At 43.1% G+C, this 64775-nt stretch overlaps 2 protein-coding genes across 2 annotated transcripts; both read left to right on the top strand.

Annotated features, from left to right (window-relative positions):
- Positions 1 to 4572: 4572 nt before the first annotated feature.
- On the top strand, positions 4573 to 15465 carry LOC104332771 (uncharacterized). Its single transcript, XM_075414990.1, has 3 exons — positions 4573 to 4680; positions 4898 to 5515; positions 9551 to 15465. Exons 1-3 carry the CDS (start codon positions 4638 to 4640, stop codon positions 12208 to 12210), a joined length of 3321 nt encoding a protein of 1106 aa, XP_075271105.1. The 5' UTR covers positions 4573 to 4637; the 3' UTR covers positions 12211 to 15465.
- A 1526-nt stretch (positions 15466 to 16991) lies between these two features.
- Positions 16992 to 53051, top strand: CDC5L (cell division cycle 5 like). Its single transcript, XM_075414989.1, has 16 exons — positions 16992 to 17163; positions 19987 to 20090; positions 21025 to 21186; positions 21996 to 22123; positions 22954 to 23053; positions 23311 to 23529; positions 25188 to 25332; positions 25454 to 25642; positions 27113 to 27261; positions 29902 to 30064; positions 31984 to 32148; positions 33401 to 33481; positions 33835 to 34080; positions 36729 to 36926; positions 50784 to 50996; positions 52709 to 53051. Exons 1-16 carry the CDS (start codon positions 17119 to 17121, stop codon positions 52811 to 52813), a joined length of 2412 nt encoding a protein of 803 aa, XP_075271104.1. The 5' UTR covers positions 16992 to 17118; the 3' UTR covers positions 52814 to 53051.
- The last annotated feature ends 11724 nt before the right edge of the window (positions 53052 to 64775 follow it).

The following is a 64775-nucleotide window of genomic DNA, read 5'->3' as shown; positions in this document are numbered from 1 at the left end:
CAAAGCTCCTGCCAAGAGGTTTTGCCACTTCTATTTGAAATTATAACTATGCCATCTGCATTTCACAAACTGAACCAATGTTTCTAATCATAAAGGCAGAAGAAACACAGGTATTTCATTTATTCATTCTGTCTTGGAGTCTCATGTTATCTTCTGTCAAAAGGGGGCTGCAGCCCCACGTTTAGGAAAAACCACCTTATTTTTTAAAATAAAGGCTTCTAGAATAAGGGCTACCAGCATACTTGTATGTACAGGAAAATCATTCCGCCCAGCATGCACCTGGCTAGCATTCACAGAAGGCAGATACGTACAGCAGACAAACTTAGAAGTAGGCACATATTTAGCTTTGGATGGTGCTGCCTTTCTCTATCCTCTTTTAGCTTTCCAGCTGTTAACATTTCTGGGCCTATCAAACAAATTTTTGCAAACGACCGCTGGCTGCGTGCCAAACTTCGCAGGGATTTGGTTGAAATTTAACTGGATAGAGAAGGTTACACCTTGTCCTTGCCTTTATCCAGGCATATTTTGATCAGAGCTAATCAAACATAGCTGTATGTTAAACATGTTACACTTTTACTTTAATACAACCCAAAGCAGTACTTAAGTGATCTACATACACGATGCCCGCATGTTGACAAAAAAAATAAATGGGGCAGCTGCACGTAGGTCAGGAAGCAAAGCACTGGAGGCAAGACCTGTAATTAAGTCCTTACATGCTTTTTATGGGGGGAAGGAAGCAGAAAGGGAATAGGGGAAATTTCTCTTATTGGAATGGCTGAACGTGCCACCCTCTTCTGGAAGAACAATTACTGAGTACACGGCCTGTAAAATGAGAACAGAAAATCCTCTAGCAGTGTAGGACCTGGGATCAAAACCTGGGGGTGGTGATAAAATATCGTCAGAGAGCAGCACAAGCTGGCTGCTCCCTCAGGACCAGGGTGCCAGGAGCAGAGGGGGTCCCTGGGCTGGCAGGACAAGGACCTTGCCAGCCAAGCTCTGTCCCTCTGCCCGCTGCGAGGGAGCAGGGCAGGCCTGGGGGTGGCTGCCTGGATCAACGCAGAGCCCAGATCACCAGGCAGATGGTGATGGGGCAGGTCCGTGGTCAGGTTGGGAACCAAGTCAGCAAGTCATGGTCAGGATCAGGCCCCATGGGAGTAGTCAGGTGAGGCACAGCCCAGCGATAGACGGGCAAGCCCGTGGTGCTGAGGCAGGCCTGAGGTCAGGCCAGGCAGCCGGCCCACGGGTCGGGGTCAGGGTCAAGGTTAGTGGGTCCATGGCCAGGCATGGTCAGTGCTGCGACGCTGCGGGGCTGTAGCGCAGGCAGGAGCCAAACACAGAACTTACTGTTTGCATAAGTCAAATCTTAAGAGTCTAGTCATTATCAGTTGAAATTTGATTTTACAGAAAAAAAAATAATAACTAATCAAAACTGTTTTACACACACTTAGTTTTCCCCATTTTCCTCTTGCTGTGCTCACCCTTCCCCTGCTCCTCCTAAGGCAGGTAATTTCATTCCAGGGCTTGTAGGAGGGTGATACAGCAAACTGTTCTTCACCCAGAGGAAAGCTCCCATCTCATACAAATTTGCATGAGTTAAGTTCTCCTTTGGGAATATTTAACTGATAACTGTAAATGTAACAAATGTAACATGTAGGGGATGTTATCACTTCAGGTGGTCAGAAACAAGTCTTGGTTCTTTGTGAATAATTGGGATGGTTGCAAGACAAGGGACTCCTGAATAATCCCTTTAGGCGCCTAGGCCTTGGGAGAACAGGTATGCAAACTACAGAGATCAGGAGGCTGCAGGATAATCTGAAGACCCCCGCCGAGAGACGCCAAACAAACATGTGCGATGGACATTATCATATATTAATGAATTCTCGGAAAAGCCATTACTATGATAAACATTTCTTGGAAATGTAATGAATATGTATGTTAACATAGCATAAATACCTAGTAACTGTGTCTCTTCGGTGCACACGTTTGGAGGAGAGATCCCCCGTGTGCCCGGCGCCGCAATAAAGAATACCTGCTTAATAGTCTGCCGACTATTGAGTCTTCAATTCCGGCTTTTCACGGCATCATAACTTTTGTAGAGCTTTTATACCCATGTTTGCAGAAGCTGTATGCCCTTAACCAAGCTGTTAAGGAAAAAACAAGACTGGGAATCTGAACCAGATCAGGACTAAGCCCTGTGAGCTTTGAAAATCAAGTTAGCATAGGCACTTGCATTACGATTTCCTGACCCAGTATAACCATTTCACTTGCTGTTTGCAACCACTATAGATGTAGGAGCAATGTTATCACAAAAAAAGGGAATGAAAGCACAAGCTATTGCATATGCATCCTATGCCTTCATTAATACTGAAAACCAGTTCATTTTGTGTGAAAAAGTGTGTGGCACCAATATGGACCTTAGAAGACTGGTCATATATCAGACAGTCCAATTTCAGCTCAGACAAAACACGACCCATGAAGTTCACTGTGTCAGGAAAAGTACCAAATAGGCATGTTTCCATTCTATGGACCACAAGGTCGATACTTTCCTTAATGAGCTGGGCAATTGCCACAGATTAAGGACAGATTCTGTCACTCACAGCTTATGGACTGTTAAGTATGGGGGCTGAATTTGAATGTCCGCTACCACAGGAAGAAGAAATCAGCAACATCAGCATCACTTTCTTCCCAAGGAAGGACTTGAGGATGACAATTCAGGTGTTATCCTCTTCACAGTCTAAAATTTCCGACTTTAATACCCAGAGAAGCAATTAAGAGAGTGAGTGTAACACCAGGAAAAAGTCATAGAAATGAAGAAGTGCATGTGTTACAGTTTTACCGTCATTACTATTATTGAGATTTCTTGTGCATATAAGTACTCTGTGTGCACTCATTCTTTCTTCTGTGCCTATCAGGAGTATGTGCTTAGCCTTGCTACTGTCTGGATTGGGAATCATGGAGCTGCAGCTGCATCCTATCTAGTGGATTACTGCATTCAGCAAGCCCTAGCACTTTTATCTCAGGCCTTTGCATGAGGGATTCAGTGCATCCTTACGTTGTTATAAGGGACCATGAGTTTTTGGCAGCACCCAAGAGCTCATCAGACTGATTGAGAACCATCTCTTCAGCTCAAACGTGACCAATGTTACTCTCATTATTGGCTTTTTAGCTCAGTTTACCTTCCTTTGTACCTTTTTCTCTCAACAGGCCCAGAGAACGGATAGTTGAGCAGTAAACAAATCAGGAACAAAATCTCCTGTCACTCTGTAAGATGGCCATCAGCACCTGCACTGGCTCTGGCTAGGACGGAGTTAACTTCTCACATAGCACCTCAGATGGTGCTGCATGCTAGATTTGCAGATAAACAGTGCTTAAGACACACAAGTTAGTCCTACGGTATAGAATGACGCTGTCAGTCATTTGGATCGAATACCTTTGGGGAGTTTGGGTCAGCTGTGCTGGCTGTCCCCCCTCCCAGACTCCTGCCAGCCCCCAGCCTGCTCCATGGGGGAGCAAAGTGAGAATCAGTGAAGGCCTTGATGTTGTGCAAACACTGTTCAGCCCAAATATTGGTGCATTATCAACCCTGTTTTCGTCACAAATGCAAAACACAGCACCATACTAGCTGCTATGAGGAAAATTAACCCTGTCACAGCCAGACTCAGTACAATAATTTACTTCACTTTCTGTGAAGCCCTTTGGGCCTAATGATGCAATGACTGTTTCTTCCTGAGTTTGGAAGCTGAGCTGGCAAGGACCTGGCCCAGGGGAGCAAGTAAGAGTGGGGCAAAGCAGTCTTCAAGCCCTGTGAAACCGTTCACTGACCATAAAACCCTTCTTGCTGTATGTCCTTCGGGAAAGCAGCACAGAAATTCCTGAGCTCAGACCCTCACCAACACACTCTGCAGTTCACTCCTGAAGCCATCTCTGAGGGATTTTCCGTGACACCTATGGTAACAGCAGTCTAGGCAAGCTGCTCTGGAGACCCAGCAGCCCCCCCCTTCTCACCCAGCAAACACATCCCCAGACCCGCTCTGCAACAGCCTCTCCCCTCCCCCGCGTGCTCTCAGACCTCCCGAGAGGAAGGGCCGAAGGAAGCGCGGGTTTCTACGGCCGGACCGCGGAAATGCCTCCCGCGTTTCTGCCTACGGAGAGGTCCAAGCCCTGCACCGCCTGGTGCATGGGCTGCCTCACATTTCTGCTTTGCTTAAAATGGAAATAAACCTTGCCGAGCTTTTGAAAACCCCTCCCCACCCACAGCTCGGGCGTTCTGCTCCAGGGAACGGGCCATTAAACCGATTTTTAAACCACTTAAAAGCAGTCGCGCTACCACACAACGCAGCTCGCCAAGCCTTGCGCACACAAACACCTCGGTGAGGCGGTACCCCACCCCCTTCCCAGGCCACGCCCCCTGCCGCCCTCTCCAATCAGAAGGCAGCAGCCGCGCTCACCCCCAGCTCCTCCCCCCCCCGCCATCTCTTCTCCTCTGGCCGCTGGGAAACCGCGCGCCGGGCAGCGCCTTTCCGCTCCCCTGTGCGCACGCGCGTCAGGCCGGCGCATGCGCCGGGGAGTTGCGGCCGCGGGCCTGAAGCTGGTCGGAGCGTGGAGGCGGCGCGGTGCAGGCCGGGCCGAAGCGGGAGATGTCGGTGGGGCGGGAGGGCGCGGAGCCGGCGGACGATAGCGGTAGGTGCCCGTTTCCCTGGCAGGGACACGGCCGGGCGGGGGCTGAGGGGCGCGAGGGACCGGGAGGGGGGGCCCGGATACCCCTCATCAGCGCGGTGGCGGCCTGGGCCTGCGCATGCGCACGGGGCGGCGCGCGGTCTCGGCGGGGGGGTCGGCGACCGGCGGCTGCTTCAGGTGTTTCAGAAGTGAGCTAAATGCTCTGTTCCTCTGCCCTCAGAGTCGGATGTCTTCGAAATCGTTCTCCCGATCACTGTCTTTGTGCTGAGCGATGAGGACTTCCTCCAGAATGGCGCAGAGGAGCAGGTGGCGCCGGTCCTCCAGGTGAAGGAGGAGGAGGAGGAGTGGAACTTCGACAGCAGCGTTTTCTTAAAAGGCGGTTTTCCTTCAAATGACAGCAAAAGTTTAAGCATTTGGGAAGAAAACAAGACTGCTTCAAATGAGGACAGTAGCATGAAACACCCTGGAGAAGAATGCATTGCTGAGAGTGTGTGTGACAGATCAAAGCCATCTTCGAGTGACTGGTGTGATGTAGGCATGACTACAGATAGTCAAAATTATGTGTTACCTGCATCGTCTTGCAAAACAGAGGTTACAGAGATAGACAAAACCAGTGACAGAAGAGAATGTGATGGTGCTGGCGGCTTTCAGACTATTCCTCCTCTCCTCTCCTCTGCTGGCAGTGATGAGACCATAGAGACAAGCAGACTGTTGGCATTGGCAGCGATATCCAGACATGAAGAGGAACTTGTCAGTGCTGCAAGCGTTCCTTCTGATGGCAGTCAAGAGAACCAACCAGAAATCCATAAGGAGATGGAGACAATTGCTGAAATGGAAGGTAAGTGGTTAATAAGATTATTTGAAGAGTTTTAAGAAGTCTGGTAAATCTCAAGTTGTTAAAATAGGTAGAAAAGTTTATAGGAAGAGTGTCAGACCCATTTATTTTAGAGTAAGCATATCATAGAATCATAGGTTGCAAAAGACCTCTAAGATCATCAGGTCCAACTATCTGTCCAGCACCACCATTCCTACTAAGTCATATCATGAAGTGCCACATCTACATGGTTTTTAAACACCTCCAGGGATGGAGACTCAGCCACCTCCCTGGACAGCCTATTCCAATGCCTGACCACTCTTTCAGGAAGGAAATTTTTCCTGATATCCAATCTAAACCTCCCCTGGCACAACTTAAGGCCACTCTTTCTCATCCTGTCCCTAGTTATTTGGGAGAAGAGACCAACACCCACCTCCCTACAACCTCCTTTCAGGTAGCTGTGGAGAGCAATGAGGTCTCCCCTCAGCTTCCTCTTCTCCAGACTAAACAGCCCCAGCTCCCTCAGCCGCTCCTCGTAAGAGTTGTTCTCCAGACCCCTCACCAGCCTTGTTGTCCTTCTCTGGACACGCTCCAGCACCTCAATATCCTTCATGTAGTGAGGGACCAAAAACTGAACACAGTACTCGAGGTGCGGCCTCATCAGTGTCGAGTACAGGGGCACGATCCCCTCCCTACTCCTGCTGGCCACACTATTCCTGATCCAAGCCAGGATGCCGTTGGCCTACGTGGTCACCTGGGCACACTGCTGGCTCATGTTCAGCCGGCTGTCGACCAACACTCTTAAGGTCCTTTTCTGACAGGCAGCTTTCCAGCCGCTCCTCCTCAAGCCTGAAGTGTTGCATAGGGTTATTGTGACCCAAGTGCAGGACCTGGCACTTGGCCTAGTTGAAGGTCATATGGTGGCCTCAGCCCATTGACCCAGCTTGTCCAGATCCCTCAGCAGAGCCTTGCTACTCTCAAACAGATGGACACTCCCGCTCAGCTTGTTGTCATCTGCAAACTTACTGAGGGAGCTCTCCATCCGCTTATCCAGATCACTGGTAAAGATAGTAAACGAGACCAGCCCAAATACTGAGCTCTGGGGTCACCACTCATGACCAGCCACCAGCTGGATTTAACTCCATTCGCTACCACTCTCTGCGCTCGGTCATTCAGCCAGTTCTTTATGCAGCAGAGAGGACACCCATCCAAACCATGGGCAGCTGGTTTCTCCAGGAGGATTCTGTGGGGAACAGTGTCAAAGGCCTTACTAAAGTCTAGGTAGATGATGCCCACAGCCTTTCGCTCATCCACTAGGCAGGTCACCTGGTCGTAGAAGATCAGGTTGGTCAGGCAGGACCTGCCTTTCATGAACCCATGCTGGCTGGGCCTGATCCCCTGGTTGTCCTTCACATGCCCGGTGAGCACACTCAGGATGAATCACTCTATAATCTTGCCTGGCACCGAGGTCAGGCTGACAGGCTTGTAGTTCCCAGGATCCTCCTTCCAGCCCTTCTTGTAGATGGGTGTTACGCTGGCGATCCTCCAGTCACCTGGGACCTCCTGTTGGCCAGGACTGCTGATAGATGATGGAGAGTGGCTTGGCCAGCTCCTCCGCCAGCTCCCTCAGCGCTCTTGGGTGGATCCTGTCCAGCCCCTTAGACTTGTAAGTGTCCAGGTGGCATAGCAGGTCATTAACTGCTTCCTCTTAGATTATGGGAGATTTGTTCTGCTCTGCTTTCCCATCTTCCAGCACTGGGGGCTGACTACTCTGGGAATAACCAGTCTGACTATTAAAGACTGAGGCAAAGAAGGCATGAAGTACCTCAGCCTTTTCCTCATCCTTGTTGACAATATTGCCCCTTGCATCCAATAAGGGATGGAGACTCTCATTGGCCCTCTTTTTGTTGTTGATGTATTTGTAAAAACATTTTTTGTTGTCCCTTACAACAGTGGCCAGCCTGAGTTCTAGCTGGGCTTTTGCTTTTCTAATTTCCTCTCTGCATGACCTAACAAGACCCTTGTACTCCTCTTGAGTTGCCTGCCCTTTCTTCCATAGGTGGTAGAGCCTCCTTTTTTTCCTAAGTCCCAGCAAGAGCTCCCTGTTCAGCCAGGCTGGTCGTCTTCCTCACCAGTTCGTCTTGCGGCACATGGTGACAGCCTGCTCCTGTGCCTTTAAGACTTCCTCCTTGAAGAATGTCCAGCCTTCCTGAACCCCTTTGCCCTTCAGCACTCTCTCCTAGGGCACCCTCTCAACCAGCTTCCTGAACAGGCCAAAGTCTGCCCTCCGAAAGTCCATGGTGGTGGTTTTGCTGGCCCACCTCTTAACTTCACCACGAACCGAGAACTCTGTCATTTCATGGTCGCTAAGCCCAAGACAGCTTCCAACCACCACATCTCCCACCAGTCCTTCTCTTAGTAAACAGCAGGTCTAGCGAGGCACCTCCCCTGCTAGGCTCACTTGCCAGCTGCGTCAGGAAGTTATCTTCCACATGCTCCAGGAACCTCCTAGACTGTTTCCTCTCTGCTGTGTTGTATTTCCAGCAGATGTCCCGTAAGTTAAAGTCCCCCACGAGAACAAGGGCTAGCGATTGTGAGACTTCTGCCAGCCTCTTGTAGAAAACTTCATCTGCTTCTTCATCCTGGTTGGGTGGTCTATAACAGACCCCCAGCAGGATGTCTGCCTTGTTGGCTTTCCCCCACATCTTTACCCATAAGCATTCGACCTTGTCATCACAATCATTGAGCTCTATACAATCGAAGCAGTCCCTAACATACAGAGCCATCCCACCGCCTCTCTTTCCTCGCCTATCCCGTCTGAAGAGCTTGTAGCCATCCATCGCAGCACTCCAGTCATGAGAGTCATCCCACTAGGTTTCTGTGATGGCGACCAAGTCATAGCTGTCCTGCTGTGCAATGGGTTTCAGCTCCTCCTGTTTATTGCCCATGCTGCATGCATTGGTGTAGATGCACTTGAGCTGGGCTATCAGTCTCACCCCCGACACTGGCATGCCACGCCTGGGCTCATCTCTAGTGAGCCTGGTTATATCCCCTTCCCCCTTCGAACCTAGTTTAAAGCCCCTCTCAGTGAGCCCTGCCAGGTCGTGGGCAAGAATACTTTTTCCCCTTTGTGACAGCTGGACTCCATCTGTCACCAGCAGGCCTGGTGCCATGTAAACCTCCCCATGATCAAAGAAACCAAAATTCCACCGATGGCACCAGTCTCTGAGCCATTTCAATGCAGATTAATGTTGTGTGCAGCAGAAAGAGAATATTGGCTGGAGTAGGCTTAGTTGTTTCACAGATTCCTGTGAAAAGTCGTGAAACCACCATGAGTTGGTACTGTTTCATTCTTCTGCAGTTTGCAAAAGGGCAGCCTTTCGTTAGGGCAAAGGTGCTGTGCAGCCTGCTGTAGGTGACCCTGCTTCAGCAGGAGGGCTGGACGAGATGACCCACAGAGATCCCTTCCAACCCCAACCATTCTGTGATTCTGTGATGTGAAAATAAAAACTTGGGTTAAAGGCTTTTTTGTCCCAACTGGAGATATTAGGGAGAGAAAACCAACAGGCAGTTACTCTCATCAATACAATCAGAGACTGGGAGAGGCATAATTTAGGTTTAGACTCCACTATTCCATGTAGCAGATGGAAGACGTTCAGCAAGAAAGGCGTAGAGAATTACTAAGAGTACTCTCCCTGCTAGCAGGCAGAAGACAGCAGAAGGACCATTGTACTTGTGAGAATGGAGGCCTAGCAAAGTTTGGTGACAGTACTTTCACAGGAATTCTGGCATAAAGCTGTTTCTTTGAAGACTGTAGGGGATGCAGTCCTGTCCTGTGAAATTTAGAGCTTTGAGTGAAAAGAGGAAGTGGAAAGAAGGAGGCTCCTGGATTTCTTCTCTTAAAATATTTTTTAAGGTTTGGCGGGGAAAGCATGGAGAAGGACGTTGGGAAAGAAGTGGAGATAGTAGTTAGACAATTTGGGATTATTATGACCAATTAATCGTGAATATTGGTGATTGTATAAAATGTCACGCATGTGACTTTTTATCCCTCTGTAGATCTTGGTTCTTCAAAGAATGGAGACAATGAAGCTATTAACAGTAAAACACAGAGAAGCAACTTTGAAGATGAAACTCTGAGTTCACATTTGGAACATGGCTTGAAAGAAGAAGTGAAATTTACCTATAATTGTTCTGCTCCGTTTCTTAATGGATGTTCTCCTACTTCAGAAGAATTGCTAGAAGACGTAGGGAAACTGGAGATGATCGCTTCCACTTCTGCTGAATCAAATACTACTGGACAGCATATTTATAAGATATTAACACCATTTCCTAAAAAAAGATGTCAGCAGCAAAATGTGGTTTCTCCTCATGTAAGCCCAAAAGAACTGCAAAGCCAGCAAGAGGGTTTAGCATGGCTAAGTAATAGTGTGACCATCAGACCTCTTTCTAAAGCATCTTGTTTTATAAATAAGCAGGAAAGACTGAAGTGCAGGTTTTGTGGCTGTGCATATAAATGCAGTGCACATCTAAAGAAACATGTTTATTCAGCACATAAAGATAAGAAAATACATAAATGTTGCTTTTGTAAAAGGACCTTTTTCTTTCATGTCAATCTTAAGAATCACCTTAAATTTCATAAGAAAATGACTAAGTTGCAAAGGGCAAGAAAAAATAGAATGAATGCGAGAAAAGTTAGGCAGAGAAGATCTGAAGAAAGAAAATCTGAGACCAAGAAAAAAGAAAGTAAATATGAGAAATTTTTCATCAAAATTGAAAGGGACTTTACACCTCTGGGTATGCCGGTTAGTTTTTCCTGCAAAATTTGTTTCTTTGCTTCAACAAATCCTAGGATTTTTATTCGTCACGTGAAGGGACATAAAGAGAGACCACCTTACCAGTGTCCTCAATGTGATTACTCCTGCATTAGCTTATCCTATCTGTTAAATCACATGTATTGGCATGCTGGCTATAAGCTCTACCAGTGCAGGTTTTGCACCTTTTTTTCATTATATTTTGCAAGCATGGTAAGGCATAGCTACATACACACAGGGGCTAAACCATATTCCTGTGAGTTCTGCCAGGTAGCATTCGCAAGCACCACCGGGTTAAAGAGACACAGCAGATTACATGCAGGCAAAGAAACATGCCAAAGGCAGCAACTGGAATTCATAAGCAGAAGAAAGAGAACTCAAAGACCTGTAAAGAATTACACATGTGATGAGTGTAACATGGTGTTTTATACTAGAGGACATCTCAGCTTTCATAAGAAATGTCACAAACAGTTTAAGGCTACTGGTGATGGTTACACGAATCAAAGCAAGGAGTATCGCAGAAGCAAAATACGCAAAGTTAACAGTGATTCCCAGGATCGTGTTTCTCTGTCTCTTTCTGGTAAAGAAAATGATTGTCTCGGTGGGGGAATGCTGGCTTCAGAAGTAGAGTTTGAGCGGACAGGCGATGTGTGGGACAAGAAGAAAATGTGCTCTGGAAAGAAATTGCCGGAAAACAGCCATGGAAGCAACAGCTTACCTGTTAGTGGGAATAGATCACAAATTCCTCTGAATTCATACAAAATGGACACTGTCATTTGCAAAGAGGAATCTCTCTTCAACTCCAAGGCCTCTCATTCACAAGTTCAAGATGATGATGTATATCATAGATTCGTGGAAAACTTAAAGGATATGTGGCCTTCCGATTTGTCTGCGTTCAAAATGTACAAGTGCCAACACTGCAGTTACACTACTGCTGTTCATAGTGACTTCAAGCTGCACCAAAATATACATACAGATGAAAGACCGTATGTGTGTAAAGAATGCAAGAAGGCATTTAAAACGTCAAACCATTTGCAGAAACACAGCCGAATTCACATAAAGAATGGATACGAGTTTGGCCATTGCCTCTATGTGGATAGCTATTTAGAGAACCTTGAATTGCATCATGAAATGCAGGTAGGCATGTGTCCAGAAAGAGATTTTGGTTCCTTGGAAGGTTCAAATAGCATCCATTCCTTGCTCAGTTCGGAAGTCTGTGGGGTACAGCCAGATTTCCAGAGGGGCAAAGAATATGATTTGCTAGCACAAAGTCAGACGCGATTCTATCAGTGTGCAGAGTGCGAGTACACTACTTACATTTTAAGCAACCTTGAACTACATGTAAGAACTCACACAGGTGAGAAACCTTACAGCTGCAGTGTTTGTCAGAAGAAGTTTCGTACTTCCAGTCACCTGAAAAGGCATAGAGTCACGCATTTTAATACGGAGCATCTCAAGTGCAGGAACTGTGACTATTCGACAAACAAATGGCTGGCCTTGAAACGGCATCTGGCTTCGCACTCTTGTGGGGAAAGCTCATCTACCAGCTGTGCCTACAAACACGAGCAGCTACCTGTCAAAACATACACGTGTGAGGAGTGTGGCTATTCCACGGCCCACAATGGAAACCTGAAGCCACACTTGAGAATTCATACAGGGGAGAAGCCGTTCAAGTGCGGTCAGTGCGCTGTTGCTTTCCGCACATCGAGCCACCTGAAGCGCCACTTAATGACTCATTTAAAGCTGCGCTGCAGAAGGTGTAAATTTTCTACGTTAGATAAACGTGCTTTACAGAAGCATGTAAAAACACACAAAAAAATGTACAAGTGTGGAAAGTGTAATGTGACGCTGCCTACCAAAAAAATTCTGGAAAAGCATAAGCGGCAACATAAGCTTGGAATGTAAACTTGGGAATTGCAATTTGGCACTCGGTTCTGGAGATGTTTGCACGTCTTGAATTTGTTCATTGCTTTACATTCCCCTGCTGTCTCCAAAACAATGGATGGTAGTGGATGCATCCAGTGTTTTGATCCAGACAATGAAACTCAGGGTACTGGTTTGCTCCAGGCTCTTCCAAGAGCTTCAGTTCTAGCACAGGCTGTGCTAAGAAAGATCTTGGAGGCACTTTCTTACGCTTCGATAACTTCTTAATACTATGAGGTCAGTTGTGGTTTGGCCAATGTTTATCAGTTTAAACAGTTACTCTGTTAAAAGTTAAATGAAGTGCCATTTAATTTTCTTGTAAAAAATTAATTAAATCTGTTGTCTGACTGAAAGAAGGCTTAAAGGAAGGGAGGGAAGTGCACATTATACTGTATAGCAATAACTTTTCATTTCAAAATTGTCAATTTGTTTGGAGGCTAAATGCTACCTCACATGTGGTGAACGTGGCATTTGCTACTCCCAGGTTCTCTTGCATTACCTGCAAGAGAAAAAAAAATAGTATCTCAGAAAATTACAGAAACTAAAAATTTGTTTCATCACTGGATAACTGGGATATGAAAATGTTTTCTGTAGACAGTTATCTTGTCTGTACTTTTGATAATTCTTTGAGTAGTGTGAAAGAAATTATATTGTTCTTAATAAGATACTTTATGATAGTTAGAATCCTTAAATCAATCTACATGAATTTTGTGTAATGTCTAATGTTAATCTAGTGTGAAATGCCTTATCTTTTCTCAGGCTGGTAGTTACTGTGCTCTTTGTTTCTTAAAATAGACAATATCATACTTTTCAAAGAATCAGAGAATGGTTTGGGTTGGGAGGGACCTTATAGATCATCTCGTTCCACTCTCCCTGCCATGGGCAGGGACCCCTTCCACCAGATCAGGTTGCTCCAAGCCCCGTCCGACCTGGCCTTGAACACTGCCAGGGAGGGGGCAGCCACAGCTTCTCTGGGCAGCCTGGGCCAGGGCCTCACCACCCTCAGAGTAGAGAATTTCTTCCTTGTATCTGATCTAAATCTCCCCTCTTTCAGTTTGAAGCCATTACCCCTTGTCCTATCGCAACAGGCCCTGGTAAAAAGCCTGTCCCCATCTTTCTTACAGGCCCCCTTTAGGTACTGAAAGGCTGCACTCAGGTCTCCCCGCAGCCTTCTCTTCTCGAGGCTGAACAGAATCACAGAATGGTAGGGGTTGGAGGGGACCTTTGTGGGTCATCTAGTCCAACCCTCCTGCCGAAGCAGGGTCACCTACAGTAGGCTGTAGAGGACCTTGTCCAGGCAGGTCTTGAATATCTCCAGAGAAGGAGAGCGCTCCAGCTCTCTCAGCCTTTCCTGGCAGCAGAGGGGTTCCAGCCCTCAGATCATTTTTGTGGCCTCCTCTGGCCCCGCTCCAACAGCTCCAGCTCTGTCCTGTGCTGAGGGCTCCAGAGCTGGACGCAGGAGTCCCGGGGGGGTCTCACCAGAGCTGAGCAGAGGGGCAGAATCCTCTCCCTCACTCTGTGCCAGCGCTGCTGGGGGTGCAGCCCGGGGTACAGTTGGCCTTCTGGGCTGTGAGGGCACACTGCCAAGGTCATGTCCAGCTTTTCATCCCCCACTACCCCCAAGTTCTCCTCCTCGGGGCTGCTTTCAATCTGTTCCCCACCCAGCCTGTGTTTGTGCTTGGGATTGCCCCAACCCATGTGCAGGACCTTGCACTTAACCTTGTTGGACTTCTCAAGCCTGTCCAGGTCCCTCTGGATGGCATCCCTTCCCTCCAGCGTGTTGACGCACCACTCAGCTTGGTGTCCTTGGCAAACTTGCTGAGGGTGCACTCAATCCCACTGTCCACATTGCCGACAAAGATGTTAAACAGTGCCAGTCCCAATACCAGCCTGTGACGAACACCAGTCATCACTGGACTACTCTGTTAACCACTTACTAAAAATACTTAGGTTATGTTGAAAACCTCAGCAGTATCTTGAACGGTGAAATTTATTTTGTTAAAGAGCTTTACTCCACCTCTAAAATACCGTGTGTAAGGACCAGTTGTGCCAAACAGCAGTTGTTACCTGGTATGATGAGCACAGATAGATGCTTCCCCTTTTTCAAATCTAGACAAATCTTTGCTTGTTTTAGAGTTACATGGTGTTCAAAACTCCGGGCATCACTGTCTGTGATTCGGTGGCATTGATAACAGCGGTGTTACCTTCTTGTATGAGGAAAGACAGTGGTAAAGGGCTGGTGCCAACTCTCCCCGGCTGTTACAGTTCGGTCTGTGAAACAGCAGAGTAAACCTATGGCTTAATTTAGAGAATGTAATCATGTATCTACCACTGCTTTTTTACTGCTCTCAAATGTGTGCTTTTCTTTAGTAGATATTATCTTGCAGAGGCTTTCTGGTAACGTAGGAGACAGGTTGGAAATGGTTGCCAAGAGAGGTGGTGGAGTTTCCCTCTTTGGAGATACTCAAAAAGCATCTCAACGTGGTCCTGGGCGCCGGCTCTGGGTGTCCCTGCTGGAGCAGGGGGTTTGGACTAGATGGCCTCCTGCAGCCACTGTGTGATTCGGAACGCAGTTTTCCAAGAGTGGACTGAAACTCGTGAGTAGATATATGGATGTATTTAAGGCTAGATCAGCAAAGGCATTTAAGCGATCTAGTTCTGTGTAGTTGCAGTGAAATCAGACACGTAAATATCTGCAACTCTGAACCCTAGGGGCTTGCAGATGTTTTTACCTCAAGCTGGGAAGTCACCATTTGGGAATGAGTGATTCGGATCTTAGAATGATTGAGCTAACCACCTGATACAGTTGTGAGAAAGAAGATTGTTATCCTGATATGAACAGAGAAAAGCATTTCTGGGAAATACTGACATTATTCTACAAGCGTGGAGGAATTTTTACCTGCTTTACTGTACAATTCTGATCATTTATTTGAAGAAAAATTCAAAAGAACAGGTACAAAGAGGAAACAAAAATGGTGAAGATAATTATAAGCTTGTACATCAGATGAGACTAGGAAAGCTAAATCTATGATAGAGAATAATTGTTTAAAAGTCTGATGTACAATGATTTAAGAAGGGAGCACGATTTAAGGGGGATAAATTCATTGAAGGAAATTTTTAGAAGAGTTTGTAAACAGCATAAGTTTTTTTTACTTGTAAGGACAACAGAAGACATTTTCAGATGGAGCTTGATGAGTTTGTAGAAATAATTATTCCGGGTAAATAAATAAATATTTCATGACTGGTGAGGTTCCCCTCTGTTCCTTATACAATGCACTGCACTTTTGGGGATGGAAGCGATTCTCCGTCTGCTGAGTCAGAGAAATGTAAATGTAAAGGCATACTCGTTTGAAAATAAGGACACAGGCTGTTCTTGACTTTTTTTTTTTTACTAGCAGGAAGTGTGGTATTTTTTATTCTTGCAAAGCTTTAACAAAAATCAAAGCCTTCTTAAATCATACTATGAAGTTTTCTCTTTCAACCAAAAAAAGTTTGCTTGATTTTCTGCATGAACACATCTTGAATTTGGACACAACACTAAAATATAATAGGAAATCACACTAATGTCAAACAGCTTGAGCAGATAGGTGTCATTTTATCTGCTGTGCATCTACTAAATAAGTAAGAGTTGAACACAGAGCGAAGTAAACTAATATAGGTGAGTAAGGCCATGCTGCAATATGGTTAACCACCAACCAGATTTGTCTCCAAAACAAGGAAGGAAGTAAAACATTTTTATATTTTTTTTATTTAGAAAGAGAAGTGGGGAAAGCTCAGCAGCTGTTTTGAAGTAGCAGCAGCTGCTGCTAATCCCATGTCAAGGAATAAGTTAGGGTGACAAACGCAACAGCAGCTCAGTGCATTGGCACCCAGCTGGGAACTTCAGAGCCTGCTCAGGCAGCGTTTGCGTTGCAGAAGCGGTGGTGGAAGAGGTAGTGCAACAGCCTCTGCTTTCAGCTGCCGTTGGAAACGTTGGTAACCATAAACCAGTAAAGAAACGCAGCTTCTCCGTGGTCTTCTTGCTGAAGCCCAGTTTTGCTGCTGGTCAATGGATGACACGGGAAGACTTCACCTGCCTGAAAAATTATTAATTAACTCTCATAGGTGTAAACATAAGTACAAACTGTCTACTATCTGGCCTTTTTCACCTACTTATGGTTTAATCCAAAAACCATGTTGGCTGACAACTCGTTAAACTCTGTGGACCCAGTGCCAGAAATTGGGCTTAGCTGTGCCCGAGTTAAGAAAAACTAGGGGGGTTGAAATCCTTCCCAACCCTGTCGCCGCTGGCAGCGTGGTGTGGAGATCTCTGCGCGCTGCTAGGGAGCCTAAAATATAAAACTTAACAGGTGTTAAATTCTGTTACTGTACGCGGTTGTCGCAGTTCTCATTTGGGCTACAGCCTGCCCATGTAAATGCACGGGGTTTTTCTCAGATTAACCAAACACACTGTAGCTGTAACATGGGTGAAATCTGATTTTCTTCTGCTGTCCCCTTCCTTCCCCATTTGTGGCCGTTGGGGGATTTGACGCAACTTAATGAATAGTTTCTTAATCGTTGAAGCCCGGACCCCTCCGCCGTGCGCACCTCCAGCCAACAGGTGGCGCTAGCGCAAAAGCGCCCTCCCGAAACCCCCGCCTATGGAGACGCAGCGCCGCGGAGCCTGCGCATGCGCAGAGCAGCAACCCGCCATTTCCCTGTCGTCTGTGCGCCTGCGCCAGCGGTGCCGCCCCTCCCCGGCGCGGCGGTCGCTGTCTCCCCTGTGCGCCTGCGCAGAGTCAGCGCGGAGGGCGCCTGCGCGGGGTCTCGGCCGGCCCCGCTGAGGCGAGCGGCGTTTCCTTCCTTTCCCCGCTTTTTCTCGGCAGGACTTCGAGCCCTTTCGCCGCCAAGATGCCGCGGATTATGATTAAAGGCGGTGTGTGGCGGAACACCGAGGTAGGACTGTGCTCGCCTTAATCCCTCACCCCCCCGAGGGCTGGGCCTCAGCGGCCTGAGGGGGCGGGGGGGCTCCTGTGCTTGTGCGCAGGCGCTAGCGGACGGGTGGTGGTGCGCATGCGCAGGGGCCTCATGTGGAGGGGCGTCCTGTAACAGTGTCGGGGCTGAGGGGCATTGGGATGTTTTTGTATCCTCTGTAGCGGGTTAGGCGTCTGCAGGCACGGTGGCTTTGGGGGGATTGATTCCTCAGAAGCCTGGACATTCGTCCTCTTCCCCTGCCCTAGTGGGCAGAGGTCAGATCGGTGGTGTTTCTCCTGAAGGCTGCTGCCCCAACACGAGGAGGACAGGAAGCTCAGCCATGCCTGTGTCCTGTCCCTGTCCCTGGAGAAACCGTCCTCCAAGCAGCCGTAGGGGATGCGTGGGCCGTGGTGTCCTCGGAGACGTCCCTTTCGTAGGCTGGAGTGTGTCTTACACTGCATAGGCAAGGTTCTTATTCTCTGGGGGTATGAGGGAACTGGACTCTCTTGCCCTTGAGTATCCTTCTGAATGCAGGAGTGGCAAAGATGGGTATGGGCTCCTCATCTGCAGCCTGAAGTGTTTTGTACCCAGAAATTTATGTGCCATTCAAAAAAGAGCAAAAATACCCCACCCCTCTCCACCATTTTCGCCATCGCATGCTTGCAGAACTGCAAGTGATCGTGAAAAGGAAAACAACATGGGAAATCAAGGATGTAAGTTTTATTAGATGGCATGCTTAAAGCAGAAGGAGGTAACTGACACTGTTAAACCTAGAACTCTGCCACTGTATACTGTGAACACTAGACATGTACATAGTTCCAAAAAACAGTGAGGAAAATTAATGGAAGATGAATGTGCTGGGAAATGGACTGCATGTGCTTTTAACCACTTGTGGTCTACCAGCTGCATGCCAGGAGGCTGTTAAATTGGAGGTCAGGACAGGAAGAACCACTGTGTGCTTACCCTGTTCTTATGGTCTTCCACAGTTGACTGATTTTGGTGACTTAAAGAAACAGCAGTGGGTTAAATAGATCAGTGTTTCACCCATTTTTGTGTACCAGAGATGAAATAGCTCTCCTTGGTGCTAATTTTTTTATTAACATTTTGATTTTACATACAACATGAAAATTACTAGAAATTGGAACCGTTTGGTACCAGGTCGTTAGGAAAATGACCAATTACTTGCATAAGAGCTTGCTAATATCATCAGTATGGGTACTGCGTGCCATATAACACTGAGTAAATTGTAAAAAAACAAGAGAGGATTTATTATTTTTTTTTTTTAATAGAAATTACATGAATTGTTTTCTGTAGCAGCTCAAAGCAGGGTTTGTCAACAGCTTACAGTTGAAGGTGCTGTGTGCTCTGAGAGATGCCGCTGCTGGACGGAGTGTCTGTCTTTGATGGCTAGCATTTGCACTGTGCAGCTGAACAGATTCTGAACACAACTACAAGTACTTACTGGATACAGAAGAGGAACATCTGTGGTTGACAAGGCTGCAGGAATGGTGTTGATGCATTTAAAATACCACTTTCTGACCTGTGAGGAAAGCAGAAAAAATGAACGCATTTACCTGGTGGGGGGTGGAGGGGGGAGGAGAGAGGGGTTGATGGATAGATTGACAGACAATTGATGTGACTTACAGCTTTTGATCAAATCTCAGTGCACACTTTGATGTATACGAACAACCTAGTTCCCAAGCTGAATCCATTATTCCCCCTTCCCCCTGCCTCCCCCCCCCGAAGTTTATAAGCCTTGGGATCAGCTCTTTTGGATGTTACATTCTGAAGATTTAAGTGATATATTAAGTTTTACTTGTAAAAGAGAAACTTACTGTAAAGTTCCTTTATTTTTGCGATACCCTTTTTTTTAACATCATATTCCATTGGTAGGTAAGTACTCAATTTGCAAATGGAGCATCTCCCCTACGAGGAGAGGTTGAGGGAACTGGGCTTGTTCAGCCTGAAGAAGAGAAGGCTGCGAGGGGACCTTATAAATGCCTACAAATATCTGAAGGGTGGGTGTCAGGAGGATGGGGCCAAGCTCTTTTCAGTGGTGCCCAGTGACAGGACAAGGGGCAATGGGCACAAACTGAGGCACAGGAAGTTCCGTCTGAACATGAGGAGGAACTTCTTCCCTCTGAGGGTGACGGAGCACTGGAACAGGCTGCCCAGGGAGGTTGTGGAGTCTCCTTCTCTGGAGATATTCAAGACCCGCCTGGACAAGGTCCTGTGCAGCCTGCTGTAGGTGACCCTGCTTCGGCGGGGGGGTTGGACTAGATGACCCACAGAGGTCCCTTCCAACCCCTACTATTCTGTGATTCTGTGATTCTGTGATTCTGTGAAAATACGCCCCCCCACAAAAAAATCTTATAGTCTTATTTAAAACAAGCCACCAAAAGATATCGATCAGTTCTACTTTTTTTCCAAATGTTATGTCATTACCACAGAAACACTTCCCTACCTCTTTACTGCTGTCCTACCAGGAAGACATATGGAACCTTTAAAAACTTCATTACAGAGCATTGGAAGTAATAATTTTGGACATTCTGTTGGATCTGTGAAGTTGGCCACAATAATCATCATTTATCTTTTTCATTTAATCTTTATTCATTTCATTGGCCTTTTGAAATGAAGCTCCTCATTCATCTTGAGAAGAAAAAGTAGAAAAGAAGCCGCAGCGCTGTGCTGTTTCCACTGGGTCAGCCTGTTAGATGAAATCCACTGTATTCTCTGCTTGAGTTCAAACTTTCTGTTTTGCAAACTCTTGTGAACCATAACAGTATTTTATTATATTTTTTTAAGGATGAAATTCTGAAAGCAGCTGTGATGAAATATGGCAAAAACCAATGGTCTCGTATTGCCTCTTTATTGCACAGAAAATCAGCAAAGCAGTGCAAAGCCAGATGGTAAGTGAGAAGTGCCATGTCTGGGAATATGAGATTCGCAATTAGTGGGAATTTAGAAATTACTGCAGATTAATTTATGTCCACAGAGGAACAATAGTTTTAAATTGTTTGATTTCTGCTATTGTTGATATTTGGAATTCCTGTTGCTGGAAGGTAATTGAACAAAAGTAGCCAAATGTTCTCTTTGTCAGTGACTGCAGTGCTAGCAAATGCAGAATCACTTGGAATTGTGTACATGATTTTTTCCCCTGTAATTACACATTTTTAATCAGTGAGTGTTACCAAAGAACTGAAATTGTAAGATACTAACCTCGATATCTACAGATAATTTTCTAAATTTTCATAATGAGAGTTTTGCTTGAGGATAAATGTTAGAAATTGCACTGTGGAATATCATTTTTTTAATATAAAAAAGTAGAGGCTTAAAACTGATGCAAATACATGCAGTATGAATCTATTTGAGAATCAGACTTAGTTTCTTGAGTACTGAACTGCATATATTTATTAGAGTGCTTCTGTGTAAAGGTAACAGTACTGGCACAGATAAAGATTAGTGAGATAACTGTTGAAGGTTCCAGACCAAACAAATCTACCATTTCTGGTACTTTTGGTTGCTATGATTTTTACTTTTCTTTTTCTGGATTAATTTTGTGACTCCTTACTTTGCCAGAACAGAGATGGCAAAAGGAAAAAGAGTCAATATCTATATGAAAAATGATGGATAAATAATAAATTTTAAAGCCTAAATACATGTGTCATAAAAATACTCTGGAGTAATATCCTTGTGTAAGGAGAAAGCATTTATGAAACTTGTGTGACAAGGTTTTGAAATCTCATTGTGATGATTTGGCTAAATGCTGTTCTGAATTAATTCAAGACAAATCAATGGATAGCTTGGATCTGTGGTCCTTAGTTTTTTGTCACTTTTTGACAGGTATGAATGGCTAGACCCGAGCATCAAAAAGACAGAGTGGTCACGGGAGGAGGAGGAGAAACTGTTGCACCTGGCCAAGCTCATGCCAACACAGTGGAGAACCATTGCCCCAATTATTGGGAGAACTGCTGCACAGTGTTTGGAACACTATGAATTTCTGCTGTGAGTTACTGTTTTACCAGAAATGCATACCAGGAAAATGTGGAGAGTTTGTTGTATACATGTGTCATTCCCTTCTCCCGTGGTGCTGAAGTGTGGTGGTTTCAAGGTGACCAAGTCCTTTTGTAAGCAAGTCCTTAAGGACCGTTTCTTTTCAGTTGATGTGTCTAGCTTGAAAGAACAAGCTCCTGAAACCTAGGAGAGCAGTCTTGGGTAGAGATAGATGTATACTGTGTTGCTTCTGGTCGTTCTGGCGAGAGGAGTGTCAAGAATGATGCGTTTTATGGGCTTCCATTTCAGGTTTGTTTGGGTATTTGTTGGCTGGCTGATAAGCAAGAATGAGTGTGTGAGAGAGAAGAAAAAAGGACAACAGAAAACACATGTTGTTGTGTGTCATCCCTATGCTACAAAGGGTTTCTTTAGGCCATGAGAAGAGAAGGAACGTGCTGTTTTCCCATGTGAGCTTTCTTCATTCTGGTGTGATTGGTTGAGTATAAAAGTGTAATGGGAAACTCTTGATTGTTCGTTTGTCACACTGCTTGAATTCTTGTCCTTACTGTTAAGGGTTACCCAAGGAGAGTTCTCTACTATTAGCTTTGTCAATACTGTATTTTATATAACATCTTCTTGTTTTAATATAATACTGTATTGACTTCTTTCTCTTGTCTGATTTAAGATTATGTAACTGTAGCATGTTTGTGAATCAGTTGTGTAACTGGTTTATGTATGATACCTAGTACAAGGTTACTTTTTTGATCAGTCTTTGGGGACCAAGAACTAGTCGTGACATAGATACATTCGATGTGTTTTAGGGACAAAGCTGCTCAGAGAGACAATGAGGAAGAAACTGCTGACGATCCTCGGAAACTTAAACCTGGAGAAATCGATCCAAATCCAGAAACCAAACCAGCCAGGCCAGATCCTATTGACATGGATGAAGGTAAGATAGGAGGTTTTTTACCACTTTTGACAGAAATTGGATTTGTTCATTCTTTTTATACAGCCTCTGTACTCTGGGTTTCTTTTGTGCCTGTCCTCTACCCCCCCCATCATTTTTTCTTACGAGTTTTGTCTTATTTCTGTATCTGGCCAATCAGTTACACTTTTCCAGTTTTCTTTTCCTGTTCTTGATGTGTTTGCTGCCTTCTCATCTGTCATCTCTTGCCATGACTGACAGTTCTTTGCTGTGACAACTGCTCTGCTTGTTTGCATTCTTATTTCTGTGCCTTCATCTTTTTCCATGGGCTAATACCCCCCCAGATAAATCCCTGCTAAAGCACAGGAGGACTACATGGCTTTTCTCCTTGCACATAGCAATGTTACGAACTGAAAAATAAACATTGCGAAGTTACAGGAGTGGATCAACGGTGTTTTTGAACAGTCACAGGACCACAGACAGTGCTTTTGAATCTGCACGTAAATGAAATTAAGACATTCTCCCAATATAGTACTCTCAGATGAAGATCTAAATGAAATTACAATTGCATTAGCGTGGCTGGTTTGCCCCTTTGTGTAGATATTTTGATTTGCTGTAGAAATCAGTTGAATTATTTTCAACTTTAGGCATTTTTTCTTAAAGTCTTCATTTCATCTGGCCAATGATTTATAAAATACATTGGAGCAACTTGGAGAGAACTAGTTTAGCGATCGGGCAGGTCTGAAAACACTCATTTGGCTTTTAAATATTGCTTTCTGATCTTAATGTTGCTATTTCCCTCACTTTCATTTTTTAGTGCAAATTCATAGCTGTATTTATCTGCATTGTTGTAGATGAACTTGAAATGCTATCTGAAGCTAGAGCTCGTCTGGCTAATACACAGGGAAAGAAGGCCAAAAGAAAAGCAAGAGAGAAGCAGCTGGAAGAAGCTAGGTAAGCTTATGCTTAGCTTCATGTACTGGGACTGCTTTTGTTGACTGGAGCATTTACAGTGTGTAAAGTCAGGCACAGCCTTGAAGTCACTGCATAATCAGACTTTTTGATAGTCATGTGTGATAAGAGCTTGATTCTTGTATAAATATGTGCAGACCTATCACAGCAGCAACTGGTTAAAGTAGTACCAGATCTTCGGAAACGGGAGCCACCTATAAGTGTGCACTTTAAATCATGTAGTGTTACTGTTCTCTTAGACGACTTGCTGCTCTCCAGAAAAGACGAGAACTTCGGGCTGCTGGAATTGAGATCCAGAAGAAAAGAAAAAAGAAGAGAGGTGTGGATTATAATGCAGAAATTCCATTTGAAAAGAAGCCTGCCCCTGGTTTTTATGATACATCAGAGGAAAACTACCAATCCCTGGATGCAGATTTCAGAAGGTTACGCCAGCAAGACCTGGATGGAGAGTTAAGATCGTAAGTGTGTGTTATACTAAGGAGGAAACAGTATATTTGAAAAAAACCCCGTATATATGTAAGTGTCGGGAGTACTGTGTCAAGTTCTGGGCTCCCCAGTTCAAGAAAGTTGAGGAGCTACTGGAGAGAGTCCAGCAGAGGGCTATGAGGATGGTGAGGGGACTGGAGCATCTCTCCTACGAGGAGAGGCTGAGGGAGCTGGGCTTGTTTAGCCTGAAGAAGAGAAGGCTGAGACGGGACCTTAGAAATGCCTATACATATCTTAAGGGTGGGTGTCAGGAGGATGGAGCCAAACTCTTTGTCAGTGGTGCCCAGCGACAGGACAAGGGGCAACGGGCACAAACTGAAGCCTAGGAAGTTTGCTCTGAGCATGAGGAAGAACTTCTTCCCTCTGAGGGTGACGGAGCCCTGGCCCAGGCTGCCCAGGGAGGTTGTGGAGTCTCCTTCTCTGGAGATATTCCAGACCCGCCTGAACAAGGTCCTGTGCAGCCTGCTGTAGGTGACCCTGCTTTGGCAGGAGGATCGGACTAGATGACCCACAGAGATCCCTTCCAACCCCTAGCATTCTGTGATTCTGTGAAGTGTTAAGACCTGGAAATGTCTGAAATACAATGTAAGCAGGAGTTGCGTTCTGTGTGGGACAAATACTAGTGCAGGTTTCTTCTGACTTTTCAATCTCCTGTGTTTTTTATCTTTCAAAATAGGTCTAGTTGACCCTTTTTCCCTGAGAATAAAGTTTCTCATGCACATTCTTGCTCTCTAAATGGTAATCTTAAGGTTTTTTGAGGTTCGTTTTCTTTTAGCAGTTGACTAGCTTTTGCATTTGCAGTCCTTTCTCCACATATTAACATTGTTAAGATTGATTACAGGAGTACATATTACTTGTAGTATTACTTTTGATGGAATTGTTCTTGAGTAGAACCTCCTTAAACCTTTAATTTCTTCCCCTCCCCCCAGAAAATCTCAAAACGTAGAGTTGAGAAACTGTATGTCCATCTTCATCATCAGCAGTATGGCACATATTTAATTCTTCAGTTGCATTTCCCACTACTTCTGCCAGCTGCTTTTTACTGAGAGGGTAGGTCCAGTCTATGTATTATTTGGTTTATTGGCTTGGTATCTAGTTAATTCTTGCTGTACAGCTCTTCATTCAGAGGGTCTGGCAGGGGCTGCAAACTGTCATGGGTTACTAAATTATGATTTCAGAGTCTGACTCCATTGCTGTTTGAAGAAAATACTGTTTTCATTAAATATTGAAGAGAACTAGGTTCCCATATCCCACAGAAAATGTTCTTCTCGTAGCAGCTGCTGGAGGAAAAGGGGCTGTTCATATCCTCTGATTCCTGCTATCTGAATTTTTGGACTGACATTTTTTTTCTTGCTCCAGTGACCCTGCTGAATGTAGCTGAATCAACCACCTGTTGCCTAATTCCAGAATTTAGAAGCATTACACTACCGTGTTGTAGGTTCTGCTGTAAGGTCTGTGGACCGTATCTAATTGCTTAACTTCTGCACCACAAGGTGGTTCACTCTTCCTGCAACATGTTTTCTTTCAGCATATCCAGCTTTTGATTACAGGCTTTTTGCTCTTCACATGTTTATTTTACATTGTAGCTGTTCTGTGTGTTCTAAAATGATTCTATTATCTATAATGACAGTGAAAGGGAGGGAAGAGAGCGCAAAAAAGACAAACAACATATGAAACGGAAAAAAGAGTCAGACTTGCCTTCAGCTATTCTACAGACCAGTGGAGTGTCAGAGTTTACCAAAAAAAGAAGTAAGCTAGTGCTTCCAGCTCCTCAGGTAAGCTGTTCCTTTATCAATAAACGACTTACAAGGCCAATGCCAATCAATGATTTCTGTTTATTAAGTGGGTCTTGTGGTTGTATTTTATCTTACTATGCCTTGAAATTTTCTTTTAAAGATATCTGATGCAGAACTTGAAGAAGTTGTAAAAGTAGGCCAGGCAAGTGAGATTGCACGCCAGACTGCTGAGGAATCTGGAATTACAAACTCGGCTTCCAGCACTCTTCTCTCTGAATACAATGTGACCAACAGCAGCATAGCACTAAGGACTCCCAAAACTCCAGCAGCACAAGACAGGATCTTGCAGGTAGAGTATAAATGTACAGAATGGGCTTTTAGTTTTAGTGCAGTAGTCAACTGAGTAGAAGGTGTAAGTACCATGGATATATTCCTTAGATTATGTGCGGTACTGGAGTTCAAATTGACGCATGATCTCCAGGACACACTGAAAGGCATAGAAGCCGATCCGCTTCTCTCTGATCAGTTGTCACCATACTTCAAAACACTAGGATACTTTGTTTTGTATTATATATTGCATGCAACTTTTAGCAATGACCATTCTCCTAGTGTCTTATGATTTCCCCTTCTCTTGGGTACCTCTCAGCAATAAAAATGTACGTGGTGTTCATGTCCCTAAAACAATGTCTTTTATGTTTTTCCTACTTAGTTTTGCTGTTCAGCTTTTATTTCAGCTAACAAGAAGTAACTAACTACAACAATACAAGAATATTTTCCTAGCACTTTATTGGCTTAAAACCACTTAAGACAAAGATCGTCAAAAACCTACCCTTGTAACCTCTGAAGTATATTTGTGTTGCACTGATTGTGTGAGTGTCTGGGTTCTTTCAAAAACTGGTAGTGTTGGGTAATTGTTTTGTTGAGCATGGGGAAATGGTGAAATGGAATCAGCGCAGCTAGTGTTTAAAGCAAATCAGCAAAACTCCACCCCCAAAACCCCACCGCAAAACAAACAACAAAAAAAACTATGTTGATAATGAGCTGAATTTCTACAGTTTTTGTTTCATGATAGGAGAAAAGAGAAAGTTCCTGACTCTACAGATCGTGACCTAAGTCTCTGTTCAGTGTTTGCAGGAATGGTCACATTCACCTTCAAATGAAGTACTTTGACATCACATATATTGCTGTATTATGCATATATGCATTTCTGTAGATAGGTCAGTAGTCTCCTGTGAAGGTAATTGCTATATGCAGTAGTTCTACTATTTCAGCTCATTTTTGGAGTGCCTTTATTTTACATAGTAAAAAGAAAAAATAAAAATAGGGAGGTATTCATAAAAGCCCAATTGAGTCATGGACCAAATACCTGAATAATGACCATCTGTTTTGGAACGTTCTCTTTGAAGTGCAATTTGGATAAATTTCATTGTTGTTGGATTTCAGAGTGCAGGTGTGCTGTTCCCTCTGTAAATCAGGATCCTTAGGATGACTTGAGTATTCAGTCACTAATAAATCTTGCAGATTTATGGAGTCTGGCAAACCGAAGGAAACTGAAACATGAAGTAACCCACTCATTTTTGCAATTCCAATTTACAATATATTTTACTGGAAATGAAGATTCAGATCCCTTTCAGTGGAACTATAGGGTTTGTGAATACCAGTGTGTGGGTGGTAAGAGGTGTTAAATGTTTTCCACAAATGGATTAATATTCATATAATTCTTAGCTGTTCTTACTGCTACTGAGTCTGTTAAACACATATGGTAGAGCATGAGTCTGAAAGCCTTAGTGATGTACTGCATGTGTTGTCTGTTATACAGGAAGCACAGAATTTGATGGCTCTCACTAACGTGGATACCCCCCTGAAAGGAGGCCTTAACACTCCCTTGCACGAAAGTGACTTTTCGGGGGTAACACCACAGAAACAGGTCATTCAGACTCCGAACACTGTGCTTTCCACACCGTTCAGGTAAAACGGACTCTCTAGTTGATGCTTGGCTGGGTGTGTATCTAGTGAAGGTGGGGTGGAGGAAGAAGATTGCAGTATGTGAAATAGTTGGTTAGGATCAGTGCTTCAAAAGAAATTTCAGCTTGCCTTTATTTCAGGGTCATGTTGTACAGCTTTCTCCTCTCTGTGTCTTTCACAAGCTCAGCCACATCATTTTCATCTGTATTTGTACAGTGTATAGCTCACTGGATTTTTGGTCCAAAATGAGGTCATCTGTGGTCTGGAGCAATATAAATTATACTGAAGTAATACAGGAGTATAAATAGTAAGATGGAGTGTCATTCTGTATGTAGATCCTAGCCTTTCCAAAGTATTACCTCGGAGTCGAAGGTGTGGGAAGTCCCTTAGCCAAACCCACACTGAATTTTTGAAAAGCTGGAGTAAATATTTTATAAGCCATATATATCCAAAATGAAATATTTCTTATATTGCCAATCTAAATAGTATGGAATTGCTGGTTTAACTCTTACAGTGGGTCCTGAATAAATATATATCCCACAAATACCAAATACCATACAGCTAAAAAATACTACACTTGGTACATTTTGTCTGTCAATTTTTTCAACTTAGGTTCTAATTTTACTTGCATCATGCTAGTAGGAAAAGTGGAGAATGAAATAAAAAGGATCATTGTGGCAGCTTTTCAAAAGCAGCTTTGTTTTGTTGTTTAAAAGCTGTGTGCAAAAGCGCTACTCTTTGGGTCTACATAAATGCATCTTTTCTAGAGATCTGTTGGCGTCAGTGTTGTGCAGAATGAATGTAGAGTTTGGCCTACAGTGATCTGGCTGTTGATTTGGGTAATTTTATATTACAAAATGTAAAGACATTCTCACTTTGATGTTTGATTTGGGGGTTTTTTTTTTGGTGGTGATGGGTTTTTAGCTTCTGAAGTTTAGATTTTCACATGTAAATGTGGTACTTGTGTATCAACTTGGCTTACTTGCAGAAATGCAATATCAGTGTGCAAATCCAAGACCTTGAGCAGGGTGGAAAAAAAAATCCATGAAGGTATTGAAAATAAATGAAGGGAAGCCATAACTTTTTGAGAAGGCAGAGTAGTGAAGCAGAGCCACCGTCTTATTATTTAAGCCAAAAGAGCAAATATTTAATTTAAATACACCTTTTTTTTCCTTTGATGGTATGAAATTTGTAATATTTTGATGCAAGGTTTATATGAAATTTGTTGCCTTGCCTTGCCTTAGGTTTTTGGTTTTGTTTTTGTCCTAGTTACAAGATTTTTCTTAAAAGGTATTGGGTTGTAAATTGTAGTAGGGTTTTAAATACTGCATGGAACTGAGACAACTAGAAAAAAACAACCCCTTTATCTGGAAATTGTTTCTTCTGGAAAGTCAGCATAAAACTTTTTTTGCTAGCATAATCAACAAAGTAAATATATCCTATGAAACATTAATTTGAAAACATAAAAATTAATTTTGCTGTTTTTTGTAGGTGTCATCCTGCAAATTTTATTGCCTGTATTTGTTATCCTAAACGAGAATTCATAAAAATCTGTGAGCAACCTCAAGCAAGAGGAAAGTATCACTTGCCTCTCATAAACATACCCAGCAAACAAGGCACTGTTGTATCCCGTAGGAGAGGACCAGTAGCTTGTGTCAGGCCATATATACAGTTGTGTTTGTGCACCGTTACAGCATCTTGCTGGCACTACAGAATTACAGTAACTAGTAGCAGAAATGATGTGTTGAATCATCTTGTCCAGTCTGTCTCTGCTGGGGTTATTCTCTACAGCACTCATACTTGTCATTGTTGTTAGAAAATATTTATGTGTAGATGAGTTCCATAAAGTAGGCTTTTTTTCTAAAAGGTTTTCCCCTTCCTGAACTTGTTTTCTTTGAGACATTTAGAAAGGTCTTACCAGTTTATTAGTAGTAGCAGTATCATTATTATTATCATGTCTATGTGAAACCTCATTGTAAGCTGGCAACAGAAAACTTGTGGGTAGATCCAAGACAATGTTGGCACTTCTTACATGTAGTAGGTTATTGGGATAGAGAACAGTATTTCTTCCCAGTCTAGAGCAGAAGCAACTGAGGCCCACAAAATCTGAGACTTAATCCATCTTGCCTAGTGTTAGGTGGTTAAAAGTAATTAGTATAATGTAATTACTCCTTCAGTAATCACTGAAAGCAAAGAGGCATCTGCAGAGTGATTCATTCAGTTGTAAGATGGGACAGCCGTTAAACCAGGGGAATTCAGAGTGAATGACTTGCCACAGGTGGTAGGGAAATCAGAGCTTGTGATTAAATCGTGATTAATGTATCCCAGAGTAGTGCCTAGTGACTGGTTATCTCTTCTTTCAAAAGCAGCAGTGGGAGTTTGTATTGATGTGGTTCCTGAAACTTCTCTTAACATAGTGATGTGTCTAGATTTCAGCTTGACAGATACCTGGTTACACCTTGGCAGATTTAAACAATTTACTTTTTGGATTCTTGTAATTGCATGTTATGGTTTCACTGCCTCCCAAGAAAAAAATCTATATTGAATTTATTAACAGTATTTATGTAACTTTGCAGCATTCAGACTATTGTAAGTAGAGCTCTTTAGGAAAAAAATAAAAGACTGTATCCACGCTTCCTCTAGAACACCTTCTCAGGGACCGGAAGGCTTAACTCCTCGTGGAGGACTAACTCCTAAGCCTGTAGCTGGTACAACTCCTGGTAGAACTCCACTGCGTGATAAATTGAACATCAACCCGGAAGAGGGAATGGCAGATTACAGTGACCCATCTTATGCAAAACAAATGGTAAGAAGCACTTAAGAAGTGGAAATCAGTGCTGTATTAATTTTAAGAATTTTTAATTCTCATTTCCCAAGCAGAATTTTATTTTATAGCGGCTGTTATTTCTACTACTTGTCTACATGTCAGTACTCATCAGCTGGTAAAATCAAATCTTTATTTGAAAGAACAGAAATCTTGCCACTTAGCTTTCAGTGTGCTCATTAAAAGCACTCTGAAGCTGTTCGTCAAAGAAGACGTAGTTAAGTTTGTCCTACTTTTATCTTTGAAGCTAAGCAGGAAATACATCTCCAGGAAAGATTCATTTTTCCTGCAGTGCTTTGCAGCCCTGAAATTCCGTATCATCTTTGCTTCCCGATGTACCTTAGGACCTTTTCATCAGTCTGTCCTGTTGACAACATTGAGCTAAAGGAGTTTAATTTTTGCCATTAGGAGCACTTGGTTTTGAGATGTCCGGTAATCTGAGTTCCATCCAGATTCTTTCATCGCTGTTGGCAACAGATGTTTCCATTCTTGGAGATTCAGCCAGATGTACCCTGCCAATTAGACATGGTATGAAAGGGCATATACCTAATAGGTAGCACCTTGGAAACCCCTTTTATGTAGCCGATTCTGCAGCCACAGATTCTGTGGCTTTGGGTGTCTCCCACCAGAGCTATTGACATTTTTCTTTTTGGGCTAACTACAGATACTCACTTGAAGTTTTTGGCATGTTCTTGCAAAAATAATGCTTCAAGTTCAGAAATTCAGGTTTCCTCGTAGCTTGAAGGACAAGGTTTATTTTATGTCCTTTTACTTACTTTGGTTTTGTCTTAGCCTTTTTATGGTAAAAAGGCTTTTTGCTTCTGGTAGGAAGACTGGGGCTTCAATGTCATAGAATCATAGGATCATAGAATGGTTTGGGTTGGAAGGGACCTTTAGAGGTCATCTAGTCCAACCCCCATGCGATGGGCAGGGACATCTTCCACTAGACCAGGTTGCTCAGAGCCCTGTCCAACCTGGCCTTGAATGTTTCCAAGGATGGGGCATCGACCACCTCTGCCGGCAATCTGTTCCAGTGTTTCACCACTCTCATTGTAAGAAATTTCTTCCTTACATCAGTCTACCATCTTTAGTTTCAAACCGTTGCCCCTTGTCCCGTCACAGCAGGCCCTGCTAAGAAGTCTGTCGCCATCTTTCTTATAAGCCTCCTTTAAGTACTGGAAGGCCACAATAAGGTATGGAGCCTTGTCTTCGCCAGGCTGAACAGCCCCAGCTCTCCCAGCCTTTCCTCACAGCAGAGGTGTTCCAGCCCTTGGATCATTGCTGTGGCCTCCTCTTGCCCCACTCCAGCAGGTCCAGGTCTGTCCTGTGCTGTCCGTTTCCTGATGGACTCCACTGTTTTCCAGATCTGGTGCTGTTTGTCTCATTTTCATACTGTGCCACAATCCCCAGGTTTGTGAGCTACCACAAGGAAAAAAGTTCCGGTTAGGCTTGCAAATACCCATGTGTCCATTATCATTGTGGACATATTTTCACATATTTTCAATTTCTGGAAAGGTATTTATGTCAGTGTCCACTGTTGTACTGAAACCACTGGGAGGTGGTGGTGCCTTGCTTTTGTTCTATTTGAGTGTGTTTCAGCCTATTTGAAGATTTCGTTAGCTATCTTCAAGAAAGCTGTCTGTTGTTTTTTAGTATCAGAAGTTTTCTGTGCTTAATAGTGCGCAGACTGTGGTGGGGTGGACTGTAGGCCAGCCTGGGTTAGTAACATGCTTTTGTCAGACTTCAGAGATTTTGGTTCTGTTGGCTTTGTAGCAGAGTGAGATGGCCGGATGATAGTAGCTGTGTATCGTTCATGTCTGTTAACGTAGATGAATGGAATTTGATTGTATTGCACCTTTGCATGAATCCAGAAGCATTATATCTTACTGTTATCTCAACAGGAGAGAGAGTCTCGTGAACACCTGCGCCTTGGACTCATGGCCCTCCCTGCTCCAAAGAACGACTTTGAGATTGTTTTACCTGAAAACGCAGAAAAAGAACTTGAGGAACATGAAGTAGATGAAACCTTTGTAGAAGATGCTGCTGATATAGATGCCCGCAAGCAGGTAGGTGTGTGTGATGCAGATAGTGCCTTTAGTTTGAAGTAAGATATGTTCCTTGTATGTTTCCCATAGTTTCATACCTGTTTAGTGGAGTTGGTACAGCTTCTAGGGATAACAAAGTAAAATGTAACTGTTTTGTGTGCTGCCATCAGAGTATGCACACACAGAGGCTCAGTTTTCTCTTTGATGTCTTTACGTAATATGTTGATGTTATGTGTCACATGTCATTTTCTGCTGTGAAGTTTCTAAGAGTGTGTATGTCCAGCCTCTGGTGTTTGCCCCTGAGAAGATAAAACTACAATCAAAAACATTTTTCTGCAGAAGCACGTGCTTGATTTTAAGCGTGTGAGAGTTGTACTGTTTTTTTCTTTTCATGTTATTCTCTCAAGGTTGTAAGTTACTGTTTGTAAAATGTTAGACAGGTATATACAATTTCAGGCAGGCTGGTAGCACACAGAAATCTGCCAAGCAGTGAATTCCTGTACTCTGATATGTTCTAATATGATAAGTATTTCCCAGAATTTGATTCCTAGCATGTCCTGTTTGGGGAGGAACACATTATATACATGTATATGCATGTTCTGTGCATACACACCTTAATAAAAAGTCTGAATAAATACAGATAATTTATGCGTGTAGAATAAAGAAAAGAATTTTAGTTGTAATTTCATACAAGAGAATAGCATCCTGCTTTTCAAATGAAGGCATGACATGGCTGGGATGAGAACATGGAAGATCTTGGTCATTTTTCCTGAAGTTTTAGACAGCACTGCCTTTTCCTTTTATTTATTAACTGAAAGTGGAATGTAAGGAGAAATTTCGTGGTTTTACACTTTCACAGGTACTGTTTTAGTGAAGTAGTTACTTTGTGTCACTGAAGAGGACAAACCGAGTCCTGACTGCAAATTTAAGAGTCCTTTTTTTTGCCTGGTGGAGAGTTTAGAGCAGTTGTCAAACTTGGTGTGGACAAATGTGTAAAGAACGAGATCTGCTGGGGTTGAGGCTGAAGGAGAATTTGATGGCTGGAAATGACTTTTTAGAATCCATCTCCTCTTAGTCTGCTGTGCTCTGCCTGTTTAGAGGCAGTAAATTATGATATCTTTGCATTATTTGGCTTTGTAATGTGAAGTCTTTATACTTTAATGAATCTTTGTTGCAGTAATCAGTTTTTATATACATACGTATTTATATACGTTTCTAGGAAGCATCTGATTGTATTACAGTAGCTGGAGTAACACTTAGCCTGTTTGTCTAGGCTCTCCGAGATGCAGAGCGTGCAAAGGAACTGAAGAGAATGCACAAAGCAGTTCAGAAGAATCTACCGCGGCCGTCAGAAGTAAGTGGAAACAAAATTCACAACTAGAGAAAAAAAAATAGAAATAAAGGTTTTAACCATTACAGGAGGAAATAGTCTTAAGTAGTTGAATGAGAGAATGGAATCTTTATTCGAATATGCTGATTTCAGTGTTACAGGAAACCACAGGGAAGTTGTCGTGAGATATTTCATGTGTGCAAAGGAAAGCACAGTTGGGTGTTTGGGTTGCTGTGAGTCACACCACAAGGGAGTTTGACACCTCTTCTGCACGGTTTAGCTGATACATAAAATTCATGCTCAGGTGGAGGTACATGAATGTAATGTGATCTTTGGTGTATATGATGCTTATGAACTTTTTATTTGTTTCTGGACAGGTTAATGAAACAATACTGAGACCCTTAAATGTGGAACCACCTCTAACAGACTTGCAGAAAAGTGAAGAGCTAATAAAGAAAGAGATGATTACTATGCTTCATTTTGATCTTTTACACCACCCATTTGGAGAACAGCCTAGTGGTAAGAAGGGGAAAGGCCCAGGATTTGGAAGCAACAATGCAGAGCATATGGCTTACTTGGAACAAAATCCTTACGAGAAGTTCTCCAAAGAGGATCTGAAGAAGGTGAGAATTATATGGCTTAATTATCAGTGACTTAATGACTCCTTATGTCATGGTCCTGTAATCTTGCAAAAAAAGCTGGATTCAAGCCTGCCCAGAATTTAGTTTGGACATCTTCAGAGGGTTGTATAAAGAGCTGTAAGGATAATTTAGGTGCACATTCTCTTTTCTGTGAGCTGATGTTAATCTAGGCACTCACCAGAATGATGAAGATGCTGTGTTTGTCCAGAGACTGTGTGTTTTAGATACAATTTGGAATGTGTTGTGATGGCTTATCAGTTGAAGTAAGGGTAAGAGCTATAATGCCCCTACAGTTACCACATTCTACTTTGCTGTTTCTGGAAATTGATGTTAAATCACGGAGGCTTCAGCTAGGTCTGATACGAACCTTCTGCTGCCTGTGTAGTTTGTTAATCTAGAATTCCTAAGCATTTTTTTCACAGCAGTGCAGACTAAATATGGCAGTGGTAGCCAGCTTATAACTTGGAGCAGCAAATTGCGTTGTATAATTATGCTTGTCAAGCTCGATCCAACAGAGCTGTGCTAGTGTAGAGCATGCTGGGTGATGGAACTGATTTTAAACCATACCTGGTTAAAAAGCAGTGAGTCGACAGAACAGGTTGTTTGCTGCATGAGATCAGTAGGCTGTTTGGGCAGTGTGTTCTTTTTCGCATTGTAATCCCAAGTTAAATAATAGTCCTGTACCAAGGGTTCCGGTTGGGGTTGTTCGTTTATTTAAGCAGCTACAGATGTTACATTTTGCTGCCAAGTGACAGATAGATCGTTCAGACACATGGTGCTGTGGTTAGCTCTTTCAAAGAGTTTCACCTGTGAAGCTGTGCCAGTAACCTTTGACCAAATGCTTACAGGAATAAAAGTGAGTGAAAAGAACAAGATCACGTGCCACAATGTCGTCTGTTTTATGCAGACTCCTGCTATATGAGACTTGTGTTCTGACAATAGCTGTGGTATTTCTACACATAAATCGCATATTACTTTAAAGTGACTAAAGATACACAAGCAGATTTTAAATCTGTCTCCTTGACCATATCTAACTGATGAATCAAGATCCTAAAATAAGAAACACCGAACAGTATGTACTTCCAGTTTGCTGTTAAATGAAAAATTATACTTGAAGATTTCTGAGCAGGAGAAGTTAAAGGTAGAAAATACAAGTAGATCATTAATTTTGCTGCCCTGCCAGTGTCAGATTGTTCACTTAGGAATACTGTCTGAGTGTTTTCTTTGGTTGTTTTGAAGTGTAGCGAGAACTGGGTTTTCTATCACTTCCCTTAGAGACTATTACACAGTCCAGTAGTTTTTGTTTGGAAACTTTCTTCAGAGTCCTGGGAAATTTTGTTTCCTGGGCAGAAGCTTTTTGCTTCCTTGCTCCTGCTTGCTCTCTAACATTGAGTATAGTATTCCCTCTGTCTTTGTATTAAATTCAAACCAGGAGGTTTACCTATTTCTACACTCTCATGTGAGGCTTGTTTATTTTGCTTTATTTCTTCATTTGTTTTAGAACATCTTCCTACTAAAATCCCTTCATAAAACAATCCTTTCTTGTCCTAATGTGTAGTGCTCTTTTGGGAAGGATTAGCAGTGGTGCGAAGCAGTGTGCTGAGCTTTTAAAGCTGTGGAACTGTGTTGGTGCCACAGTTAAATAGCCTTAAGTAGATCCTCACAGTGTACGAATAGAGGCTAATTGAAAATGAACCTTTATAAGATTTAGCTTTGTTAGGTGTGGTTAGAGTACCTCTCTTTCATCTGCCTTGACCATTGAGGACAAGTAATTAATTTTCTTGAGTTACGTCCTGGGCAGTATGCTGTTACAAAGCACACATCTGCTTGAGGTGAGATATCTATGGCTGATACGGAAATTCGTGGTGCACATATAAATCCTGTTGAAAGGGAAGACAGGCACTTATAACCAATGAAGTCCAGATCAGCAAAGATATTTTAGGTCTTTATTTGCAAATAAAAATGGAAGGACCTGGGTGCCTATGCAGTTTTGTGGGCCAGGCTCTTAGTCAGAAATAGTAAGAGTTGTGAGAACAACCTGAATCTTACCAGTTCACTGTAAGTTACTTTGTAAACTAAACTGGAAACAGCAGAATGCTCCTTCCTGACTACTAGTTCATTAGCACAGAATGTGTGTTACTTAAAGTAGTATTTCCTGCAGTAGAGCTTATACAGCTCATTGTTAATACTTAGAGTTGACATTCCAGGTTGTGTGGAGAAGGGCAAGCAAAAGGAAATGAAAAGTGATTTTTGTTTCACAGAACAGCTGCTTCTGTCTGTGCAGTTCTCCCTCCCCTCAAGGTCCTTGCTTTTATCTCTTTACTTCTACAGCAAGATGAAGTATCTAGCTGTGCCACAGCTTTCATTATCTACAGCAGAGTGATGTCAGGTTTGGCCAAATTATATTAAATGAGGGATAGTTGTGCTGTGAGTAGCCTTTTAGCCTGGGTTTCATTTATAATCCACAGCATCTGTGTTAGATTTCATAGTTAGCTTAACCTAATGGTGAGCTTTTAGTATGAAAAGAGAAACTGCCCCCGTGAATTGCACACTAAAGGATTGAAAAGAAGAGAAATTTTCTTGTATCCTGTGTATTGTAACTGCAATTTATTTCTCATCATTTCCAACAGGCACAGGATCTACTGGCACAAGAGATGGAAGTGGTAAAGCAAGGAATGGGGCATGGAGAGCTCTCAAGTGAAGCTTATAACCAGGTGTGGGAAGAATGTTACAGCCAAGTGTTGTACCTGCCTGGACAGAGCCGCTACACAAGAGCTAACTTGGCCAGCAAAAAAGACAGGATAGAGTCACTTGAGAAGAGGCTTGAGGTCAGTGTCACGTTTTTCTGATTTTTGCACCTGCTTTTTTTTTTTTTTCTTAAGTTTCTCTCCATGTGTTTTGTTTCTTTTTTCTATGTAAGAGTTACAGTTTACTTTATAAATCATTCGGGTCTTTTGGTGGGATTCCTTTGAAAAGGTTGTGGAGGATTACTCCCAGGGAGTTCATAGATGTTCTTGAGGTGTTTAAATCGCCTTCTCCCATCCTCTTCCTTTTCTTAAAATATCCCTGGAGTATTCCCACACACAGTTTCTCTTTGCACTATTAGCTGTAACGGTGCTCATCTCACCCACTTTATTCTCACCTGGAGAGGTCAGGATCTGCTCTCTCTGAATTCCATATGGATTTTTTGCTGATTTTTTAATCTCCACTATTAGTGGATCAGTTACCTGATCTTTATAATTTTGCACTTTGTCCCTGATAGTGGCCAATATCAGATACTTCAGAGAAAGATGCTTAAAAATAGCATCTCTGTCCCAAAGCTCCTCTCAAGTTCTCTTTCCTACTTAAGAGTTGGTTTCTGATCAACTGTTAGATACCTGAAGGTCCAGATCGTCCTGAATTCTTTCCGGGCTGGCATCCTCTGTCAGTTCCAGTGATTTCCTCCAAAAGAGAGAGCAATGGTTGTTTGTGATCCCATTCCACTTTGTCAGGAAATAGTAGACTTCCTTATGAGTGCATTAAATTTCAAGTTTGTTGTTGTGTAGTTGCATAACTAATATTTTCTGCAAGTATGAAATGACAGAGTTCAAATAGCAGCATCTCACCGATGTGTCTGCATGCAGTTTGAGTCCTATGGCAGGGCACTGGTCCTAGGGGATCAAGAACTGAATCTACATCTTTTTCTGCTGAATTGCAGAGTACAGCATTCTCCGGTGTCAGCAGATTTGCATCGGTTTATTCAAAATGCAACAGTTGCAGGCCTTAACTCAGTGAGGCATTAAGATTTGGTAAGGTGTCCTGGGACTGAGGGGAGTGTGTGTGGAGAGGAAATCATCTGAGGCATGGCTCACTAAGTAGAAGAAAGCAGTTCAGATCCATTAACACTGATATCCCTTGCCCTACCTCCTCTCTAGAGTTTCACCCAAACACTCTACACAAAATACGAAATATACAGCTTTTATGATAAAAGGTAAGCTGGTTTTAAATTGTGTTGTCTTGCAGAGCATGTGTTTGTTCAGACTTGTAGTAAGTCATTAACTGTTTTCCAAAATACCATTTTAGCCTAAAAGTGTCTCTGAATTATGCAGGCGCGAGATTATGTCCCTGACCATGGCCGAGGGTTTGGAAATAGATGGTCTTTAAGGTTCCTTACAACCCAAACCATTCTGTGATTTTTTTTTTTTTTTTTTTAATTCTTTTTTTCCATGGTAAAAGGAAACTTTAAAAAAAAATTTCTTCTGTATTTAACATCAACATAGCTACTGTTGCTAGAGGTAAACCTCCTCAAATAGCTGCTACTGCAGAAATAACAGGAGAGAGAGGCCCGAAAGCCGGAATTTTCACTTGATTGATACACTTGAAACCCAGCGTGAAGGTGTGTTTTGTGAAGTCTGTCAGTCAAGAATGTCGTGCAGGTACAGACTCCACAGCTGTTGGTTCACCTGCAGACAGCCGGGTAGCGGGGTGGGCTAGCATCGTGCCGAGGTGCTTGTCCTGCTGTCGCTCACCCAGCAGAGAGCACCGTTGCCCTGCCCAGGGCTCCCTGCCTGCTCACCCGCTCTCACAGGCGCTCACCCGTGCCGCTCTGCTCGTATTTTCACAAAAAACAGCATCTGAGCGCAGCAGCAGCCGCCGGCTTGCATGGTGGGAGGGGCTGTGCTGGCATCACGCCAGCAGTCGAAGGGCTGCACCTAATTTGTGTACAAATGCTTTTGAAATTTATATATCTTACGCCCAAAACGGCATTAGAAGTGCGTTATTAAAGTTGTGAACGCAAACAGTCGAAGTTAGGGAGTGCACAAACAGCCTGACACTGGCAGTCTTAATTTGCCTATGCATATGCATTATGAGAAGGTCTTTAATTTCATGATTACAGCTGAGTTTTTCCACAGACTCATTTACTGTACGGGGTGGATGGCACTTGCTTAGTGAGTAGCTATCGAATATTTTGTTTTCACTTTATTGTTCAGTGTGTGGCCCTGTGCTTTTATGCTGTGCGCTACGTCTGCAATCTAAATTGGTTACTTCTGTGTGGGCTTCCTTGTGCTGTTGATTTCTGTTCCTCTCCTCCTAGTATTTGAATGAGTAGTTGGTGGTGGTGTGATTGTTAAGGATGTTGAAGTAACAAGGTAAGGTCAGGGCATCAATTTGTCAAACCTCCGTTGCATTTGTATGTTCTGTACGTGCTCATTGCTCTGTAGGCACAAGGCAGTCACTGAGGAAGCAAAATACAAAATCAGAGGTCTTGCCAAGGACAAAAAAAATTGGGTTTCATTTGCTACCGGCATTGCATGGGACTCATGGAAGACAGTTTACAAAATCCAGCTAGCTGTGTCTTCAGTCAGTTGCTGCATCATGAGGCTACATCTCTTCAGATTAGCAGGGAGCTTGGAGTGCTGCTAGACAAGGCTGATTGCTTGCTGCACTTACGCAGGCTCGCTCTCTCACTTTATTTTGTGTGTTCAAAACGCGCCACAGCCCAATCCAGTCAGGCACCCAGGCCCAGCAGAGCTTGCTGTGCCCCACAGCTGCAAGTGCAGAGGAAGTACTGTGCTGCTTTTCACGACTCGCTGTTTGTGAAGTGCAGGTGGGCTCTTTGCGAAGTTGAATTTGAGCTGAAAATCTCTCCCAAGTGTGTGCAGAATGCAGTTTAGCGCAGCTCTCTTGCCTGTCCTATTTAAAAAGCCCTTCCTAAAAGAAAGGTATATATATACAGTTTTCGAAGTATAGGTCACCAGCTGAATAATTTTTTAATTATTTAAAGCTATTAATTAATTAATTGAATTTATGCTTAAATAAAAAGCATAGCAGTTTACTGAACAAATGAATATACAATGAAAAAAGCAGAGCAGTTATTTTTTTCCTAACCTATTCTCAGCAATGGCAAAACCCACCTTCGTTTTAATGTGTTTCCAAGGAAGAACTGTCTGAAAGCAGTATCAGTTGAAATAGATATTTTAATGGGAAGTATGAGACAACCTTAATGAAAAGCAGGGATATTAGCTTAGCTTTCAGTACCCCAAGATACTTGCTTGTACTCTTAACTTCCTTTGAGAGAAGAGTAGAAACTGTAAGATAAGAGTTTGTCAGCAACAGGAACTGGGGCTGGTCAGCTTTTGGGTCTGCCTCTTCCCCTTCGCACTGCACTAAGATCATGAGGAAAAAACGTGCGAGTTTAGTGGTATTTGCTGGAGACAGCTGCACATCAGGTAGTCACTATCTAATGCTTCCATATGGGGCTGCTGACACCCTGCAGATCCTGTGCAAAAAAAAATGGCTGTTTCTAGTGCTATCTTCATTGCACAGAGATTGCTGGGTGGGTTGACGGCGTGGACAAGCAGTCAGCTTTCTCTAATTGCCCTGTTTTCACTGCCGGAGTGATTTAGTGGTGGCAGCCTTGTATATGTTGACATGACATTTATCTTTCTGACATGGATGGTGGTATCACAAGCAGATTTGTGCTGCTATTGATGAACTTGAGGAGGCGAAGTGGAGCGTTTATGGAGAGCTGCTGTTTGGCCAGATACCTTGTCCAGGCATCATCATCAGTAACACACAACTCAGGGATAGCTTGAATATTGGAATGTACTGCTATGTATTAGTAATACTTTTCACTTCTCCTTTATGTTGAGGGTTTTGGACTCTTTGAATACATTCCTTAATTTGGCTTGAGAGTGTTACAAGATTAGTATGTGAACCTTTTTGCCTTACAGAGTTTCAGGTCCATGCAAGTGAATGCCTGTCACCTCACTCTGTGTCTGTGGTACAGCTTAGATTTGCTTGAACCCTGGTGGAATTTTCTGATCTTTCCAGTAGTTTCTAGAAGTCTGGCCTATTTGTCCAAAGCTAGGCTACACTGCAAAGCTAACTGTTTCAGGAATGGGAGTTTTCTGATGTTCACAGTTGCATTTAGCAACTGCTTCAGTTTTCTGCAATACCTTGCACTCCATCTTCTTCCAAGCAATATATTTATAAAGAAAAGCGTTCCTACCTAATGTGTGTGTTAAACTAGGAACCTTATCAGGTGGAATGAGATAGTAGAGGCATCTACATAACAAGCTAGTTGCTTCACTTTGTAGTTCGTAACGTAGAAACTTCCTGCCAGTATTACTTTTCCTGTGAACATGGTTCATAATGTTGACTTGCAGCCTACAAATATTTTTATTAAAACTGTGGTAGTTAATGTCATCATTTCCATTGATTGCTAAATTATAAACACTATTGAAAGTCTACAGTGGACGAAGCTCTGATTACACTGTATACACAAAGCAGGGTAAATTACCTAATCTTTGCAATATCCAGGATACACCAAGATGGTAATTTAGCAGACCAAAGTGTCCATTTTTGTTTTTGTTTGCAGCCCAAGTCCTGTGAATTAATTTATGTTGAAAACCAGTTGCTTAGCTGGAGTTTTATGGGTTGCATGGTACACTCTGCAGCAAGGTCTATCACTTCCTAGTTTATTGGAGATTATATTATGAGTTCTCTTTAGTTTACATGCTTCCAAAGCTTGCAGTTTTATTTTGGATTTTCAGGTGTGCTGTAACTGAAAAAACACCTGGACAAAAGAAGAGAATTTATAAGACTAGGAATGGAGAAATTACTCATGAAACTAAAATACGATGGAATTCCCGAGTAGTCTGCTTCTATGGACACATATATTCATTTGTATTACTGTGTTGCCTTTGTGAAATATGTTTTGTTTTTCAATAAGATCTGTTGGAAATGTAGTTGGTACAAGAGGATCACATCAGTGGTCTTCACTGTCTGATCTCTGCTTAACGTACGGCTGATCATCAGAGTACCTGTATTTAGTGTAGCAGTTCTGGAGGGTATGTGCTTCTCCTGGGTAACAGATACATGGCAGATCCTTTAGGAATTGTCTTTACCTGTATATGAAAACACTTTTATTGTTTACCAGAGTGGTTACCATGCAGTTTGTGCTATAGCTAGGATGCTCTAACATTTTAGCTGGTGCCAGAAAGGATCAGTGCTACTTATTTTTCTCCAGCTGCTCCCTGCCATTACCTCTGACATGGTACCAGTGCTCTTGTAACTCTGTGGTAATCTGGATCAGTTCACTGAATTGGCAGGAAAAAAGTTATTTTTAGATTAAGCAGCAAACGCCTTTCCACAGTAGCCAGATATTAGATCAGCTTTGCTATAACACATCACGTCTTCAGAATTTTGGAATATTTGTGAGAACCACCATGAAACTAACTCATAACCTATAATGAGGAAAGCAATAAATTAAAGTTCTTGTATTGCTAAGGGTAGCTCATGTCTACAGTAAGAAGAAAGGTGCCAGGGAAGATAAACGGATTTTACCAGAAATCTTGTGTTTTCTTTCCAGTGCAGGTGAGTGTTCATTGCCTGTTCATGAGCAAGTCCCATGAGTTCAGATTCGATAGATCTTATTTTAGCCTCCTAACTAAAACAAAATTGCAATTGCCTTAGACTGCCTTTTGGTTTTGGTAGAGACAAGACATCTCCCGAGAGCAGCTTGGCCAATTTAGGAGTTGAATTTCCCTCTAGAGTTTCCTTTTTTTTCTCTTTTTATTACAGTGGCACGTAGAATACCTCAGATCAGTGAAATAAAACTAGGTCTTAATGTCTCCCTGGGTTCCTCTGTCACTGGAAAAGGAGTAATGTCTACCTAATGGGGCTCTGTAGTTTTGTCTGCGAAGCACTTGTAGACCTGTGATTGAGAATAACTGTCAAAAACTGCTAAATCTTTGCATGTACTTGGACTACCTGGAAGGTAGTTGTCTTTTGCATTTACAGCTTGTTGAGTCGAGCTGGAGCTTTGTATCTTTGCATGTTAGAAGTCTGGGAAAAAAATACTGTTCACTGTCCTTTAGGTGAAATAACCTATTGCGTCCTTGATTTTCCCCACAAATTGTATTTACAGTTAGCAGCTCGCTTTCCTGCCCCCCTTGAAATCTTCATCACCATGAGCAGGAAGAAGGAAGGCAGATCTAGTTTTATTCAAAGGTAACTAGTTAACACTTAAAATAATGATATTTCTCAGACTGCCAATTGAACACCTTTGGGAGACAGAGCTATACTTTTGCTGTTAAACAGTTATTTTCAGAGGAAAATGCTACTAGTTGATTTTATACCAGTTCTCTTGACTTTGGGACCTTTGGAAGGAAGCAGGTGAATGCCAGTGAGAGGGTTCTTCATATTCTAATTTCTGTGATCTTGCCTATGAGTCATAAATTTGTCTTCAGATTGCAGTTGAGCTAGCCTTTCTTCTAAAGTCATAATTTTGGGAGGGCGTGAGGGGGTGTGTGTGTGGATAACTCTTTCTATAGAAAAAAGCATATTTCTGCATGTCCTCAGTCCAGGATGTACCAAAAGATTGGAAGTGAGCAGTGAAAAAGTTCTTTGAAAATAAGCTTAGACTGCACTGCAGTTATTTTTTGTTTGGGCACTTACTCATAGTAAGGTGGGAGGTTTTTCCCTCCCTGTCTAAAACCATTGATTTCCTCTGTGGTGGCTGGTGAAATCAGGTTTTGCATTTGGAAATACAGTTCATAATGGGAACTTATGTGCTTAGAAATAAAGTTCAGCATTGACAAAGCTCTTGCAAAAGGCCTTTGCACACCATCACTGTTGAAAAATGTGTTTGGAAAGAGACAATTATAAATTGATACAATCTTTTGCTGGAAGCCGCCTCATCTGCTGACCCATCACTCTTTAAAGCCTGTCCTAATGTGAAGCAGTGCCAGAAGGTGTGACTGCTGAGCCAGTGTGAGTTGCTGCACACAAAGTAACTTGCTTCATGTATACTTGGCGTAATAGGAGCTCCTGGAATAGTGTGCTAGTGACTGCTGCAAGCTCACCAGGGGGCTTCTGCCATGTATTGGGAAGGAACCAGGCTCTTTGCTAACTAGTTTATTGCATGAGCTTCTACAAGATTGTAAGCCTCTTCCCTGGAAGAGACCAGTCCAAGAACTCTGGGTTTGCAGTGATAGTTTTTGTAGGTAATTACCCTGTGGTTGCTGCTGTATTATCTCATCAGACACAGCAGTAACCCATGTTTGCCTACAGTTAATGAAAGTTGTTAGCCTGAGGTAGTTGTTGCTGTCTGTGATCTTACTGTAATATTTTTTTTTTCAGGGAGAGGTAGAAAGTTTTCAGAAAAGCTTAGTAAGAACATTTGGGTTTTTTTCTTGAACTGTGCTCTTCTAGATGTGTTTCTACTATGATTGTGATATATGGGTATCACTGATAATACTGCTGGTCTTAGAAGCTATTCCTGAATAAAAATATTTAAAGTGGGCTTTAATGTCATCATTGTAGATCAGCAGTGACTGCTGGCTTATCTGGTAACCTTCTGGATTATTCTAGGTCTAGATAGTTGGATTCTATGAACTTTTATGGGAACAATTGCTCTTGATGTACCTGTACTGTCTTAACAGTACTACAAACTCCTGTTGTGACGTTTGAAGGCAAGTCGTCACAATTTCTGAAACATAGTTCACGTGGAGGTTGCTCTTGGGTTATTAGTTTTGTCTGTGAGTAGAGAGAATAGCCTTCTGCAGATGTCAGTAAGTTGTAATGATACATTATCTACATAACAAAGTACTGTATAGGAGTTTATGATGAGGCTTCCCTGTTAAATTGGAGAAAGGTAACTATATTCCCATGCAAGCTTTGAACATTTGGTCTAGTTTCGGGTGTGAAGTTGCAATTGCATACCAGCAGAGCCTTAATTTGAGGACCACCTATGACTGAAACTTTCCGTGAAAAACTTTGTGTGATCCCTGTCAATAAGAATTAAATCCCACTTTGTCATCTCTTGAAAGTTGCACTTTTTGACTGCGCTGATACTGATCAGCACCTTTGCTTACTGATCCTCATACCCCCTCGTATGTTAAGTCAGCATTGTCTTCGGTGTTGCAGCAGAGAGCTGAAATTGTTTGAAGATATGGAGTTGTTTCAGTTGGTTAGCAGAACTAATGCTAGTGTTGATGTCAGTTTGATAGACTGAGCTCGTATTTGTTCTACACACCAGAAATGCAATTTTGAGTTTTATAGTAATCCCCAGCCTCATTTTCCAGCAGAGTTACTGTTAACTTTTACTAACTCAGAGGTAAGAGCAGGCTTTACAGAGTGTTTTGCCAGGTCAAACTGTAGATAGTTGTGTTACGGTCATCTTTGTCCCTGGGGTGGATTGAAGTGCTGATGAAATGTTTGATGTAACCTGCTGTTGAGCAGAAGACTGTCATCTTGGTGTGTGTTGTCTCATTCCAGCTACTCTGGCTGGCTGAGCCAATGTGAGGCAAGTTCACAAAACCTGTTACGCAAGTTAATCCAGCTCCTGCCAGCAGAATTGAGTATGGGACGGCCACTTGTGGGTCTGAGTTGAGGAAGGAAGTTATAGTGATGTTTAAAGTAGTCCTGTATGGGTTCCAGCCTATTCAGCCAGCATAGCTGAAGCTGGCAGAGGATTTTTCTGCACGAGCTCAGCATTTTTTTGACGATATATTGATTCTCCAAGGTCACAGAACAAGCTGGTTTGCTTTTGACTGTGACTCTGGTAAGAACATGCAGCACTTTTTCTTCGATGTTTTTTATCCATCAGGCATGATTAAGAAGACCAATTAGAAGACAAGAGAGCATGATGCTGTTTAGGGATTACCAGAAGCTCCGCGTTTTCATGGAAGGAAAACAAAACAGTCAGTACAGGGAAAAACAGCGATTTGAACCGAGGAGGGGTGTCCTCAGTAGACTTAGAGAGATGAGGAATTGTGAAAATGCAGTTTTGAAGGCATTTGAGCCCTTCCTTCCTCAGGGTCAGTTTTTCTTAAATCTTTCCCAGTGAATGTTTGTTCTCATAAGCAGTTCTTCCCTGTTGTTTGTTGTCCTGAGTTAAACCTTACAACTAACCTCCTATCTAAAACTTCCTTGCCGAATTTATATCCCTCTTCCTTTCCCAGTGGACATAAGAACAGACTAATTTTTCACAATGATCTTTGGGATATTTAAAACATGTTATTGTGTGTGTCTTCATTTTCTCTATTTTTGTTAGATGGAGAAAAAACAAACAAAAAATCCCCATTTTTTCAGTCAGCCTTGCTTTTGTAGCTCTGATTGTGTCTGTTACTCTGTTTTGGTTTCTCTTCTTCGGATCTCTAGTGTGGTGTTGAAAACTAAACACAGCTCTGCTAGGCATGAGGGAAGGCTTTTACATAAGATGTTTGGGATGGGATGAGGCTCTCACACATGCCCTAACATCGTGTATCATTTTACCCCGTGTCTGTACATGCTGTTCTCATTTTGCTATAGCTGGTACAAAAGTCAGTGGAACCAAAGTCAGCCAAGAAGCAGTACAAAATAAATAACTAGGTGGAGAAATCTTTCATATGTCTTTACATTTTCTGCTGGTTCAGAGGGGAAATGGTTGTCAGATTTTACTGAAATCTATTTCTTAGCTTTAAGCAAATAATGTAGACTACTGTTTAAACGCACCTCTTCTAACTGCTTGGAATTCTTAGCTTGGTATCTGAGCCTAAAAATTTTACGAAGCTTGAACTAAAATTATATGCAGTTGTTAGCATTAATGCAGCAGTCAGCAATTTTTAATAAATAGTATTTGTTTCAAAAGCCGAGACCTTCTTTTGACCTTTTCGTAGTAGGTCCTAAAATCTTATAGTTGGGAGGGAGGAGGAAAGGTGGTGAGTGTTCACATTTCTATAAGCTGAGAAGGAAGAAAGGGCTGTTATTTCTGTGTTTAGATGCTTGGAAGGCTTTTTTCCTTTTTTTTTTTTCTTCCCTCTTTTCTTATTTTTCTATTTACAGCAGTGAGGTCTGTGATAATCCACAGTAGACAAGGAACTGAGTAGAAAAGCAAGAGCTGAATAGCAGTATAGAGGCTAAGGACCTCTAGTAGTTAAAGTAAGAATCTATATCCAGAGCAGCTTGGAAAAATTAAGTCCAGTTCTCATTGTCTGAAAATTTCAAGAGTGCTTAGATAATGAGGGTCTGATACTATAATAAGCAGTAGATTTGAACTGGCTGTGTTTTTTCTTGGAGGAAAAAAATGGTTTGTTGTATGTCGTACATTAAAACAGTGCACACTTACGGTGGGATTGATCCATCTGGCCTTAGCTAATGGTGTCTGAGCAAGCAGGCTGTGCTCCCGTCATAGTGAAGAGCACTTCAGTGGCAAGTGTAGTCTTGTTCTGAGGCCCTGGATCAGATGAGCCATGCCCTAGAGTTGCCAGTTTCTCCCCTCATTATGGGAGGACCTTGGGTGACAAGCTCAGATGTTGATGTCTAAAGCCAGGCAAAGTGAATCCTAACTGAAGTGTGTAAAAGTGAGAGACCAGCACATTACTGCCACTGCTAGTGGTGATGCTTAGAACATGCAGATGATTCAGGACTGCTGACCGCAGTGCCCTGATCCAGTCTCTTTTTTGTATGGTGGAGATACAATTATAAGCGCTATTTCATGTCCTGAGGTACTCGGTGTTTAACATTTTATTAGATTAGGTTGTTGACAGATCTTCACTCAGTTTGACAGAATAGTGGAACTTTTCTAAATGGTCTTTTAGCCTGTTCTAGAGAAGTGACATTCTGACTGAAGTTTCGTTTCACACCAAGCATACTCTAGGTTGTCTGTAGTGCTGTGAAATGACATGGGACAATTGGTCTTTGTTACATTAGACCTCTGTTACAAACAAAATTCTGTTTGCCTGTGCGTCCATCTATCCCATGATCTCTAAATGTCAGTGGCTCTCAACACACGTTTTTTGTCCAAGAAATAGTAATTGGAAAATATTTCATTTACCACACAGCTGTATTTGTTGTTGCAGTAATAGCATATTATTTACTAGTGAAGACATTTAAAGCTTTCATACTTTTCCATCAGAGACTATCCTCACAAATCCCTAATCTATTTATTTAATTTTCTCTAGATTTATATAAATATTGAAAAAGAGGCGCCTTTCTGTATGCTTAAAGCACCTTGGGCATAGCTTAAGTCTACACTGCAAACAGAATCTGAAAAACATAGCAGTCTGCATCTCTCTCCACGGGAGCAAACTAGACAGCTCAGAAAGTCAAATTTCTCTTTCACTTACCCATTAACAGTTTGCTCCCTTGACCATTCACTTTATTTATCTCTGCACCACCTACTAAAGCTGTTTTAAGCAAGTGAATAAATTGTTGAGGAGTAGGGTATTTTACAGAAATACGTATCTGTATAATAGAGTGTACTTTAATGAAGTTGGATGGTTGAAATGTCCATGAAATGCACTGCAGTAGCTTGGTGCGTAAGACTGTGATGGCTGCACTAGCCCTAGTGGCTGGGGTTGTCTGTCTGACTGTAGTTACCACTGTAAAAAACAGATCAGAAAGTAGTTCCTTCCCAATGGAGTTCAGTTTCATTGGTAAAAGGTGGTATCTTGGCTAATTGGAGGGTTCAAAGCAGTGAAAAGCTGCTGCTTTTTGGTTAATCAGTGGTAATTCCTTTGTATGTAAGAATGTTCACCAGCAGAGCTTTGATTTTTTGAAAGAAATGAGGCAAGGATAGGCGATTTGGCCGCTGTGCTTCAGAGTTAGGCTTTCCTATTTTAACGCTTGAGAAACTTAAGTGGTTTTCTTCATCTCCTGCACTAATACACCCTTAACTGTAGCAAAAATCAAAGTCTGAGAAGCCTGTTTCCTTTTTTGGTGAGTTTGGCATCTTTCACACAACGCTTTCTTAAAAAAGGGTGTGTTTTGTTTTTTTTTTTTTTAAAGGAACTAGCATTTAAAAAAAAACAACTGGGAAGCTTATGTCCATGTTTCGAGATGTGAAATGTCACGCCTCTCCGCAGTCTTGCTCAGTGATAGTCCTGTGTTGTTGGCTGGTTTGTGATTCAGTGTTAAAGGATTTCTTTGATGCTGTCTTATCAGGCTTAAAAAATGCTGATAGGTGTTTCATGCTTTTACTGCTCATTTCATTTTGCCCTGCTGAATACATGCATACATACATAAAAATACGCAAAGGCTTTGGTTATCTTTGCTTTTTATAGATATTATATAAAACATTTATAACCTGTTAACATGAAGATGCTGTTTACTTGCATTGTGTCCCAGTTGGCAGAATTTTGTAATTTGTATCACTTGTCCATTTATGGATTATGCCTGGATTATGGTTTGAGTACAGACCTGGACAACTTTGGGGAAACTGAGACTTCTGAATCCAAGGCACGTCAGGTAGCGCTTACCAGAATGGTGCAGGATGGGTAGATTGGTGTCTGACATGCTAATTGCTTTGTGGTTTTGATACCACATTTTAATCTCGTCACTTTGTCCTATCTGTTGTGTATGCTATTGGATTGTAAATTGTGAGGTTTTGCTTCTGTTTTTTGCCACTGACCTGGGGCAGCTGATCTGTTCTGCTGTCTGTTACCTAAAGATAATTTTACCTTCCTGCTGTGAGATCCATAAGAGAAAGCCCTGTGCAAAAGCAGCATTGCTAGTGAGACAACCAGGGAACTTCAGATGTTCCATATGGCACGGGAGGGAATAATGATGCAACATTATAGCAAAGTAGAGAAGCTGAATGGGTGATCTTACAGATGGCTAAAGTTACTTTATTTTAAGAAAAAGCAGTTTCACTTATTTGCAGTCTCATACTCACGTGCTTATAAACACTAAGACACATAATCATGGAGTGGTTTGGGTCAAAAGAGACCTTTAAAGATCATCTGTTCAACCCCCCTGCCATGGGCAGGGACACCTTCCACTAGACCATGTTGCTCAAAGCCCCATCCAGCCTGACTTTGAAGACTTAATCGAGTAATCTGTCCAGCATTCAGCTGCCAAGACATTTGAATCCAAGCGGTCTTTCTGAGATGCTTTATGATGACACCAGGTACGAAGGGTCACCACATGCTGAGTTCTCGTCATTGCACCTTGGTTCTTCTTGGGATGGTGTCCACAGGGATTTTTCTGTTTGTTTTGGGGGGGAGTGGGGATTTGCCTTTTATACCTTGCTGAAGCAGACAGTAGTTGGTTTCTCCATCCTGTCCCACCTCTGTGAGTTACCAGGATTTAGTCTTGGTCTCCTGATGTGGCTGTCCTGAGAAAGTGCATGCAGATAGGTGGTAGGATTTGGTTACCATTCTAATAGTCCTTCTGCTATCCTTGCAGTGCTTCCATGCCCCAACATTGCCATTCATTTGCCACTCAGACCAGTCTAAATGTTTTCATTATGGTTCTCTGCATCAGGGAAGACAGTTTTGGAGTTTCCTTAATGTTGCTGAAGGCCTTTTTTCTTTATGGAATATGATTTAGGTGAATCCTGTTGGGATAGTCACTAAGAATATAATTTTGAAAAGGAGGAACATAACGTCTTTATTTCATTTTCCTTTACTAAGGCAAAGAACATCTCCTGTGTAAGTAGGATGTGGCGTAGCAAGCTATCGTAACTTAGCTCAGCAAGTGCAACAATTCCTGTCTATAAAGCTAGTGGACTTCACCCCTGCAATAATAGAATAGCTTGTAAAGATTTTAATTCAGAAGTCTAGGTGGTTGTAAAAAGGGCAGTGATTGGTTAGTCGAAATTAGAGAACTCCCATCAACTCGATACAGTTCCATGGATATATTTTTACTACTTTTTTTGTTGTTCCTCTTGACTTTTGAGTTCTGGATAAATAAACCAATTCTTGGGTTCCTTCTGACAGATAAACAGAGGTCACATGACAACTGAAGCAAAGAGGGCTGCCAAGATGGAGAAGAAGCTGAAGATCCTGCTAGGTGGTTATCAGTCTCGAGCAATGGGCCTCATCAAACAGTTGAATGATTTGTGGGACCAAATTGAACAAGCCCATCTGGAACTACGTACTTTTGAGGAACTGAAGAAGCATGAAGATGCTGCAATCCCTCGGAGACTGGAGGTGAGATTCCAAACTGTACTTCCTTAGGTCAAATACAGGCACATTATGAAAAAGATGTTTTTGCAATGAATGGGCTCTGAGGTTCACAGCCTGAGTTTGTATCAAGTTTTTAATGGTCTTTTTAAATTATACTTTTGGCTATTACCAGACTCCTCTGCTCTTCACTTCAATATCAAAGATTCTGTGATATATATATTAGAAGCTGGGACTAATCTGCTAGTGTGTTCTTTAACTTTGTTTTTATTTTATTTCCTTGTGTGGTTTATTTTATTAATCTTCTGCAATGTGTATCGGCAGAAGTTCCGTATCTATCTTCGTTTGGTTTGTTTTGTTTTTAATTACTCTTAGGGTAGATCTGAGACTTGCATAAAGCCTCCTACTTCCTAAAAAGTCAGTGGACCAAATGCCAGTATATACTACAGGAGATTCTCCTTTCCTTTCACATGTTGGTTGTGTTACTCCCCGAAGCTAATGTTGTTGTCAGACTTGCAGATGTCTGGACTTTTAGAAAGCCAGTACTGAAATGGGGCTATTGTGCTGACTTAAACACGGCGCTCTGTTTCTGAAGCTGAGCACTTGTTCTGTAGTTACAGTTTTGAGCCATCCTCAGAGTTCAGGCCGTTTGCCTGCAGTCCTGTTTCTGGCTAACAACATGTGCGTATGTGACCTGGACCATTGCTCCTGCAGAACACTGCCTGCCTTATTGGCCTCTGACTGGTTGGCGTGGCTTTGAGGAGGAAGAGATCTCTTTCTCTTAAGCAGCCTTAACTTCAGCCCAGATCTAGCAAAAACAGCTACACCGATGTACCTGAAAACAGTGCCTCAGAGCCACTATTCTTAGTTTAAGGATCTCCAAGATATTCTTCACTGCCCTGTTATCTAACAAGGCTCAGTCCTAGGCTTGCTTTCCAAGACATAAATACTCGTCTGAGCATAGTTTTTCTTTTCTTTTTTTTCCTTCTAGAAGAGAAGGTTCTGTTGAGTCTCAAATCTTCTCAACCACTTGCTATAAAAAAGATAAAATGTGTCAGTTCTTTAAAATGATTTTGTGAAGATGGTTTAGAAATGCTGAGAGATGTGTTTACAAACTCAGAAGTGATTAGTCAATTTGAGTGACAGTTAACAGTAAAAATGTATTAAACAGCTTGATAGCTACTAATAGCACCTGTTTTAGAGTAAGTGACACTTCACTCAGGGTTAATCCTCAGAATACATTTCCTGTCTTCTAATACAAGAGCGAAGGGAGATCAAATGAACTAGCCACTGGCAGTTGTAGAATGAACAGTAGTTCTTTATGCACTATGTAGTTAGTGGAAGAGGGCCTGCAGGATGCAGGGTTAATTAGGAAGGTTACCCAAGAAAGGTTTTGGACAAACTCATGGAAGAAGAATCCATGGATAACTGTTAAATACAATGCACTGCTTGTCGCAAGTTTCCAATTTGAAATCTCTCCTTTTGAAGCATGTGATATTGACTGCTGTCAAAACCAGGGTAAGATACCTGCCATTTGAAGTAAGATAACTGTGGTTCTTGATACTCTACATCAACTGCTCTGTTTTACATTTATATTTAAAATAAGTAATTTTAGCAACGTCGTGTATCAGTTCTGACCCCTTCCTCTGAAGGAACTAAAATAGAACCTTTGATAAAGATCTTTGTGGGTGTGACTATTGGAAAGACTGACTGGTTGCTTAATTACATTTTCCTTACAGTGTCTGAAGGAAGATGTGCAGCGACAGCAGGAGAGAGAGAAGGAGCTCCAGCAGAGATTTGCTGACTTCATGTTGGATAAAGAGACTTTTCAAGCAAAGTATTAAAGCACAAAATTCCGTTCGTCGCTGATGTAACATTTTTAAAGTGTACAGATACTTCTCCAGCAGCTTTTTGCCATCAGTTGCAGAAATCAAGTGTAGTCTGCTGTTTGCTTCTTGTCAATTTTTTTCCTTTAATGGACTATTCCAGATGCTCTAAGTATAAATGGCTTTGCCCAGTGTTAAAAACTGGATTGAAATGTCCAAAATTTTATTAAAAGAAAAAAACAAAGTCACACTGGTATGATTTTAGCCATGTCTTCATTTGCTAGGGTGATCACATCATTATTCCTAGTGTTTTATCAGTCTTAAGACCTGTAAGATACATGCCTGCAGAGTAATGTCTTTTGAATAAACCTGGAATGTTAAAAAGTAATAAAGAAATGAAATGCTTGTCTTTTAACTAAAATGGAATCCTCCCCTATAGCAGGCCTCTCTTGTGTTTCTGGTAAATTGTCTTTCTTCTCTTTCCTGCTGCTGCTTTTATTTTCCAAGACTGTAATTTGTAATAGGAAGGACCCGTGTGGTATAATTCTGGTCCATGTTCCCGGTTCTTCTCTGTGCATGTGACTAAACACTCCCGTTTTTATCGGGATGTTCAAATGGTCATACTGGCAGTAAGCATAACTTCACCATCCTGAGACAGGTAGGTTTAAGTTTTAGAAATGCACCCAGCATAGCCTAACTGGTCCCATAGATTTCAGCAGAAGGTGTACCCTTAAATTTTCGAAGTGTTAATGCTTTTGAAATCATCTGTGCATAATGCATGTTCCCTCCATCTGCTTGAGGAACCTTTTCCTGCTGACTTTTATGCGGTGAGCTGAAGGACATGGGTAACATCACAGTTCTGCCTTGGCCCAGACTCTGTGGAAGGTGATTGCAGAGAAGCTATCTCCATGTGTCTTACACATCGCAAGCGCTGGAACTCAGTTGCTTGTTCTGTTCAGTTTTTAGAAGTGCCCTTTGACCTGTACTGACTCTGATCAACTGGTGTCTTCGGAGCATCTCCAGGTCATAGTTTGTGAATTAGCGTAGGCCAGGGATGCTGGGAATGCTCAGTAGGCAGTGAGGATGTGTCCAGTAGCTTTGTTACATGTGTCCGTGCTGTGCCAGTTTGCCCGAGTGCTTGGGAGCGTGCCCTGAACATTGTTTAGTTTACTACCAAGACATGGACACATCGTCTCACCAGGTCACCATTGCACACTCTCATTTAGGGGTTTATAGAGCACGTCCTGAGCCCGTATTACTTCTGAGATCCTTGGTAGTATTTCCTGCTGCTCCTTGAGGGTTGGTTACTCAGCATGCTTTGTTTCCCAGAGCAACCCTGGAGCCAGGTGGAGAAAAGCTCACTATTTACTCAGTCTCTCCTCTCACCACATCTCAGCAGGTTTTCATTTTCTCGCTGCTTTGACTGTTCTTTGAAGGGTAAGGATGGGATTATTGAAAGGGGTGAGTGCGTTGCTTCCCATTCATTGAGGTGCTTCTCTAGATCTCATCCCAAATCTTTCTTGGAGTACTGTTTAGTCAGACCACGCTGGAGTTAGATGACTGTTTAAAGTTTTGTCAGCTATTCCCAATGCTTTTAATACATGCATTTACCAGTCAGGCATCTCATTAGAGGATTGTTTTCTCTTTTTATTTTTCTTTTTTATTTTTGTGGCGGCGTTCATCACTTCTTCAGGGATCCATCTTATTTCCAGACCTTACAGTTTGGGTCTTTTGAGGAATTGTTTGTGGAAATGCATTGGGGAAAAAGGCAAAACTGTGTTGTTAACAGCACAGAATTTGGCAGTTAAATACATCCAGTTGCGTGCATCATGCAATTTTGCTTGTACATATTTGAATTTAAATGAGGACCTTGCTGTTTACAATTTTACCATGTTACAGAATGTCACTTTGTTTAGGCCTTGGGGAGTATTGCTGGGGGACATGTCAGGGTTGTGGTTGTGTGGCGCTTTAAATGCCATCCACGGTGATCAATGGTAATCACATTTATTTGAGAGTAACCTGTCTTGATTTCAGCCGATCGCTGGTGGGAGTGGGTACACAGCCAGCCTTGGAATATCTTTCCCTTTTACTCACCAGGACATCATTCTTCTGAAGTATTAATGCAATTAGAGACGACATACTTCTAGAAATGTGTTAAATATTTAACTAAACCAGAGCACATCTGGAAAGAGGTATTAAGCATCAATCTTTTGGCATATGGGCTATCCTAGCTTGGATGGTTGTACCCAAAAGGAAATAATCATAAATACATATCATGACAGTTCTTGTGGTTGTGTGGTAGCTAGAGATATTAACAGAAAACCCTTGTAAGTTTACCAATACCACAACTACAATTATTTCCTTTCTTTTTAGGGCTGCAGCAGAGCCGCTTTGATGTTTCCTGTATTTTTGACAGCTCCAGAGCTAGATGGATATTCAAACACTCTGCCTTAGCAAATGCTTTTGGTGGTGAATTCAGGAGGAGTGATAAATCGCAAAGGACTCCCTTCCTGAAATGCATACGGTTAACCAGTTGTTAATTACAGCAGATATGTATTTGTAGCATGTAACACAGCAGATACGAGGTTATATTTGAAAGATACGTGCAGGAGGTTTCTTCAGTGTTTTCTCCAGTTTGTTTAGACCACGCTTAAGCAAGTTTGCTGTTATCCCTGTCTCTAGTCACAGTTTTTGCCCTACAGTTTCTGCCTATCTCTATCCTATAATGAAACGGAACTAATGAAACAGAGTTTCTTCTTACCTTGCTTAAAGCTCAGCTGGACCCTGCTTTGGCTTTTTACCCACTCTGAGCTGTCTGGAAATGCTGCTGTGAGAAAGGGAGAGACCCTTTTGGTTCAGAAGGTACCCAAGGCTCTGTGGTGCTTCTTGAGCTGAAAAAGAGCGCTGAAGGAGGACTGATGCCTGGCACTGCTGAAGCTCCTAAACAAGCCCTGTTGTGGTTGGGACTCAACCAGAGGACAGTACAAGTACAAAGTACCCGAACACAAGTACAGCTGGGCGGAGAGTGGCTCAAGAGCAGCCCTGAGGAGAAGGACGTGGGGGTACTGGTGGATGAGAAGCTCAACATGAGCTGGCAATGCGCCCTTGCAGCCCAGCAGGCCAACCGTATCCTGGGCTGCATCAAGAGAAGGGTGGCCAGCAGGGTGAGAGAGGGGATTCTGCCCCTTTGCTCTGCTCTTGTGCGACTCCAGCTCTGGAGCCCCCAACATAAGGATGTGGATGTGTTGGAGCAGGTCCAGAGGAGGCCACGAAGATGATCAGAGGGCTGGAGTAGCTCTCCTATAAGGACAGGCTGAGGGAGTTGGGGCTGTTCAGCCTGGAGAAGAGAAGCCTGGGAATGGCTTTAAACTAAAAGAGGGCAGATTTAGATTAGATATTAGGAAGAAATTCTTCACCATGAGGGTGATGAGGCACTGGCACAGGTTGCCCAGAGAAGCTGTGGATGTCGCCTCCCTGGAAGTGTTCAAGGCCAGGCTGGATGGAGCTCTGAGCAACCTGGTCTGGTGGAAGATGTCCCTGCTGATGGCAGGGAGGTTGGAACCAGATGATCTTTAAGGTCCCTTCCAACCCAAACCATTCTATGATTCTATGACAGAAAGTGCAAAGGTGATGTTAAGCTGTAGAGGCTCCCTCTTCCCCATCTTGTCTTTATCCTGGGTAACTGCTGCTAGAGCTTTGGGCCTTTGTTTTGCAGACATAAAATGTTGACAGAGGTGGGACTGTGGCACCATTCCTGCCGCATTTTCCAGAAGTATTTCACTGCCATGGGACAGCAACTTATAGCTGGCAGATGCGTAATTTGTTGTCTGAGGTTGTTAGTCCTGGGTATTATTCACAGCCTCAGTGCCCGCTCAAAGGCAGCCAGTCTTAGAACTGCTGAAATCACCCCTAAAACTTCACACTGGGTGCTCTGTCTGTGTGTCTGCTGGATCCAGAGGGATATGAATGGAGGTGCAGAGCCTCGCTAGGACACCCCCAAATCAAGGAATTCAGGTGTGGTAGCCTAAACTGGAGTGCTTAGGATATTTGTTTGACCAGATTTGGATGCTGGTGAGTGTCAGTGTTTTCAAGAGCAGGTGATGATGGAGCTTAGGCTTTCTAGATCTCTTTCTTGGCCTTAGGTTCAGTTTATGTCCCAAACAATGCTCCCAGAATCACAGAATGGGTTGGAAGGGACCTTTAGAGGTCATCTAGCCCAACCCCCTGCGGTGAGCAGGGACATCTTCAACCAGACCAGGTTTCTCAGAGCCCCGTCCAACCTGGCCCTGAATGTTTCCAAGGATGGGGCCTCCACGACCTCTCTGGGAAATCTGTTCCAGTGTTTCACCCTCCCTTCAAATAAAGCCGTTGCTCCTTGTCCTCTCGCTACAAGCCCTTCTGAAAATAATCACTTTCTGAAATGCTTTGTGTTGAATACAGATGTTTGGTGGACACAAGAGTGACCAGCACACCTTGACACCAGATTTTTGTTCTAAACTTTTAAAGCCAGCCACTAATTTGGTCTTTGTTTCTCAGAACATTAGTAAGTATAACCACGAACAGTGCAAACTAGTTAACAGTTTACTGCCATGGCTAAACCATAACCTGAGTGAGTGACAGAGGTGGGATGAGGGTTGTGTTGAGTGTGTTAACAATTACTTTGAGAATAGTTTAACATTCTGCCTGAGAAATTCCTTCATTTCCCTTTAGCATGCCAAGATATATCTGCAAGTCTTTAAAGAATTTCAGCTAATGATTTTCCTCCCTTCCTGGAATCAGACTTGGCATTTACATATTGGATCAATCCCGTAGCTGGAGCCTGCTTCAAAGTCCATGGAGTTGATAAGACTGTCATGTACTTCAGTGGAGTTGGATTCGGGTACCTGGGAAAGCTAACAGGACAGCAGCGTTAAATTGTAACAACTGAGTGTCTCATCCATACCCAGCAGATAACAGGAGTCAAGCATGAGCTAGAGTGAAGGGGGAGGCTTTTCTAAGGCACAGGAGGTTTCCTGTGAGAAATCCGATAGAGCTGGAGCCATCTCTTCAAAACATGGCGAATCTCCAGGGAAATAAGCACTGTTTTCACGTTGTAATTAGTCACTCCAGCCAGCAGTGGCCAAGATACACTGTAGTTCTCTGGCTTCCTTAAGCGGAGGCTTCGAGTGCCAACAGAAGGAGCATCTTGTCTTTGCCCGTTGCTGCTTGCTCTGCTGTTTGCACCCTTTTTTACTGGTGCAAGCATTGGGGCAGCCACGTTTGGTTTAAAATGTGTTAATCCAGCTGTCCAATCCCCTGTACAGCCATGAGCTGGGCCAACTTTTGAGGTAGGAAGCGCAAGCGAAGGTGGAAGTGGGGCAAAATTGCCTCTGTCGGAGGCTGTCCCACTGCATTGCCTGCTTAAAGGGACCATGAAACATGGTCTGCAGTGCTCCAAGGCGAGTAGCTAATGTGAGGCAACTACCCATAATTAGGCATTCTAACCGACTCCACTGGATCTGAGACCCTGATGATAAATGCTGGAGATAGACACACTGTTTTTTGCAAACGTGGCCTGAACATAGATTTCTAAATAAAACTCATCAAAACCCATGTCTGAACTTTTTGTTTTGGCTGCAAACTAGCTAGCAGTATCTTAAACTAGTGTGTGAACTTTGGCTTGCCTTCGGTATCCCAGGACAGTGATGTTACTGGAGAAGATGACATTATTGTGGTCTGGACTTAATCTGCCTCACATTCATCTCAGGAATCCAGCTTGGAGTCATCTTCCATACTGTGAGTTCAAAGCAACACCTGTCTCCCAAGCAGGATTTAAAAGTCTAGTATCGAATAACTTTTCCCCCGTTTTCTTAGTGAAATGCATGTTGAAAAATAGCCAGATACTCATCTAAAAGCAAAGTGTCCTTGTAACTGATTCCAGACTTGTACTTTCTGCCTCGCTGGGACTCCATCTTGTACCTTTGCTTATGAACAACAGAATCCCAGGTTCTGCTGGTCTTGGAGACTTGTACTCACATTAACTCACATGGGAGCGAGATCAGACCCTGATTCAGAATAGGGCTTAAAAGACGCACTTGACATCTATGTAAGCCAATCCATCCCTGTATCTCTGCAAGGTACATACAATTGTCCCACCGCTTTGAGAGTCCAACATGGTCTTGAAGTGCTTTGTAGAATCGGGGCCTGGATGGCTTTGAAGCAAAGGGAAGCAGAAGTGGTTAAAACGAGGAGCTTCACTTTCTGGTTGTGTGCAGGCACTGCCGTTAGGTAAGTCTCTCCTCTCCCCTCGAGCTAGCATATGGCTCACTAATTTTTTTTTGATGTATTTAGATGAGGTGGCTTTAACCAATTCCTGCTGCCTCAGGCATAGCTGTGATCTGCACAGTAGGTGAGAAGGTAAAGAAATGGGTACAAGCAGCATTTTACAGCATCACTTCTGCTGCCGGTATGATTACTCATAGTGGGTTTGATTGTTTGCCAGTTGTTGGGGGGTGTCTTCTGGGTTTTCTTTATAATTTATTAAGAGATGCCTTAGTGTCAGGGTTAGAAAAATCTCGCTCTCAAATCAAAGTCAAAGGTTTTTCACATACCAGATTAGACAGGGTCTGCCTCATTAGATCACTTTCAGGTTTCCAAGTTATAGCCATGGTTCTGATGTATTTGGATTCCTTAAAGATTCCTCAAAGGAAATGCAAGTACCTCTTTTAAGATCATTTATGTACATCGAGAGCATTTATGAATTGCGACGCGAGGAAACACAGACTATTTTATTGTTTGTTCAGTTCATACATCAGATCTTTTGCCAAGTACATGCTACAGGTAAATGCCTCACAGGATCAGACAAACATGTGTGTTAGGTTCCCCTCCCCCTCCCTCCCCTCTTCCAGAAAAGAAATGTGGAGTCTATTTTGTATAATTATCATGTCAGTAGCATTTTAAAGCCTGTTACGCGGCTTAGGTGAGATTGTGGCCCCAGTGAAATCAACGGGAGGTTTGGCTTCGACTTCAATGAAGCTGAGATCTCCTCTCCTCTCCTCTCCTCTCCTCTCCTCTCCTCTCCTCTCCTCTCCTCTCCTCTCCTCTCCTCTCCTCTCCTCTCCTCTCCTCTCCTCTCCTCTCCTCTCCTCTCCTCTCCTCTCCTCTCCTCTCCTCTCCTCTCCTCTCCCCTCCCCTCCTCTCCCCTCCCCTCCCCTCTCCTGTGTGTATTTGATGAGGCTTTCTGTCAGGAGAAGAAAGAGATCCTTTTTTGAAAAATAGTCATAGATGCTTAATAGAGCTGAATGAGCCAGCCAGGATTATGCTTTTAGCTCTATGGCCAGCAAAACCTATTCCAGAACTATTTCTAATTAAAAGGACTGAATCCACTGGTTGAACCTCAGACACAAAGGCACCCTGAAGTAATTCAACTCTATGATTTTTCTTTTCTTAGAACTAATTATTGCGCTGATCTTTATAATATCTGGCCCTTGTGTAAAACATTGATTTCAAAACTGTGTCTCTCATATATTAATGTTCATGAATTATCTTACGGCGTGGGCAGGACCATCACTGTAGCTGGATCTTAAAAAATGAGGGAGTTTACTGGCCACATTAATTAATTGGCATTGCAGACCACAAAAATGACTGTAAATAGAAGTTAAATTATTCCATAGATTGTGTGTGTCCCCCCTCTTTTCTTTCTTAATTTGAACTTAGCCAAGTTAATCTCTAGCACAGAACACCCTTGCTTCTCCTTGGTCTGTGCTCCTACCAAAGCACTTTCAAGGGTTTGGGAAGAGGTAGGGTCCTTCCTTAGACCATATTGGTGGAGAAACAGACATTCATGAAGTTCTGAACTCTGAAACTAGAATCTCACCTCCCTTTTCCAGCTTGTTTATTCAAAGATATTATCCCTTCAAACCATGCTGCTTCTGTGTCCTTACCTCATCCTGACTACACCAGTGACCCCAAAGATTTTCGTTCCCTTTTTTCCCGGTGCTTTAGTTAAATAGAGACAATGCTGGTCTTGCTTTAAGCTTAGAGGAAAACAAGACAAAACTTAGGAGCAGTAAGTCCTTTGGTGAAAGAGGACAGAGTTCCTTAAATGATAATGTCCCCCATGTCTGAGGCATGGATGGATCTCACGTGCTTCAGAAATCACTCTGTTGATGTGGTCAGGAAGGAGCTCTGAGCACAGAACCTACCTGGGTATGATCAACCTACTTACTTTTCATTTTTGTTGATGAGCTGAACATGGCTCAGATACCCTGACTGCACCTTTGCCTGGTGACTTGGGAAATGGGAGAGGTGGATTTGACACGTCTCAGCATGAACGCTAATTTTCTCTAGGCCAGGAAAGCCCCAAACTTGCACCTCTCAGAGCCATTCTCCATCACCCTCATGGGGTGTTTTCACCCCATGTATCAAATGAGCAGTTGTTGCTTTAGAGGGCTCCAGCAAGATTCTGTCCCTGTGCTAGCAGATGTTTAGTCACATAAAAGTGCCATTTCTGTATGACAAAGCACCTTTCTGGGGGAGATGCCAACCCTTCAGCACTGTTACGAATTTGAAGGTCGAGACCGTCGGTGACCAAGATACCTCTCACCTTTGTCAGTCCCAGAGATGGACCATTCAGCATCACGACGGTGCCTGGAAATTCCAGTGAAAGCAAAATTGTTTGGCTGTGGTCTCCTGTCTGGTGCCTAGATAGGAAAGTGGGAGTAGTTGAGCATCTGCCACCTCACAAAAGGATTGCAGAAAAGGAAAGGAGGCTCAGGAATTATATTTTATGTATATCATGTTTGCTACAGCACATTCTGTGGATGTTAGTCTATGTTTCTTAATAATGGCAGTGCTACCAAAGTCTAGGCAAAAAAAAGGGTCTTTGAACCTACTATCAAGATAAAATATCCCATCAAGTTCTGAATCACATTAACCTGGGAGTGAACTTAATCGTGGGGGTGAGGATAGAGTAGCGAATCCAATCTCGTATCAGGTCCCAGAATGTATTGTTAGCAGCAAAACAACCCCTCCAGCAGTGTATTTCACTTCCTTTTGTTGCAAATGCCTTTTGGTTAACAGCAAGGATCTGTTTTGATTTTACAGTTACCCAGTGACCACAGGACGCAGATTGTGCAGAGAATGCACAAACGTCTGTCTGCCTTCCCTTGTTTCAGCAGTAGTAAGTGATCACAGGAGCACAGCCAAACCGATGCGGCCGCTCAAGGCGTGGTTGTGACAGTAATTGAAGAAACTGCTGAATCAGACAGAAGAATAAGGGTTCATCGTGAAAGCTTGAGCCAGGCAGACGTGTGTCTTAGAAATACCAAGTAAAAGATAACCATGAATAATAATGGAGACTTGGCCAGGACAGGTCAAGAGATGCCAGCTGGTTAGGAGGCATTTACTTACCTACTGGGAAGTCCTCTTCAGTAGGATAGCAGGTTAGCAACACTTTGGTCTTGCAAGGGACAGATTTTTCTGAAGGGCTTCCTTGCCCTTGGATGCAGAGATACTGAGCAGTACTTCCAAAAGTCTTGAATCATAGCAATGAATGTATCATGACCACTTACGCTGTTCTGAACTCCAAAGTGAGGTCTGAGCTGTACCATACCTGACCCTTCTGGGGACTTTCTGGCTTGTGCAAATCACAGTGGTGTTTAGACTACAAAGAAGCGTCCAGCCTTGGCCAGTTCTGGGCATGTTTATGACAAAGAAATGAGGGGGGCCTGAGGACTGCAGAGAGCTTTTTGGGCCAAACTATCTCAATTCTCTGCAAGTCCCACTTGCAAGAACTTAGGTCTTCTGTTGATCTCACCCAATCTGCTTGGGCTATTTCTGGCGTCTTCAAGAACACAAATGAGCATCTCTGTCCCATTGGTTTCAAGCAGAAGCAGACACCCAGACTTCCTGGACACTGCTGAGGAGAGCCCTCAGAAACAAAAAGAAAGTTGCCTTAGGAAACTGGCTGAAATGGTTCACAGGAATTTTAACCTTTCAGACAGCTACATTTGGTCTGCAGTGGCCTGAGTATCCAAGACCGTATGACCAAAGCCAGGGAGGGTTCTTTAAGGAGGTTTGAACAGCTTCCTTCAGAGTTTGATAGTATCTGACATCCAGCCAGACCAGTAGCAGGTTGAGAAGGTAACCAAGGGGGAGAAAGCAAGTGCCACAGACAGAGCTGCCTGGGCACAGCACATACAAGTTCCCTTTTTTGCCAGATTTGCTTCAAGAAGGGGATATTCCCCAAGCAGCCATTAGACTCTTGCATTAATGGTGTAGGTGACACCAGATAGGATCGCTACGATCCACCTTGCTGAAATCTTCCCTTAGCTCTTGTAGCCCTGCACATCGATTTAGCTTCTCGGAGGGGCCCTGTGCCTATTGCTGGCAGTGTCCAAAGGCAACCTCCAAACCCAGACTTGGGTAACTGCTTCTGAAGACAGCCAGCAGCAAGGATCAACCTTTCCCCACCGGTCCCGTTGGTTGAGCGAGCAGAAGCCGGAGAACAGCTGCGCAGCGGCTGAGAGCCTGTCACAGCCCACAGCTGGAAGCAGTTTTCTTGCAGAGGCTGAGCACAGCTTCCAAGCCCCAGGGTGGAAGGAGGATACTGCAGGGAAGCGAGGCAAAGCAGAGGAAGGGAGGGAGACAAGGAGCTGTAATGAAGTGCACACATGCATATGTGTGAAGGAATGACCTGACACACAAAATATGTGCTAGCAAAATTAAAAAAAAAAAGAAAAAAAGTGCATTCTGATGCTTTTCTGCTCATGTCACACGTGCAGGGCTGACCTCAAATGCCTTCTGTCTGGCATCACCACACTCCCAGAGGCGATGGGACTCAGGTGACATATTTGGTCTTTGGCCATCTCTGGCTCCAGCTCCTCAGCAGAGCACTTGGCCCAATAAAAACCAAGAGGATTTTTTTTTATAGTCCCCAAGAGAGACAGCCTCAGTTGAAAGAGACTCATAGCTCGATCTCTCTGCTGGGGAGCAATGCCTGGACCAGGAGCTGCCCAATTTTGTGCTGTAGCAACAAGGCACTTGGCTCTTCTTCCCTGCTCCCAAGACCAGGCAGACAGTGGCACTGCAAGGAAGAGGTTAGGAGGCTCTGGTCAGGTTTGTCTTTGTTTATTATATGCAGTCACTGTTCAATGAAAAATATCTGAGCAATCCTTGGACCTGGGAGTAGAGTCCAGAGCTGCTCAGAGCTTGCTGCCTGCCCCAGAGGTTACAGGGTTCTCCTTCCAGCACATGGCCACTTCTGTGCGAGGAAACTAAACCATGCCTAACCCAGTCCCTTGGCCATGGCCATGACTGTGTTAAATTTATTCTCCCAGAATTATAACAGTGTTAAAAATTTGCCCTGGCCCCTGCTAACAACTGAGGAAAGCCTGGGAATCAATGGTGCAAAGGGAGCATCCTACCAACTGTACAACAGGGACCCCTGAGTCCAACGCCATGGCCCCATGCTGTGTCTGTAACTGCTGAATGGAAAGTAAGCAAGCAAGAGCTGCTCTCTTACCCCCAAAAGTGGCAAGGGATCAATGGGAGCCTTTTTTTTGGCTGAGCATCCTACCCCATGGGTTGCAGAGCCACATTACATATCCTGTTGCCATCATTTCTAGCATGTGATGCATGAGCCGTCCTCGGGCTGGCTCGTGCCTCCCTCTTGAGGGAACAGCCATTAGTTGTCCTTGACCGTCTCAGCAGGTGCTAGTGCAGCTGCAGCCTAGTGCTGTCAGGTAGGACAGCACAATTAATTCATGATAAACTCATCTCTTTCAGAAGATGGTCTCTTTTTACCATGATGAGACAACTACAACTGTTGAAGTAAAGCACTGTGAATTATTTTTCTAACATGGTTCAAGGTTTTAGGTGGTTTCAAGTATGTCTAGCTCACATTTTAAAACGTTCCTTTTTTCTGCCAATAATATGAGCCTATTTGCTTAGCACCCACTTTACCTGAGAGCTGACTGATTTCTTCCCTGCTGCACTCAAA

The sequence above is a fragment of the Opisthocomus hoazin genome, chromosome 2 (genome assembly GCF_030867145.1).
Source record: "Opisthocomus hoazin isolate bOpiHoa1 chromosome 2, bOpiHoa1.hap1, whole genome shotgun sequence".
Lineage (NCBI taxonomy): Eukaryota > Metazoa > Chordata > Aves > Opisthocomiformes > Opisthocomidae > Opisthocomus > Opisthocomus hoazin.
The sequence above is the reverse complement of the archived record's forward strand: the minus strand, read 5'-3'. Positions and strand labels throughout refer to the sequence as shown.

Bases quoted from the DNA above. Each gene is read 5' to 3' on its own strand.
- LOC104332771 (XM_075414990.1), top strand. From the start codon at position 4,638: ATGTCGGTGGGGCGGGAGGGCGCGGAGCCGGCGGACGATAGCG. The intron at 4,681-4,897 runs GTAGGTGCCCGT...CTCTGCCCTCAG, and splicing joins GGAGCCGGCGGACGATAGCG to AGTCGGATGTCTTCGAAATC. The intron at 5,516-9,550 runs GTAAGTGGTTAA...ATCCCTCTGTAG, and splicing joins GACAATTGCTGAAATGGAAG to ATCTTGGTTCTTCAAAGAAT.
- CDC5L (XM_075414989.1), top strand. From the start codon at position 17,119: ATGCCGCGGATTATGATTAAAGGCGGTGTGTGGCGGAACACCGAG. The intron at 17,164-19,986 runs GTAGGACTGTGC...TATTTTTTTAAG, and splicing joins GTGTGTGGCGGAACACCGAG to GATGAAATTCTGAAAGCAGC. The intron at 30,065-31,983 runs GTAAGAAGCACT...TTATCTCAACAG, and splicing joins CATCTTATGCAAAACAAATG to GAGAGAGAGTCTCGTGAACA.